This window comes from Halichoerus grypus, chromosome 5 (genome assembly GCF_964656455.1).
Source record: "Halichoerus grypus chromosome 5, mHalGry1.hap1.1, whole genome shotgun sequence".
NCBI classification, from domain to species: domain Eukaryota; kingdom Metazoa; phylum Chordata; class Mammalia; order Carnivora; family Phocidae; genus Halichoerus; species Halichoerus grypus.
The window spans coordinates 86,528,882-86,600,485 of record NC_135716.1 but is presented as its reverse complement, the minus strand read 5'-3'; the positions used below and the strand labels follow the sequence as shown (position 1 = coordinate 86,600,485).

Sequence of the window (71,604 nt, the reverse complement as noted above, 5' to 3'; positions counted from 1 at the left end):
GAATTATGTGAGGAGCCTCTTCTAGAATTTGGGCCTGTTTTGGATACTTCTGAACTAGAGTTTAGCATAGTGAGGGCCAATTTTGGATTGAATATTGTCAAGCAGCAGAGACATTTCAATGATTGCGTATCTAATTGGGAGGCAAAGGACTGAATAGGGATTGGAACTGAAATTGGTTAAAACAACAAAAAAGCAGGGCACCTGGGTGGCTCAGTGGGTTAATCGTCTGACTTTGGCTCAGGTCATGATCCCAGGGTCCTGGGATGGAGTCCCGCATTGGGCTCCCTGCTCAGTGGGGAGTCTGCTTCTCCCTCTACCTTTCCCCCTACTCATGATCTCTCAAATAAATAAATAAAATCCTTAAAAAAAAAAAAGACAACAGAAAAGCAGCAATAACTCATGTTAGTCAGGAAAGGGGATGTTTGCTCATTTTTGTGGTTGCAGAGCGGTCTTGTCTATATTTTATTCCAAACTCAGTTGTGGTGTGGGCCTGATAAACTGAGAGAATAATTAGCAACCTTGACTTCTATACTCAGCTTAAGTATTATTCCAGAATTAAAAATAAGAAAGGGCTCCCTGCTCGGCAGGGAGTCTGCTTCTCCCTCTGACCCTTCCCCCTCTCATGCTCTCTCTCTCTCATTCTCTCTTTCAAATAAATAAATAAAATCTTTAAAAAAAAATAAGAAAAACATTTCAAACAAAACAAGACCACCAATAAATACACATCAAAATAACTGTTAAAAAGATTTACTAGCAAGAATGATTTTGAACAAAGAAGGATGGATTAAGATGGGAGAAGGAATGGTAAACAAAGAAATACATATGTGATTGAATCTAAACAAACGAATACTGTATTTTTAAAAATGACTGCCTCTGGCAGAAAACACAATAATAACACATAAAACAGGATGGGACTTATAATTAAAGTTGTTTGAGGTTTTCATATTGTTTGGCAGGCATGTGTCAAAATTGATTCACTTTATGCTTTAATTAATATTTAAGTCTGCATTGTAAGGGTAGGCACCAAAATAATAGAAAAAAATAGAGTGTATTATTTCTGAACAAAAAGAGGAAAAAAGGGATTAAGATAATAAAACAAGATAAAAGCTTGATTAATCCAGAAGAAGACTAGAAAGGAGAAAAAAAGAAAATAAAAAGTGTAAATTAAAACACTATAATAATATCACAATCTAAATTTTAAAACCAGGTAATTCTCATTGCTCTATAGACATGACTTTGGAGAAGGGAAGGTTTGGAAGCAGAGCCCCGACTCAGGACTCTGACCGTGGCCATGAAACAATGAGGTCAGTCTTGGGATATATTTTGAAGGTAAAGCCACAGGACTTGCTGATGCTCAGATGTTGTTCCTGGGACTGATCTTTACTAGTTTTGACAATGCCTGATTTTTAAAGTAAATGAGATCCTTTCTTTCATGATTCTTTTCCTTATAAGGCCTTAAGCTACTCTGTTCTCTGTAATTCCATGGCCCTTGATAGGAAAAGTTTCCCTACTCTTCTAGAAGATGGTCACTAATTCTTTGTTGCACCACTCAGGATGATTCAGAGCATCGTTCAGGTTGTTTCGATCTTTCCCATCCCATTTACAGACCCATCTCCTTTACCCCTTTGGGGTCACTTATTTAATACTTTTAAATTACTGAGTGATCCTCCAGCGTTATGAGGCTGTGAAGAAGTTGCACCAGGAAAGATAGTGGAACCAGCTGGATAACAGCTACTAATTTGCAAAGTACTTGTAATAGGATGAAAAATCCCACCTGTGGCCAAGAGGTGAGCAGCCTTTGAAAGCATAGATGAGGTTAAATGACAGGAGAAGCACAGCAAGAGGATGTTATGTGGGTTTTAAAATAAAGGAGAAGACTTAGAAATGGGTACAGAGAATTGTCATGAGACACATTAAAACGGATCCACCTGGACAAGGGACATCATTGTAGAAATAGTTTAATTATCGTTGGAACATCTGTTGGTGCTACATGCTCTGCTGAGTGATCTGATGATAGCATTTCTAATCCTTTCAACAACCCTGGAAGGCAAATTTTATCCCCATTTTATAGAAGCTGAGGTGCTCAGAGAGACCATCTTGTCCAAGGTTGCCTAATTCAAGTCCGGATTTATCTGCCCCAGAGGTCAATACTCTTTGCATTATAGCACCTTCTGTAGGCTCCCAGGTGACTGAATTTAGATGGAGAAAATGAAAAAACAAAAGATACAGGTTTAGACAGGATGCGAGAGATAGTAGACCAGAGAAAACAGTCCCTAGATCTTCAAATTAGAGTGCTGGCGAAGAGAATGAGCCCATCACTGAGGGTAAGAAGAGAGATGGCTGACATCCAGCTTTTATATACCTAAGGAGTTAAACAAAATTCTAATATATTTCAACACATTTAAACTACATTACTAAACCCCTAACTTCTACCAGTATGCTGAAAACGTAGAAGATAATCACTGGACAGCCTCTTTTATTTCGTGTCAAATGAAAGAAACAAGGAAACAAGATACTTTTTCAAAATTCATTTCAGATAAACTCAGCAATGGTCATTAGGTATTCAGTTGTTGTGGTAAAAGGGCCTACTTGAGAAGTTCACCCATTTAGGAAAAGTTTGCCCTTTTTGGCAGCTTGATATATTTCCTTTTAAGAGGTAGTAAAAATTCTATATAACTCATTTTCTCTTTTTACCTGTTTTGAAGTTCAGAGGAAAATATAATGCTCAGTTATAATATTTATATAAGCTTGGGTTTTTGTTATATATTTTGTCTTTTCCATAGCTTTTGAATCTTCTATCTTGATGTTAGTTGTTGTTTGTTATATTTGTTTTGGTTACATGTGAGGTGTTGCTTACCTTTTTGCATGTCTCTTTAAACCTCTTGTGGATAAATTAAAGTTAAAATAAAAACAAATCAAATATTTTTGAAAGTGTGAATTTAAATTTAAGTTAAATAAAAAGGCATTCATTTTTCATAGCTTGGAATTTTACCATTTTACTCATTTGTAACTATTACATAAAGACATACTCTTTACTTTGTACCACCTTCACCTACACATTTGGTGTTTTTATCATTTCCTGGAAAGGTGAAGAAAAAGCAGTGCTTGCATTTCCCTGCATTAAGAAGAGAGTTCCAAAAATAAAATGCTTCTATAATCAAAGACTGCTGATGCAGTAAAAGATGGGTTTCTTTTGGTCGAACTTATTAGGGTGTTGGCAGTGTGAGATTATTTGGGATTGAGAGTTTATAAATCGTCGTTCTTACTTTGGAGGATCACAAACTCCTTTTGAAAATCTAATGAGAGATATTAGCCCTGTCCTCAGAAAAATGCTCAAATATGTGACTTGACATTTTAACTACAATTTCTTGAGGGTATATATACCTCCTGCTAGAGGGCTGGAATAGACATGACTCCTCTTCACTGAGAAAGCCCTGAATCCTGGCCACCAGACCACCAAGGAGGTATCTCTTTACTACAGATAGTGGTGAGAGCAAGGTCGACACTTGAGTAAGGCTCTCAGTACCCAGCTCAAAGCAGTAATAGAACCATAGGTAGATTCTGCTCTTCCTGCTCCAAGAGTGTTTCATGATGGCTTTGAAGCAATTCTATTCTGGCCATCAAGTAGTTCTGAAAAATATTTGGGTTGCTAAAGACTATCCATTACAGTATATGCCCTTACAGATTTAGTTCTGTTTATTTGGTTTATATTAATTTCTATCTTGAGGTCTTGTAGAGGGGAAAACTTTCTATTAACTATTTGGATAAGAACTCAATTCTGTCATGTTGCCATTAAATGTTTTTTTGTTGTTTTTTTTTTGTTTTTAAGATTTTATTTATCTATTTGACCGGGAGAGACAGCCAGAGAGAGAACACAAGCAGGGGGAGTGGGAGAGAGAAAAGCAGGCTTCCCGCCGAGCAGGGAGCCCGATGTGGGGCTCAATCCCAGGACCCTGGGATCATGACCTGAGCCGAAGGCAGACGCTTAACGACTGAGCCACCCAGGCGCCCCGCCATTAAATGTTTTTATGCTTTATGTTTCCTTACCTTCAGGTGAAGAATTAGGCACACTATTAAAAAGACATTATTTTTTACAGTGGCCTTGATTATGTTTGTGGAGCCAGCCCCCAGTGGCTCCTGGCCTCTGGGGAGCTACAGATCTTCTAACATCTGAAAAAAAGGATTATTCTCCTGATTGAGAAGCTGAATGTGAGTAACTGGTACGGGTAGAACAGAGGCAGTGAAAGTAATGAGGGAGAGAGATTAGGGTTCAGGTGTGGTGGAACATAATAAGGTGTGTCATGGGGATCTTTTTCTTTTTTAGCCCATCCCCTGCCTACCTCCCCTCCAGCAACCTTCAGTTTTTTCTCTAAAGTTAAGAGTCTCTTATGGTTTGCCCCTCTCTTTTTTTGCCCCTTCCCTTATGTTCATCTGTTTTGTTTCTTAAATTCCACATGAGTGAAATTGTATGGTATTTGTCTTTCTCTGATTATTTCACTTAGCATAATACACTCTAACTCCAATCAGTCATTGCAGATGGCAAGATTTAATTCTTTTTGATGACTGAGTAATACTCCATTACACACACACACACACACACACACACACACAACACCACATCTTCTTTATCCATTCATCAGTCAGTAGTGGACATTTGGGCTCTTTCTATAATTTGGCTATTGTCGATAATGCTGCTATAAGCATCAGGGTGCATGTGCCCCTTTGAATCAGTATTTTTGTATCCTTTGGGTAACTGTCTAGTAGTGCAATTGCTCAGTCATAGGGTAGTTCTATTTTTAACTTTTTGAGGAACCTCCATACTGTTTTCCAAAGTGGCTGTACCAGTTTGCATTTGCACCAACCGTGCAAGAGGGGTCCCCTTTCTCTGCATCCTCGCCAACATCTATTGTTTTCTGTGTTATTAATTTTAGCCATTCTGACCGTGTGAGGTGGTATCTCATCGTGATTTTGATTTCTCTTTCCCTGATGATGAGTGATGTTGAGCATCTTTTCATGTGTCTGTTGACCATCTGGATGTCTTCTTTGGGAAAATGTCTATTCATGTCTTCTGTCCATTCCTTAACTGGATTATTTGTTTTTTGGGTGATGAGTTTGATAAGTTCTTTATAGATTTTAGATACTAACCCTTTATCAGATATGTCTTTTGCAAATATATTCTCCCAGTCCATAGGCTGCCTTTTAGTTTTGTTGATTGTTTCCTTCACTATGCAGAAGCTTTTTATCTTGATAAAGTCCCAATAGTTCATTTTTGCTTTCGTTTCCCTTGCCTCCGGAGACGTGTCTAGCAAGAAGTTGCTGCAGCCAAGGTCAAAGAGGTTACTGCCTGTGTTCTCCTCTAGGATTTTGATGGTTTCTGTTTCACATTTAGGTGTTTCATCCATTTTGAATTTATTTTTGTGGAGGGTGTAAGAAAGTGGCCCAGTTTCATTCTTCTGCACGTGGCTGTCCAGTTTTCCCAACACCATTTGTTGAAAAGACTGTCTTTTTTCCATTGGATATTTTCTTCCTGCTTTGTCAAAGATTAGTTGACCATAGAGTTGTGGGTCCATTTCTGGGTTTTCTATTCTGCTCCATTGATCTATGGGTCTGTTTTTGTGCCAGTACTATGCTGTCTTGATGACTACAGCTTTGTAATGTAGCTTGAAGTCCGGAATCGTGATGCCTCCAGTTTTGCTTTTCTTTTTCAAGACTGCTTTGGCTCCTTGGGGTCTTTGGGGTTCCCCATACAAATTTTAGGAGTGTATTATGCTCTGTGAAAAAGTGTCATGGGGATCTTGAGTGTAAAGTAATCCAAATCTTTTAGGCTTCCTTGCCTTCAGTGTTTCTCAGTGGGGGCTCTATTGACATTATGGGAGGGACAATTCTTTGTTTTCTTGTCTCCCCTCTCCTGCTAAGTGCCATTTGCATCCCCAGTAAATGTAAATTTTTAAAGTACTCCTGCATATTTCCAAAGGCCCACCCCCACCCCAACCTCTGGTTGAGGAAACCTAGATATTCTCAATCCCAAGTGGTTTCACACTACCATGACCTAAACTGGCTCAGTAGAAGTGTTTTTGTGTTATGGGCCATCCTTGCTTTAGAAACAGGTTTGGGGTATGTGTGTGTGTGTGTGTGTGTGTGTGTGTAGGTCAAGGACATGACCTTCCCAGCACTCTCATATAAGAGAGACGGTTGATTCCTTTACTTGACATATTTGGCTTCTCTCTGGTGCCTCCCAAGGACAGGGCCACACAAACTTAACCCTCAGCCCCTTTACCTGTAGAATTTGGATTTCAAAACCATGCTCCCAGAGCTGTAGGGATTTCCGACACCCCAGTCCAAACAGAGCAGCTCTGCTTTGAGCTGTTTCACATTTTGGGATTTGGGGCATGTTTTCATTAAGAAAAAAGAGTTCTATTGCTTAAATAGATTGAAAAACCAACAGATTATATGTTTCTAAGTATCTCTTTTGGTGCCAAGTCTTTATAATTACTGCTCTTCTCCTGTCCCATCATTTGAGCAGAACTTGGAAACTGAGTGGGCACTGGGGACATTTATACTGTTAAATTACACAGCAGAATATCTCCTCCATGTATAGAGGAGGCATTTTAGGCCTCTTGGATATAGATTATTGCAAGTTATCAGAGCCCATGAGATACTACAAGATGAGTTTTCAGTCTGTGAATTACTACCCCTTTGGGTCTACTTTCTGGATTTTTAGTTATACAGTGGTGATGTCCACCTAGACTGTTCCTCAGAAGGACTTTGGGTGTTTTTGAGTGATTCCTGGAATCCAAGCATACATAGGTTCCTCTGTCTTCCGAAGAGCTCTTGGCATACTTAGATGTTGTGGTTAAAACAAATCAAACTGGTCGAAGAATTTATCATGAGAGACAAATAGTAATTAGGGTTGATGACTGATGCCTTGTGGGTTTTTTTGTTCCTGGACATTCATTGCTAATCAGGCAAAGATTCCTCAGTTATTTAGGCCTAGACTTTAGTTGCTGCTATATCACGAATAATGTCTGTCATTCTCACCAAATATTAGATTTTATCTCCTTCCTTTGTTCCATCTTAGATTTGGACTGTATTAATTAGCCAAAATTAACCTGCATCCTGGTGCCAATCTGAGGCATTTTCTCGGCTAGTTGAGAATTCAAGCGTTGATCGAGCACCTAAAACTTGCTAGAAATACTTGATAGAATTAAGGCCTTCTAGGAGATTACAGCCTTGCCATGGAGACAAATATACACAAATGAAAAATAACAGTCTAATGCAAGATAAATGTAATACAGTGCTTAATGGAAAAGTGTACTATTCAGTGCCTGAAGCAGCAGCTCTTAACTTGGGTTGCATGTTATCTGAGGAGGTTTAAAAAATTCTGATGCTCAGATTATACCCCAGACCAATTAAATCAGAATTTCTGGGGGTGGAACCCAACCACCAGGATTTTTTGTTGTTATTAATACTCCCTGTGCGATTTCATGTGTGGCTAAAGTTGAGAACCACTAGGCTAAAGGGATGATGAAGGCAGGAAAGTCCACGTAGACAGGAATTTCTGTGGGCAGTAGGAAGAGTTGAGATTGATGCCATCTGGCTTTATTTGGGAAAATCTGATGTCAGAAAGGGGTTAGAAGCTCCTATGGATCTTAAAGCTCCAAGCAAAAGAGAATCTCAAACAGGCTGGAGAGGAGCTATGAATTCTACTGCCGGCTTTCCTACCCATGTGCAGCAGTGTTTCCGGAGTTTCTTCACTCGCTCTGGTGGAATTAATTACACTTTGTCCCATTCAATTCTAGTTTTTGTTTGTGCGTAAAATCTTTCTACTCTTTAATTAAACTTTTGTTTCTCTATAAAATTTTTTTAAAAATATTTTATTTATTTATTTGACAGAGAGAGACACAGCGAGAGAAGGAACACAAGCAGGGGGAGTGGGAGAGGGAGAAGCAGGCTTCCTACGGAGCAGGGAGCCCAATGCCGGGCTCGATCCCAGCACCCTGGGATCATGGCCTGAGCCGAAGGCAGACGCTTAACGACTGAGCCACCTAGGCGCCCCCTCTATAAAATTTTTAATTGTGATAAAATACACATAATATAAAACTTACTATCTTAACCATTTTTAAATATACAGTTCGGTAGTGTTAAGTACATTCACATTGTGCAACGAAATCTCCAAAACTCTTTATCTTGCAAAACTGAAACTCTGTACTCATTAAATATAAATGTTTCCTTCTGAGATAATTATAGCTTTACTTGCAATTGTAATAATACAGAGAGATCCCATGCACCCTGTACCTGGTTTCTCCCGATGGTGACCCCCTAGGAAACTATAGTGTGATATTACAATTGAGATAGGCCATCTCCATCCCAAGGATCCCTCATGTTGCCATACCTACTTCCCTCCCATCTCCATCCCTACCTTAAGCTTAGTAAAACCTAATCTGTTCTCCATTTCTATAATTTTGTCATTTTAACAATGTTATATAAACAATCATATAGTATGTAACCTTTTAGGATTGGCTTTTTTCACTCAGCGTAATTCTCTGGAGATTCATCCAAGTCATGTGTGTATCAGTAGTTTCTTCCTTTTTATTGCTGAGTAGTATTCCATGCTGTCAATGTACCACCGTCTGTACCACTCATCTGTTGAATGACATCTGCCTTGTCTCAGGTTTTTGGCTATTATTAATAAATCTGCTGTAAACATTTGTGTACAGGTTTTTGTGTGAACATTAGTTTTTATTTCTCTGGGATAAATGCCCAGGAGTGTAAATGCTGGGTCACATGAAAATTGCATCTCTAGGATGTTTTTTGTTTGTTCATTTAATAAACTGCCAAACTGTTTTCCAGGGTGACTATACCATTTTACATTCCCAAAAGCAATGGATGAGTGATCCAGTTTCTCTGCATTCTCACCAACATTTGATGTTGTCATGTTTTTTGAATTTTAGCCATTCTGATAGGTATGTAGTGATATCTAACTGTTATTTCAATTTGTATTTCCCTAATGGCTAATAATGTTGAACATCTTTTCATGTGCTTATTTGTTCTCTGTATATCCTCTTTGGTGAAATGTCCCTTCATGTTTCTTGACCATTTTCTCATCAGATTGTGTTTTTTTTACTGTTGAGTTTGAGAGTTGTTTATATATTCTAGGTAATGGTCCTCTGTTTTGTATGTGGTTTACAAATATTTTCTCCCAACCACTTTGTTTTTTCATCCTTGTAACAAGGTCTTTTGCAAAGCAAATACGTTAAATTTTGATGAAGTCTAATTTATCAGTTTTTCCTTTTATGGATCATGCTTCTGGTGTCAAATCTTTCACTAGCCCTAGCTCATGAAGAGCTATTATTTTTTTCTAAAAGTTTTACACTTCACATTTAAGTTGGGGATCCACTTTGAGTTAGTTCTTATACAAGGTATGAAACTAAAGTTGAGAGATTTTTTTGTTTGTTTTGGGGTGTTGTTTTTTTTTTTGCCTATGGATGTCCAATTTCTTCAGCTAGATATATTGAAAAAGCTATTCTTTCTTCATTTAATTGCTTCTGCTGCACCTTTGTAAAAAAATCAGTTGGGCATATTTGTGTGGGTCTATTGCTGGGTTCTTTATTCTGTTTCATTGATCTGTATATTTGTCCTTCTGCCAATATCAAACCATCCCGACTACTGTAGTCTTATAAGTCTTGAAAATGGGTAGGCTGATTCTTCTCAATTCTTTTTTCAAACTTTGTTTTACCTATTCTAGTTCCTTTGCCTTTCCATTTAACTTTTAGAATAATTTTGTCTATAGCCACAAAAAATCTTGCTAGGATTTCTCCTTCACTGTTTTTTTTATTGTAGTGTAATAGACACGTAACATAAAGTTCACAATTTTAATCATTGTAAAGTGTACAATTCAGTGGCATATAATACATTCAAAATGTTGTGCAGCAGGGGCGCCTTCAGCTCAGGTCATGGTCCCAGGGTCCTGGGATCGAGCCTCGCGTCAGGGTTCCTGCTCGGTGGGAAGCCTGCTTCTCCCTCTCCCACTCCCCCTGCCTGTGTTCCCTCTCTCACTTTGTCTCTCTCTGTCAAACAAATAAATAAAATCTTTAAAAAAAAAAAATGTTGTGTAGCAATCACCACTATCAAGTTCCAGAACATTTTCATCACCCCAAAAAGGAAACTCTGTACCCATTACTCAGTCATTCCCCAACATCTGGCAATGACCAGGCCGCTTTCTGTCTCTATGGATTTGCCTATTCTGGACATTTCATGTAAACGGAGTCATACAATATGTGATCTTTTGTGTCTGGCTTCTTTCTTTTATTTTTTTTTTTATTTTATTTTTTTTTAAAGATTTTATTTATTTATTTGAGAGAGAGAGAGAATGAGAGAGAGCACATGAGAGGGGGGAGGGTCAGAGGGAGAAGCAGACTCCCTGCCGAGCAGGGAGCCCGATGCGGGACTCGATCCAGGGACTCCAGGATCATGACCTGAGCCGAAGGCAGTCGCTTAACCAACTGAGCCACCCAGGCGCCCTGGCTTCTTTCTTTTAATATAATGTTTTCAAGGTTCATCCATATCGCAGCAAGTATCAGTACCTCATTCCTTGTTATGTCCAAACAATACACCATTGTATTTATATACCATAGGTGTTTATCTATGTATTTATTGATTGACATTTGACTTGTTTCTACTTTGGCTACTGTGAATAGCATGTTGCTATGAATGTGCATGTATAGGATTTCTTTTGAGTGTCTGTTTTCAGTTCTTTGGGGTATAAGGTACCTAGGAGTGGAATTACTGGGTCATATACTATGTTTAACTTTTTGAGGAACTGCCAAACTGTTTTCAACAGCAGCTGTACATTTTACATTCCCACCAGCAGTGTATAAAGGTTCCAATTTCTCCTCATCCCTCACCAATACTTGTTATTTTCCATAATTGTAGCCATCCCCAAAGTGTGAAATGGTATCTTATTGTGGTACTGACTTGCATTTCCCTAATGATCAATGACATTGAGCATCTTTTCATGTGCTTGCTGGTTGTTTTGAGTATCTTCTTTGGAGAAGTTCTATTCATTTGCTCATTTGAAAATTGGGTTGTTTGTCTTTTTTTGTTGAATTATATTTCCTTTCCTCTTGAAGGATATTTTCACTGGATATAGGAATCTAGGTTAAGAGTCTTTTCTTTCAGTGCTTGAAAAATTTTGTGCTCCTTCTTCTGGCCTCCATGGTTTCCGATGAGAAATCTGCTGTCGTTTCTTCCCCTACAAGTAAGGTGTCATTTTTCATTGCTTTCAAGACTTTTTCTTTGTTTTTAAGCTTTCAGTAGTTTGACTATGATGTGTCCTGGCATGAATTTGTTTGGGATTAACCCTCTTTGGGGTTTGCTCAGCTTCTTGAATGCATAAGTTTTATCCCTCTGCCAAATTTGGGCAGTTTCCAGCCACTATTTCTTTTAGTACTTTTTTCAGTCCTGTTCTTTTTTCTTCTCCTCCTGGAAATCCAATGATACAACAGAACTATTGTTATAATCCCACAAGTCCTTGAGACTCTGCTCTTTTTTTTTTCCATTTTATTTATCTGTTGTCCACGTTGAGTATTTTTTATTGTTCTATCTTCTAGTTCACGGATTCTTTCCACTCCCCCCTCCACTCTGCTGTTGAACCCATCCACTGAGATGTTTTGTTTTGTTTTGGTTTGGTTATTGTATTTTTTAGTTCTAAAATTTCCATTTAGTGTTTTTTTTTTTTTTAGTTCTTCTTTACATCTTCTATTTCTTTGCTGAAACTTAAACTATTTTTTCATTTGTTTCATGCATGTTTGTAATTGCTTGTTGAAACATTTTTATGATGACTGCTTTAAAATCTTTGTCAGAGAATTCTAACATCTGTCATCCAGGTGTGGTCTGTTTTCATTCAGTTGAAGATCCTTCTCATTGGTATGATGAGTGCTATTTTTATTAAAACCTGGACATTCTGAACTCTGGATCTTATTTAAACCTTCTGTTTTAGGTGGCTTTCTCCGATACTCCTCTGGCAGCGGAAGTAGGGGCGAGTGTCTTGTTACAGCCAGGTAGGTGTAGGCTTCCAGTGTCCCCACTCAGCCTCCACTGACACCTGAGGGGTGGGGCTTCTCAATACTGCTCAGGTGACATCAGGAGTTTTCAGCTGCCCATTAGGCTTCTACTGACACCAACCTGGCTGGGAGAGGTAGGAAGGTCTTTTTACTCCTCCCCACATGGCCTTCACTGACAGTAGGGGATGGGGGTGGCCTTGTTATCACTGGGTGTTAGTGAAAGTGCTGACTCTTTACCACGTCTCCTCTGGAACGAATCCAGCAGAGAAGGGAAGGGACACCTCCTAAAAGGCCTGGTGAAGGTGGCAGTCTAGGCATCCCATTCAACCTTTACTAGTGTGTGTAGGAGTGAGCCACAGTTCTTTCTGTGGTGTTTGGCTGGAGTAGAGTGGTTATTATCTAGAAGTTTTTTATTTTGCTAGGCTGCCTCTTTCCTGGTCCTTTGGCTAGAAAGAACAGGCTTGCTTTTGTTTTGTTTTGTTTTTTCCTTTGGCTGTCCCCACTGGCATTTCCAGGTTGCTGGCTTCTTCCGCACCACATCTGGGATACATGAGACAAAAAGAAAACCCAGTGAAATCACCAATGTGTGGTTCCTTAGGTCCCGAGGCCCCTAGCTGGTCTGCCTTCTTTTCTCTTCCTTTCAAGTCTCTTATGTTTGTTTTATGTGCAGTATCCAAGGTTTTTAGTTGTATTAGCAGGAGGAATAGGGAAAAGTACAACTACTCAATCTTCCCTGATCCATTTTCTTTTATTCACTTGTTTATTTAGTTTTCCATTTGATTGTGAGCTCTTTTTTTTTTTTAAAGTTTATTTATTTAATTAATCTCTACACCCAACGTGGAGCTCAAACTCACAATCCCAAGATCAAGAGTTGCATGCTCTTCTGACCAAGCCAGCCAGGTGCCCCCTGATTATGAACTCATTAAGTATATTTAGTGACTTCAATGCCTAGTCTGGCACATGATCTGCAAATGTATGAAAAAAGGAAAAAAGACGATAGAACATGGAGTGAAGTGAATGAATTGCACTCCTCCCCCATCCGCCCTTAGGTGTGTGATGCCAGAAGAGGAGGAGGCTTAATCCTGTCCTGAGGATGAGTCCTCTCCTGGTATTTTGATGTTGAGAAAGGTGGCTAGCTCCCAGAGCTCATACTCTCTTTCCTAGCTTCTCATGTGTTACCAAAAATTACCAGCAGATGACAGAATAATAGATGAAAATGGTCTGTTGACCAAAACATAAGGAGGTTGATTTCCTCTGATATACAGGAATAAATTCTACTACCCTACCCACCCCAGGTACAATTCCAAAATGCTGCTCTGAAAGTTAGTTACTTTTTTTCAGCCTTGGGGTACAGGTTGCTCTTCAGTGGGAACAGAGTTGGAGTAAAAAGAAGTAGGCTCTATTAGTCTCCATAGTGACATGTGCCAACAGGATTACTGGTTTCTGTGAAAATAAATATCTAGCAGTTAGTTACTAATTTCTGGCATTTAAAACCACAGGAAGGGGGAGACTGGAGGTCGGGAGGATGAATACTTTTCTTAAACAATATTTTAACATTGCTACTTTAAAAGCAAAGCAAAACAGCAAAAAGCTGTCTTCTGTCAGGCCCTGCTGATATGCACACATCATTTGTGAGTCAATATTTAAATTCACTTTTCATTCATTATCAAAATATTTTCTGATGTGAATGTGGAGGGGGATCGCTTTTAAAAATTTCTGTTTGAACTCTTGGGCAGAGAGTTAATAACATTGTACTCATCTGACAAAAAAAAAAAAAAAAAAGCCTGAAGGGAGGCTTTTGTTTGTTTCATTCTTGTTTTTCTCAATTTTTTATTTTAAAAAAATTTACAGAAAACTTGAAAGAATAAAATAATGAGCACTCAATTACCCTTCAGGTAGATTCATTGTCAATATTTTGTTACATTTGCTTTTCTCTCATATACAGTTAAAAAAAGTTAATTTGCATACATTGATGGTATGGTTTTAAAAGTTCCTTCAGTGGAAGCATGAACCCCATTTCTTTTTTCCTCCTTACTCCCACTCTCCTTTCTTCATATAAAAAAATTAAAAGCTCCGTACCCCTGCCCTTCTCTCAGTCTCCCACCAGAGAGTTAAGCTCAGGTCCCGCTAACCACCGAGGACCGGTAGGCCCAGTGACTTTCACTTGCCTGTAATATTTGTTTTGGCCAGGAGAATTTGGTCTGAGTTCGCAGACGAAAAAAACCTGCAGTAGGATCAGGATCTCCAAGCGTTAGTCACACGACGACCTCTGTATTTCTTAAGGAAAAGTTCCTGGTCAGTTGGGCAAAGCTCCAGCTGAAGATCTTTACTTTTCTCCTGATCACAGTTCAGGAAATCACTGCAACTACGTGAAGCCGAGAGTCTCTTTTCTGTCTCTCTGTCTCCTCCGGTTACTTGTCTCTGGTCTTGGGGACTGTGATCGTGTATTTATGATCATCCCTTAGCTCTGGGAGCCAGGCTTCGGGGTTCTCTAGCGGGTTTTCTAACTTCAAAAAAAAAAAAAAAAAAAAACGCGAAAAAGTAATTTCGACCTGAGGAGGGCCCAGTTTTCAGGAATCTCAAAACCCAAGGCAGTTGCAATAATGTACAGAATTAAGTGGAAACACATACTCAGAATCATATAGCTTCTAGCAGCAAGCTTTTTCAGCCTCCCTGGTGGTCTAGTGGTTAGGATTCGGCGCTCTCACCGCCGCGGCCCGGGTTCGATTCCCGGTCAGGGAAAAGTGTTTTCTTTTCTCTTTTAACCATTAATGATTAACTTTGTTACTCCTAGTCAGTTCCCCTGTCCGCCAAAGCTGAAATACAGAAAATGCAGAAATATACAAAGTAAAAACTGTTCTACCACATGTTAACTGCTGACGTCCAGTTTTAAAAACAGAATTGGAATTACGCTATTCATACTATTTTATTTCCAGCTATTTTTAAAGTTAATATATTTCCAACACTTGCCAATGGAAATAAACGCTCTTCACTAACATGGTATTTTCTTTCATTTTAATTTAGTTTTTGAAAAGGTAAATATATTTACATGGTTTAGGATTCAAATATGCAAAAGCTATAACTGACAAACCTAATTTTTACCTCTGTCATCTAGTTTCCCTCTAATAAGGCCACCAATGTTATGTTTCATAACTATAATAATGTAAATATTTTATGTTAATGCAAGTACATGCATACATACTTATATATTTAAATATGCTCCCCCTTGCACAAATGATAGCAATCTATACATGTTTTATCTACACTTTGCCTTTTTCACTTAACAATATATTTTAGAAATATATTAGACAGATGATACATGAAGTTTAGACATGAAGAGTTTCCTCATTCTTCCTTATGACACATGGTATTCCATTGTATTGATGATATTCCATAATTAATTGAACCAACTTCCTTTTGATGGACACTTAGGTTATTTCTAGTCCTTTGCTATTACAAACAATGCCACCATAAATAATCTTGTACATACATCCATGTGTGTGGACTAAATGCCCAGGGATTGAAATACTGGTTCAAAAGGTGTGTGCATTTGTGGGTGGATATTGCCAGTATGCCTTCTATAGAGGTCGTGCCAATTTATACTCCCACCAGCAATGTACAATGTATATAGAATTAAAAAAAGAAAAACTCATGTGGGTTTTCATCAAAGTGGATTTAATCTAACCTATTTCTGGAATTTTAGTTTCTTCCCCCTAAAATTTTGGCTTCGCAGGTAACAGTTTTAACATCTGTGTAGGTATATCCTAGGTATTTCCTTAGGATAAATTTATGGAAGTAGAATTACTACCTCATACCATATACTAAATGAATTAAAGAATTAAATGCAAGAACTGAAATAACTAAGCTAAGAAAAATACACTAGTGGATAATTATCTTAATATTGGGTAGCAGGTTTTCCAAGATAAAAGCAAAGACAGAAATCATAAAGGATAAAACTGATGGATTAGACTACATAACAGAAAACTTCTGCTTATCTATAAAGAATGTTAAGAGTCAAATGACAAAGTGGTACAAATCAGTAATATTAATATAATACAAATAATTAATAGAAAAATAGACAAAGCATATGATTTAGTAATTCTCAAAACTAATGCAAATAATTGGTAAGTATGAAAAATGATCAACCTCAATAGTAATAGAATAAATGCAAATTAAGATAAGACTTTTTGTCCTGAACTTTCATGAAGATGAAAAGAATGACGACATCCCATTGACAGATGTAAGGTAATAGCAAAAATTGGTGTTATCTTTTCACACAGCAATTTGGCAATATGTATCCAAAGTTTTAAAATGCTTATTATGTCTTTTGATTTGCAACTTTACCTTAATGCATTTGCCCTATGAAAACACTCTGAAATGCCTAATAACTCCCTCAGGGGAGCCTTAACTCCGTAACTGGATTTCAGACGCCCCCTTCAAACAACAATAGAAAAAATTAGAATTGACTTTTTTAAAACCTGTGAATCAATAAGAAACTGCCACAGAATTTTTAATATAACCATAGTTGAAATCCCAGAGAGCTTCCTCCTTTGGCTTTGTGTTAGAAATCTCTCTTAATATGAATATCAGATAAAGAATTGTGTGACCAGAACTGGACGAATTACTCCTCATGAGGAAACCGATCAGACACCCATAACATCTGCGTTGGTGGTATAGTGGTGAGCATAGCTGCCTTCCAAGCAGTTGACCCGGGTTCGATTCCCGGCCAACGCACTTTTCACTTTCACTTTTCCCCCGAAACTTTTAAGTAGTTCAATTCAATAAACCACTGGGGAAGGAAAGGTTTTGGAGACTATTAGTTCGGAGGGGAGTCTCTCCTAAAAGAGAGCCTTTAGGGTTTTTGTAGCTGCGACCTTGAGCCAACCTCGTCTGCTGGGTTCGGCCGCTGGCGTCGCACCAGTTTATGATATCTATCCTTTTGGGGGCTTTAGGGAAGTGTCTGAAATAGAGGCTGCTCGGATTTGATTTTCTAAATCCTCGGATGCGGCTCTGGTTTACTGAGAAATCAGAATAAGGAAGTCAGCCCAAGAGCCCGCAGTTGCCGGAGAGCGTCCTGTCACTTGGAACGGCGAGGAAAGCAAGAAGAAACGAAGAGGAGGGCCTTCGACCAGCTCCGCTTCTCTTCCAGTTCCACCGCTCTGGGGACAGAAACCTCAATTCCAGGGTACAAGCTGGACATGTAAACAGGAAAATCCTCGAGCGGCCTCTCGCACCCCTGGGCGGGGCGGCTTGATTCTTTGGAAGGGAGAGAAGTGGCATGAGGCGGGGGCGACAGGGGATGGTCCCCGGCCGCAGCCCGCTGCCCAGCCGAAGGGCGACACTGGCGCCTGCACGCGGGACTTAGGAGCTCAGAACCAGATTCAAGGGTCAAAACTTCGAGGTTGTGGAGTGGAAACGTTTGTTTGGTATTCTGATTGATGCAGATCACTTGAACGGGGCAAATAAAACGGCAGCACGCGGTACGTACTCCTATTCCAAAGGGCATAAAATAAGGGCGCCATGCGTCGCCTAGCAGGTGGCGCGCCGTGATCGTATAGTGGTTAGTACTCTGCGTTGTGGCCGCAGCAACCTCGGTTCGAATCCGAGTCACGGCATGTGATGTCTCCGTGGTGGCTTTTTTTTTTTTTACATATGTATATATAAAACCTTTTAAAAGGGTTGAAAAAAGTTTAATTATCTCTTCGTTCCAAGCAACCTTGCAGAAGTGCTATCCACGAATTGGGTGAATTGTTTCTGTTCAGCTCCTTCCGCCGCTCGCCCACCTAAAGCAAACAACCTAACGGGTTCTGGCAGGGACGCACTGCAGGGCGGTATGGCGAGCCTCGGAGCTGCCACTAAGGCTGCAGAGGTGAGAACCCTTTGCTTCGGACTCTGGAACTCAGCGCATGTACCGGATCTTGGAGAAATGAAAGTTGGGAGAGTAGAGTGAAATCGCCTGGGGCTCTACTCCCATCTGACTTGAAATCTCGCTAGGACGTTTACACGTAATAAATAGGGTCTTTTACTTAAGCCACACAAAATTTTAGTATTTAAAAACAAATTCGTGCCCCCAGTGACGCGTCTCTCATCCCCACTTCCACCCACCACCCTGGTCGTCACGGTTTAGGAAGAGAAGGAAGCAGGGGCTGGAGCACCAAGGTCCCGAGAGAGCAAGTCCCCGTGCCCCACCTGCTCCCCCGGCTCTTTGCGCCTCTCATCCCCGTTCCCTCGCGGTCTTTCGCCTCCTCCTCAGGAGTCCGCATGCCAGACACCGGGCTGTCAAAATGATCCGGACCACGCGGACTTTGAGAAAACATGGAGGTTTTAGGACTCCTGATTCCCCGTCCTCTGGGAGGCCGCCTGGCCCCACGCAGTCCCCACCACTCTCTCGGAGCCTCGGTCCTGGTAGCAAAAAGCTACTATTCTGTTCACAAAATCCTAGACCCTGCGGTCTCTCACTGTCACTAGTGTGTATCTGGACCATACATCCTGTCTCTGAGACGCCTTGGCTCACCAGCGCCCGGCTAGCTCAGTCGGTAGAGCATGAGACTCTTAATCTCAGGGTCGTGGGTTCGAGCCCCACGTTGGGCGCACACGGTTTTTCTATTTCTATTAAATCCTCTTTTGGCAGCCAACAATTGTGACTTATAATTAGCTATTGCGGCCACTGTTGTCTTTAACTTCGGTAACAACTTCCAAAATCTCCTCTATTCGCTCCAAATTGAACAAAAATGAGGAATCCGAACCGGGGATCCTGGTCGTTGAGACCAAGGGTCTCAAACCTACGGCGGGGGGGGGGGGGGGGGAGGATGGGAGGAGCCTCTCCGGGGGTGCGAAGGTGACAGGAGCCGGAGCAGCTCCCAGTCCTGACCCGCGGGGCTCCCCCTCCGTCCTACCACGACTCTTCTCCACGAAGAAGACGCCTTAGGACCGGACCGGATGGGAACACTCTCCTTCTCTTCTGCTTGGTGGGGGTAAATTTTGGATGAAGTTTTTTGAAGGGCTTTCTTAGCTAGTTAAAATGTTCTCCGCTAGGTGCCAAGGAGCACCTGTCTTTGCTCTTCAGGTTTTGAAGCGTTCATTAGCCGCAAAGGGCTGTAAAATACAACTCGTTTACTAAGATCCCGAAGCGGGGCGGGAAAAGGGGAATGCCCTGGAAAGGCATCTGGGGAGGCGGGGGAGAGATGCGGAAGAGCCGGAGGGGGGAAGGCGGGGGCGGGGAGGGGCGCAGGCGAGAGCTTGCAGGGGGGAGACCCCGTTGCAGCCTGCCGGAGGCTTGTTGGGGGCCCCCTGCAGCGCTGCGCCCGCGGGTGTTGAGATAGTTACTGATCCACTGGAGAACTTTGTTCTGCCCGGGAAAGCCTGAACTTGTTTGCGCTACATTTGTCCCTGCCAAGTCCCTTTCAGTGTTGGAATGGGTGGTCTGGCTTCAGTTGCTTTTCAAGGCGAGTGGAAGCCAAGTTTGGCACAGGTCAAGAAGCTTCTCCACAACGACGAGGAGGACATTTAACTCCTCATACAAGTCGTCCGCCTCCTTTCCCTAAGGATCCTTTAACAGTCCTGCTTTTTTTTAAGTTTGTAAATATGCTTCAGTCTCCCACCAACCGGCTCCGAGATGATCAATACATTAGGCCAGTTATTCTCAAAGTGTGGTGCCAGGACAAACTTGTGAGATATGCAGATTCTCAAGCCCCACCTCAGACCTGCGGAATCAGAAACCAGGGGTTGGCCCAACAACCTGTGACTTAAGCTCTGTAGGTGATTTAGGTGAACGTTCAAGTTCAGGAACTACTGCATCAGGGCAGCCTCCTTCCCTGTCAACCAAGATATACCATGTTCTTGGCTGGGAGACTCAACGTCACAAAGATAACATCTCTCCTTAAATCTGCTGTCTCAAGTTAACATGGTTTTTCTAAGATCAAAAAGAGCTTTTTAGAATTCGAACTGGACAATAGAATTCTGAAGTTTAAATGGAAGAGAAACAAGCAGAAATACTCAGGGAAATTCTTTTTTTAAAAGAAAGAGCAATAAGGAAGGACTAATTCTATGAAATAGTAATTATATTAATTAAAATAGTAAGATATCATGTATGAATCAACAGTAATAAATGGCACAAGAATTCAGAAATATACCAAAATACATAAGGAAATGTAATATATTAGAAAGAGGATCTTGAACCAATAATTCTAATGAACAGTTTTGAATAGGTAGGTGTCTAGGGAAAAATAATGGTCAGTGAATATCATGCCCTTTACATAAGGGTAAATTCCAAATCAAGCAAAGATTTAAATAGTAAAGAGGAACATAAAAGTTCTTGTAGACACATTAAACAATTATTTTATTATCTTGGTGTATATGTGAAAAAAGCTGTTCTATGACATAAACTCACAAGTCCTGAGAGAAAATATCAATGAATTTGACTACATAAATCAAATGATATCTGCCTAAGTGAAGTCCAAACACAAACAACAAATTTGGGGCAATATTTGCAACTCGCATTGCGTTAAAAATCCTCCATTTTAAGTTCATGCTTTGGTGGTTAGCATCCTTCTCATTGCCCTAATTGTGAACTCACACCCCAAAACAGCTGAAACCCCTTGATAACAAACCCAACTGCTGGACTCTAACTTCCCCTTCCTCTCTTCCCTTCTCCCTCACCCCTAACCTTCCGTTCCCACCTCTCTTGGTTTGCTTTCCGTGGGCCCCACCCAAGATCCAGTAAAGACTTTGGCCCACAGATCCTCCTGTCTCTACTCCCCACCTGTAAAACCGAGCACCCTGCTGGTTATGCCCCTCTGTGGCCCTCTGCTGCACAACATGACCCCCCTTTGGGACTGTGAGTATAATAAACTTCTTCCTTTCAAGCCTGCTTCTCTTCTCCTGTGGCTGCAGCAACTTCACCAAACCGTACCCAACATCTACATTCGTAGAACACATATATATACAAAACGCTAATTTCCCTAATATTTACAGAACTACAAACCAACAAGAAATAAGCCAACAACCCGATAAAAATAGCAAACATATATAGAACAGAAAATATTCGTTTCTATTGCTCATAAAGATACTCAACATTCAAGATTGCTATTAATGAAAGCAATGCAATTTAAAACAACACTGAAATAACACTTTTGACCTATAAGAAATGCTAAAATTTTTTAAAGTTTAATATGTTGGAGAGGTTAAATATGAAAGGGTAAACTGGTCCAAGTTCTTCAGGATGCCCTTTTAACAACATCTATCAAAAATGTAAATAGGGGCACCTGGGTGGCTCAGTCATTAAGCGTCTGCCTTCGGCTCAGGTCATGATCCCGGAGTCCTGGGATCAAATCCCGGCGTCCTAGGATCGAGCCCCGCGTCGGGCTCCCTGTTCAGTGGGAAGCCTGCTTCTCCCTCTTCCACTCCCCCTGCTTGTGTTCCCTCTCTCGCTGTCTCTCTCTCTGTCAAATAAATGAATAAAATAAAAATAAATAAGTAAATCCTTCTAAAAAAATGTAAATAAACTTTTTTTTTTACTTTTTAAAATCCACATTTAGAAATTTATCCCATTATTCCTACACATGTGTGAAATTAAACATATTCAAGGTTATTCATGGAGCATTTTTCATTAAGTAAACGACTGGAAACCTCTCTAAATGTCCACCATTTGGGGGAGTAACTAAATATACAACTACACAATGAAATATGGTTCAGCTACCTGTAAAAAAGAATGAGGAAGCTCCTGATATTCCAATATGGTGTGACTGAAAAGAAATGGTTTTAATATTTTGCAGCTCCTCCCACCAGGAGGTGGAGCTTATTTGTCCACCGGTCTGTATATAGGATTGGCTCTGTGACTTGCTTGGGCCAATGCTGGTGCCTTAGCAAACCTGAGGCAAGCGCAGGCTTGAAAAATGCTTGCACACTGGGGCTTAACTTGGAATCCTGAGACCATGATCTGAAGACCCTCAAGCTAGTCTGCTGGAGAGATCACAAGGAGAAAAAGATCCATCCCCGCTCTTCTAGTCAATTCAGCTGTGCCCCAGACAGGTGTTTGAGCCATCCTACACCAACCAGCCCCAAATGAGTTGGCCCAGAACAGAAAAACTTCCAACTCACAGAAGCCCTAAAAAATAATAAATTATTGTTATTTTAAGTCAATAAGTTTGAGATGGCTTGTTATATAGCAAAAGCTAACTTACATTCACTGAGACATAAATCAAGTGAAGATTCCAAAGGAACAGTCTTATAATGTGCAATCATTTGTATCAAAAGGGTAATGGTGGTTGCAAGAGATTGACAATTTTACTTGTATATACGTAAATATCTCTGGAGTGATACACAAGAAATCCAAATTCCCCTATTGAAAGGGCCCATTAAGTGCCCAGTATAGTGGATAAAAATAGATGAAACAGTTTCAAAACAGTAGGGACAAAGAGGAGAGATCCTGTAAGCTTTTGGGAAGGGAGGTGAGAGAACAGTTTAATGTAAATAGTCAAGAATCAGAATGGCATCTGCCTTCTCTACAGTGCCGATGCGCTCCATTATATAACCATCAGGAACAAACCTGTGATCAAACAAAGTTGGATTTTTGGCTTATTGCAACAAGAGAGATAACATATACCGTGGGGAACTGTGGGGGCAATTCTACCTTTGGAAATCTTAATAATTTTTATTCAAAAAGTGGGAGGAGTGGAACAGGCCCAAATATGAAATTGGTAAAGAAGCAACAGTTACTACTAGTGGTTGGGAAAGGAACAGGAAGTTTGGTCATTTTTTGTGGTTTGGACTGTGTTCCGTTCATGCTCAGACATGATCATTGTAGGAATGCTGGCCATACTGACTCCATTTTTGGCCAGCATTTTGACTTGTCCACTTGGTGCTCATTCTAGTGTTATGTTCTTCAGAAGCTGCCCTCCACCCCAAAGATTACTGTACATGTCTTGTGATCACAGAGGAGACAAGAGCACCAAGAGTTAGTTCTGTTACGGCCTACAGTAGGTCCATTAAGATACAAACTTCGATAACATAGTTTTGGCCTCCTGATGCACAGATGGCACCAGGAAGTCTGTTAATGTTAGCTAGTAATCACATTTGCATGTACACTTGGATCTCACTGTTATGCTCTCCCTCAAGTCCCATCTCCTTATATGATCTGTGAGTGAAGGTCTGGATTTTTGTGGAGAATAGCTGAGCAGCTGACTGGATCATGGGCCAATCCTTCCCGCCAGTAAGTTACCCAATATAAAAACTCAGTGTCAACTGTTGTCTGATTTGTTTTTCCATCTCAAAGTGCCTTCTCAGTTCAGGGGATGCTTGACAGTTCTCTGCCTTCAAACAATCATGAAGTAGTTCTTTTTTTTTTTTTCCCCTTTGCTTCATCATGATTAGAGAGGGGTTTTGTCTGATGTTGGTGTTCTGAGAAATTTTTTAGTTTTAACTGGAGAACATCACAGCCCAGGTGTTTGAGTCAGGCCAGTTCTAAGCTGACAGCAGTGAAGAGCTATTTTTTCTTTCTTTTTTTTTTTTTTTTTTTAAAGATTTTATTTATTTATTTGTCAGAGAGACAGAACACAAGCAGGGGGAGAGGTAGGCAGAGGGAGAAGCAGGCTCCCCGCCGAGCAAGGAGCCCAATGTGGGACTCGATCCCAGGACCCTGGGATCATGACCTGAGCCGAAGGCAGCCGCTTAACCGACTGAGCCACCCAGGCGTCCCCTATTTTTTCTTTCTTAACAGCAACTCTAGAAAATAGAAAACAATGAAGCAATGCCTTGAAAAATCTGAGGGAAAATGATTTCAACCTAAAATTCTCTATTTATGGGGCGCCTGGGTGGCTCAGTCTCCTCAGTCTTTTTCCCCTAAGGCCTTCGATTGATTAGATGAGACCCAATCTTATTATGGAGAGTAATCCCTTTTACTCAAAGTCTCCTTATTTACATGTTAATCTCATCTAAAAAATACCTTCACAAGAACATCTAGACTGATGTTTGACCAAATATCTGGGTACCACGGCCTAGCCAAGTTGACACATAAAATTAATCCTCACAACTGGGAAGACAGGGAAGTGGGACGTGTGTGTGCATGTGCACACACAGTGGTAACTGTAGAGGGAGTAGGTAGAAGAGAGATAAAGTACCTAAAACTAGGAAATGAAGAATTAACAATATCTGTTTTCAGAGATGGAAATAACCAATCACTGAATAAAATAACTTAAAGTCAACGAGCTGAACAGAGATGCGGTGACCTCCCTGAGGCTTTGGTGGCAAATTCTCTGAGGCTCTCTGAAGGCCAGCCCTGCTGAGGATTAGGGGGACTTCCTGGGACTTCCCAGCTCAGGCTTCCTGGGCCCCACGTGGGAAAAGATGGTGTGGTATCCCAGCAGTAGCAACAATGGAGACCCATGACTAGGCCTGACGGGGCAAGGGGAGACAGATGTTTCTGGAACCTGGAGAAGTGACAGCTGTAGCCCAGGCTGCAGTCCAGTCCACCAGACAACAGCTGTGGCTTTGAGGCGTAGCAAAGAACGCAGTCACTGTCAGCCTGCAGGAAAGAGCTCCCCTGGCCTCCTATTCTTCCCATCCTGCCAGCCCTACGCAATGCATCCCATGGGCTGTAGCCAACAGGAGGCCAGGGGGCAGAGGCGCTTTTGTGCAGTTCAAAAAGATTAACTCTCTGGAGCAGATAGTAAAGCGGATAATGGTGAGAAGGGATCTGGAGTGACAGATGCAGAATACCAAGCAAAGATGGCCTTTTCATTCTTGAGGTTTGTAAACAAGTTAATAGACTTTAGTTCTTAGAGCAGTTTTAGGTTTACAGAAAAACAGAACAGAAAGTACGCCCTCTCCTCCACCCCCACTGTCTCCCCTATTATTAATCCCCTGCATTGGTGTGGGACGTTTGTTACAACTGAGCCAGCATTGATACATTATGATTAACTGAAGTCCCTAGTTTCCAGCAGGATTCATGCTTTGTGTGATACAGTTCTATGTTTCTGAGATTTTCATTGTAAAATAATTTCATCATTAGTTGCATTTTGGTGTCAAATAAGTTTTTCAAAAAGATTTTGTATTTCCTGAATTATCTCACTGACTTGAGCATATCGGCTTGTTGTCTTTAGACCTGTGTGATGTCTGAACTGGAGCTGCGTAAGTATTTGGTTCAATCTTTCTTTCCCTTAGATCATTATAGACCCTAGGTTAAATTTTCCTCCCATCTTTATCAGAACCCCATTTTCTTATCAGAGCTCTCAACTTCATTAAAACAAAGTTCTATAACTGATGTATGTTTTTCATACCATAGCTGGATTCTCTTTTCCATAAAAATACTGGTAATGTGACTAGAATCTTGAAAAGCAGGAATTTTTTTTAAGATTTTTTTTTTTTTTTGGAGGGGGGGTATTAGTATCTGTGAGCTTCCAGCTCAGAGCAGACAAGCAGATCAGGGAAGGAAGAAAGGAAAGAAAATCCTATGGAACTTCTGGATCATGATGCTTTAAGAATTTCCCAGAGAATGTGGCTTGCCCACGTTGTCAGGGGACTGGACTGGGGGTTAATAGCCTGCCCTGTGGCTTCAGCGGACTATAGGCAAGTCTGAGTTATAGCAAGTGAAGATAGCCTGGTTCACCTGAGGTTTTTAATCTATACTTATAAAGGAGGTAGTTACTTTGTTATAAAAGTAAATAAAGCCATGCTTGTTGACTTTACTGAAAAAGACAATTGTTTTGCTTTATTAAAAATAAAATTGTTTATTATAAATAATCAGGTTAGTATTTTGCCTTTGGGAACTTGGAACTTGAGCAGAGGAAATAAGAATTTTTTTCATGTATCTTTCTATAATCCCTTGATTTTCTGTTGTCTCTCACACACACACACAAATACACACACAATTCCTCTAGGAGGAAAAGATCAAAGAACTACAGGACAAGTCCTGCTCCTACCTGCAAGTGATTGTTCTCAAGTCTGCAATCTGGTCACTTTATATAAAGGGCATTTTAAACACTCAGGAAATGCCTCTTTATGTTACCACCTGTTGTGGACTGAATGTGTCCCTCTCAAATTCATATGCTGAAGCCCTGACCCCCAGTGTGATGGTATTAGGAGGTGAAGCCTTTAGGAGGTAAATAGGTTTAGATGAGGTCATGAGGGTGGCACCCCATGATGGGACCTTATAGAAATATGAAGGTCACCAGATCCTCCTCTCTCTGCCCTCTGAAGACACACTGAGAAGGCAGTCACCTGCAAGCCAGGAAGGGGCCTCACCAAGAGCTGAGTGGGTCACCACCTTGATTTTTGACTTTTCAGCCTCCAGAACTGTGAGAAATAAATGCGTGTTGTTTAAGTCACCGAATCTATGGCATTTTGTTATAGCAGCCTGAGCTAGGACACCACCCAAAACCTCTGAAAAGATCAAAATAAGACTTTAGAAATCTGTTTGAGAATGCCTCCCCATTTCTGTTTTCTGTAAGATTCCTTTAGCTACTTGTTCACCTCAGCTCACCAGACAAGGTTTTGTAACAAGTGTCACATATACCAGCATAGAGGGAACAATTCCACAAGATCAATAGAATAGCCACCATTACTAAGTTCCCCCAAATAAAGTCCTGAGAATGCAGTCTCTCCTCTTGCTGCCATAAGAAAAAAATTTAAAAGATCCATCATCTGAAGTCGCAATCTGATGAAAATTTTAAACATCTCTCCTTTCCAATTTTTATTTGACTCAGGACCACCCACAAAGGTCCCACTCTGAAGGGCGAGTTCTTGGTTCTTCTTCAGCAGCAGAAGCCTGGGCTCTCTGCCACAGGAACACTGGGACCTGTATCTCTACAGTCCTATGAATCCAACCGTGTGAACCACTTCCCCAGGATCCCCAGGGGCCAAGAAAACAAAGGAGACTGTGGGAGCACCAGCCCCTCACCGGCAAGACTCAGCAATGTGTGAGACCAACAAGCAATAACATTCCCCAAGCAAAAGTGATGGATTTGTACTGCTAGTAAATGTCAGTTTGGGTTGCCAAAAGAGCGTTCTCTTAGAATGTGGGGATATGACTAGGTACAGCTTCTTTGGAGGGCCATCAGTCAGGAATTAGCAAAATTAGCAATGACAAATACTTTGATTAGGAAAGTCCACTTCCAGGAATCTCTTTTAGGGAAATCCATGCGTAAGCGATAAGGATATTTGTATAAGGATGTTCTCTGAACAAGCATTTATAACAGTAAACATTAGAATCAATGTCGTGTCACAATTAAGGAATGTTTGTATATACAATAACCCATCCATACCATGAAAAGATATGCATTTATTTAAGAGGATGAAGTAAATAACAGAAATGGTGATGAGACGTCCCTGAAAAGAGTTATAGTAGCTAATGTTTAATAAACATTTATTAAGTGGTCAAATGGTTTATGTGCATATCTCATTAACATTTAAATTAATCCATGAGGGAAGTACTCCTATTTGCCCCCTCTTATAGACAAAGAAATTGAGGCACAGAAAATTCATAATTTGTTTAAGCCACATGGTGGGAGAACCAAAATTTCCACCGGAGACTAGAGGCTTCACCCCAAGTGAAGAAGGGTTTTGTTGTTCTCAATTTTGGGGATTTCTTAGTTTCCAGGACGTGCAGTTGTAAAAACCCAGCTTCGGGAAGTGAGGGGCTCTGCAGTGTCTCTGGGATAAGTAAGGCCCAGACGCGGGCTATTGAAAAAAAATACCTTTGCTGAAAAATTCCTTCTTTTAGGCACTTTTATGCAACTTGAGTCTTCCAGCAGCATACTTGGGCGTCTGATTTAAAGTGGACAGAAGTCCAGAGGACTCCGAGGATAAATAAGGTCACTAACAGGTAACCTAAGGTTGCAAGTTGCTAGTAAAAGAGACCGTCCCTGGGTGGGCTCGAACCACCAACCTTTCGGTTAACAGCCGAACGCGCTAACCGATTGCGCCACAGAGACACGGAAACCATTCTTCCTAAACTCATTTCCTGATCTCAGAAATTGCTTTTCCAACCTCTGGCTAGGGACATCTTCTCATTCTCCCACTCCGGAAACCGGAGGCGCGGGAGACACTGAGGCCACGGGTCGTGTCACTGGGCATGTCTGAACATCGATACGGGGCCAGTCACCTGGGGAACTCGGGGAGCCCAACGCCAGACCCCCCGCCTCTCGGCGTGCTCCTCGCCGCCTCCAGAGCCGCCTGGCTCCAGGGGTCGCCCGCAGCCTCTGGCGCTGAAGTCATCCACCTTCCCATTCTTAGCTCCGATTGACTCGTGGCTCTCACAGCGAGTCCCCGCAGGACCAGGGGCGCGCGTGAGAAGGGCGCTACCCCCACTGACCCCCCTCGCTGCAACGCGGCAGGACCGGGCGTGGCTCGCGATGCACGCCGCGCCCCAGAGCGGGGCCGGGCACCTAGTAGGCACTCCCTAAATGCTTGGTGAAGGATCCATTCCGCCGTGGGGGCCGAGGGGAGCCAAGAATTCCAGTGTGGGCTTTTAAACTTTTAGTCCTACGAGGGGCTCGGGAGAGGGAAGACGGCAAAGGTTTCTCCGAGGCGGACGCGCGTTTGTTCCCAGAGCTGACCGAGAGCGCGGCGAAGACCCCGACTCTGGACTCGTGCACACTAGGACGGAACTGAGCTCCGCACCCTGGCGAGCCACGCAGCCTCAGTCCGGCTTCGGCGGTCCGGGGCTGCGGTGTCCAGGGCTGAACCGCGGAAGCCGGAGAAGAGAAGGAAGCGAGGGCGCGTGGGGCAGCCTGGTGAGGCGCCGGGGAGAGGGCGCGAGCACTCCAGCCGCTAAACAAAAAGGCGCAGAAAACTGAAAATGCCGATTTTCCTTAATTTCAGTCACCCGCCACTTGCGGTCTCTTGTGTGCGGTTGGTGCTCTGACTCCGAAAAGACAGATATTCCTCTTTTAAATGCTTGGTTTAAAGACGGCAGCGCCGTGAGATGTCACCCTTTGGACCTGGCGACTTCCCGAACGCGGGCCTCGGAGCTGCTGGGGGGCCCACAGTCCCTGCTCCCGGTAGGAGGGGAGGAAACGCTGCAAGCCGTCCGCCCCCCGCCCCCGGGGGCCCCGGCCCGGCCCCAGCCCCTCGCCCCTGGCCCGGAGCCGGCTGCGCGCTCCCCCTCCGTGCCCCTGCACCCTGCAGCGGAATGTGGACGAATGTGACCAACCGTCTGTACTTCAAGGAGGTGCACGGTAGGCAACGGTAGGAGAGGCTGATAAAAAATTCCAAAGAACAGGGTGTCCGAGTGAATTTACTATTATTACTGGAGTAATGCTTGTACTGAGTAAGACGATGACAGCTGTCGCTTTAATCCCACATGAACAGGGCTGAAAGTTCCCTGTAGCTTTGTAGCCATTTGCGGGCGACCTGCAAGCATGCACTCGGGTATTTTTTTTCTTTATAAACATAGCTCATAACACTGTATTTATTAATCTGTGTGTTCCTTTGAGTCTCAGTCCCCAACAGCCCCCAAAGAAGAGGCGGAGAACACGCGGGGCTGGGGCACAGAAAGTGCACTTGGCGTCACGTCAACTTTCATCCGTGCCTAAAGAACTTGGAGAAAAGTGCCCACGATTGTCGTGGAGGGTTGGAAAATTCCAGTAACAGGGCCAAGGAGGTGAGGATCCGTGGTAAGTCTCGGTGGGACCTATTGGGATGGATTGAAAACCTCTTTATCCTGGACGTCCTTTCCATAGAAGTCTGGGGTTCAGTCTGGGGGGCAAACTAGCACCGGGAGAGGCCCTTCTAAAAGGCCGGGGGGTGGGGGGGTGGGGGGGTGCTGGATTGCTCCCTCAGCCGTACCCCGTCTCCACGCAGCACTATTCTATCCACTACGCTGGTCCCTCCTTGAGCTCAGAAGTAGGAAGATCCTAGGCCGGGATTGTGATTTAGTGCCAATCAGCGGTGGGCAGGAGGAAATCCATTAAACTCTCTACAAACCTCTTTCCTGGTCAGCAACACGCCGAGGTCTTGGCTCAGGTATTTTACATTTGGGCAACGATTCCAAGCGGCTAGGAGGAAAAGAAGTGCATCTACTTCCCGTCGTCTTGCTAGCTCAGTCTGTAGCGCTCTCGACTTCTAATGTTAAGGTCTTGAGCATCGCCCAGCGTCCAGTGCATTTTATTTGAGTGTCTTCGGATTGGGCACCCGCGGTGGCCGGTGTCGTGCGGATCCCCGAGGTGGCCACGAGGGGGCGCGCGGTCCCTTCCCCTTGGATCTCGGCTCCCAGGGACCACTACTTTTTTTCAGTTTGGATGGTAAAGAGTAATGAAGTCCAGCTGATTCACTTTCTCTGAGACTGGCACAACCCAAGATTCTTATTCTTTACCACCCCAACTCTAGGATCGTCTTGAGTCGGCGCATGGAAGGTTGGTTGCATAAGCTCAGCTGTCCAGCTGAGAGGCTACCTCATTCCCTCTGCTGCTATCAAACTATGGGAAAAGGCACAAAGACAACTGGATTTGAAAGTGACTGATTTCGCTTGTAATTTTAAATGTTTTGTTCTACGCATTAAAAGCCTTATTCCTGGGGCGCTTGGGTGGCTCAGTTGATTAAGCCTGGGACTCTTGATTTCAGCTCAGGTCATGATCTCAGGGTGGTGAGACTGAGCCTGGTGTGGGGCTCTGGGCTCAGCCAGGAGTCTGCTTAACATTCTTTCTCTCTCTGCCCCCCCCAAAATAAATCTTTAAAAGCCTTATTCCAAGAAGCATGTGCAGGTTTCAGCAGATCAAAAAAGGAGTCCTCTGTAGAAAAAAGGTTTAAAATCTGTGTGCTTGGGAGAAAAGACCCGGTGCACCCAGGAGCGAGGGTGGGGAAGAGAATGGGAAGGAAGATTCAGAACTAAGAGCTACAGAATTGGGGAAGAAGAGAAAAGAGATACATTCCAGGGACTGGTCCCCACTAAGGACAGCTTGTCTTTCTGGGCCTCCCCTCCCAATCTTTGTCTTTCAAAGCAGCCTCTCACTCTTCCACTCATCTGATTCTGGGAATTCTGGCATTTTCTACTAGGTCTACTAGGCCTACACAACGTTCCTTCTACCAGGACCAGGCACCTTACAGTTGTCCTTTTGCTAATCTTCTCTTGTGTAGTCCTAGGAGAATCTATTAGGTAAGGCAAAACTTTACCTCTACTGTCTTAGGGACTCCAAATGGGCCTGAGAATTAAGTTGACATAAGACAGATTAATAGGAGAAAAGCCCATTGATTTTTACACGAACATGGAAAGTCCAATAGGAAAATGAAAATCCAAAGAAGTGGGTAGGCCTAAGTGTTTTTATACTAGGTTGAACAAAGGGAGGCAATTGTGAAAAAGCGAAATATATGGGAAGATTAAAGGAAGATATAAGTTTTTTTAAAAGGTCTGTACAGATTTCTCTGGGCCCTGACTTCCTGTCTCACGTGACAAGGATGTTTCTTTCCTCCTGGTATAGGAAGTTTTATCTCCTGCTTTCAGGAAGGAAAGTGGAGGTCAGAGCACTCTTCTTGCACCTGCTGTTTTCCACATGCCTTTAGCTCAAAACAATCCTTATGTCAAAGTGGCATATTTTGGGGTGGCATAACCTGCCACTCTTCAAGTTCAAGCATGGGAATATGCCCAGAGAAAAGGATACTTAGCTCAGATCTCCTTGTGGTGCATGCTGAAAGTGAGTCCATCATTCTTAGTATTTGTTAAAGTAAAAACAAAACCCTTCGGCTAGGTCATTTATAAATGTGGAAAATAGCATTCAAATTATTTAGAAATCAGTAATCTAGGGACCTCTGGGTGGCTCAGTCCGTTAAGCGTCTGCCTTTGGCTCAGGTCATGATCCCAGGGCTTGCTCATCAGGAGCCTGCTTCTCCTTCTGCCTGCTGTGTGGCACTCTCTCTCTCTCTGACAAATAAATAACAAAACCTTTATAAATAAATAAATAAAGCAAGGATTTAAAAAACAGAAATCAGTAATCTATGTAAAATCCTTCATTTTATCTTCTTAAAAAAGTTTCTGAAAGCACTTTATTTTTTTTAAAGTTTGTTCTTTTTTAAATAACCTCTACACCCAACATGGGGCTTGAACTCACAACTTCAAGATCATGAGTCACATGCTCTAATGAGTGAGCCAGCCAGGCAACCCTAAAATCCTTCATTTTATTTTTATGTTAAGATTTTATTTGTAAGTAATCTCTACACCCAATTTGGGGCTCAAACTTACAACCCCGAGATCAAGAGTCTCATGTTCCATCAACTGAGCCAGCCATTTTAGGCACCTTTGCCTTAAAGGCACTGGCAAGAATTCAGGTCTTCTACCCACAACTATAACATAGTAATACCACCAGATTAGTCTTGCTTTAAACAACCACAAAAATGGACAAAATATGTGAAGCACCTGTTTACAGACACTGGACAGAGGTAGTGCAAGACTGTGATTCCCTGAGAGAGGACTGGAGAAATGATCTGATGATGGTATAGCAAGCTGGAATCCCAGCAGAATATGGTGTTCACACTGAGCTGTGAAGGCAGAGATCAAAATTAGGGGTGCTGAAGCAATGGGAATCTTCAGAGCAGAGCATCAGAAAGGAGAAAAGAGTTTAGATGCCAGTTTTCAGAAGTCCACATTGGGTCCCCTGCAGGTCATTTGCAGAGTGTAGAGCTGCTCATGCGCAGAGAGCTACTATCCAGTCTGGCTTACCAGATGACAGATGCTACAAGATGGAAAACAGAATAGATCCTAGAGATCAGTGCTGGCAACACTGGGATTCAGGCCTTATTAACAACTCTACCACTCTGAGCATTCAGCTGATACTCCAGAAATGCTCTGTTTTAGGTGTGAAAACCACACCTTAGTGTAAGGCTTACTCTTGACCCTCCCTGACAAATATTAAAACCAAGCCCTGATAAGATTAACAGAGGAATCGGGTTTCCAGGTTGAGTCACACCAAGTTAGAGAGCTTTGGGAAACACCTTGGACTTTCCAAAGATCCACCTAAACAAAACATAAATCCAGTGCTACACAAATTCGAGGTCATGGGTTAGTAATCAAATTGCTTAGTAGAACAAATATTGACACTCTTTGGAGGAAGATATCAGAATCTGGAGTCTCTACAATGTATCATTCAAAGTGTGTTATAAACAATAAAAAGTACTAGACATAGAAAGAAACAAAAAAATTAGGCCCATTTAATTCATACTTAAGAAAAAAACAGCAGTCAAGAGAAACCAACTCCCAGGATATTAATTTTAGCAGACTTCAAAATACATATATATGCATACATATATATATATATTTTATATAATTATTTATACAAATAATATACAATTCCTTTATACAAAGGAATACACAATGTCATTGAGTGTCCTGGGTGTTTTTTTTTTTTTTTTAAGACATATTTATTTATTTTGAGAAAGAGCACCAACGGGAGGGGCAGAGGGAGAGGGAGAGAGATTCTCAAGCAGACTCCGTGCTGAGCTCCAATCCAAGCCCTATGCAGGGCTCGATTTAACAACCCTGAGATCACGACCCGAGCCGAAACCAAGAGTTGGACACTAGGGCGCCTGGGTGGCTCAGTTGGTTAAGCGACTGCCTTCGGCTCAGGTCATGATCCTGGAGTCCCGGGATCGAGTCCCACATCAGGCTCCCTGCTCAGTGGGGAGTCTGCTTCTCCCTCTGACCCTCCTCCCTCTCATGCTCTCTATCTCTCATTCTCTCTCTCGCAAATAAATAAAATCTTGAAAAAAAAAAAAAAAGAGAGAGTTGGACGCTTAACTGACTGCGCCACCCAGGTGCCCCTGTTCTGTGTTCTAATAGAGAATCTCACACACACAAAATGAAAATCATAAAAAAGAATCAAATGGGAATTCTAAGGGACGCCTGGGTGGCTCAGTGGGTAGAGCATCTGCCTTCAGCTCAGGTCATGATCCCAGGGTCCTGAGATGGAGCATCTCATTGGGCTCCCTTCTTAGCGGGGAGCCTGCTTGTCCCTCTTCCTCTGCCTCTCCCCTCCCTCCTGCTCTCTCTCAAATAAATAAATACAATTAAAAAAAAAAAAAAAAAGGAATTCTAGGACTGCCCAATGGGCCCACAAATGGAGATCCAGAATATGTAGAATATGTATACATGCTTTCAGCAACATGAGTTCCATTCACCATGGCTAACCTGGCTACGACCACTACTGAGTGCCCAAAAGCCAACAGCAAAGAACAACTCAGCCTATGATACAATACCAGTTCCCCGTTGGCAAGAAGGGAAGACATCAGTCAGCCACAGGATGGCAGGCTGATCACACAGGACCTTTGCATCATGGGTGGGGTGGGGCAGGGTGGGGGTGGGGTCCACAGTTTTATTCTCACTGGAATAGATACTTTTATTATGGTTTTGTCTTCTCTGCCTACAATGGTTTTGCTAAAACAACCATCTGTGTGTATTTCCGGAATGCCTCTTCTATTTCATGGAATTCCATACAGCATTGCTTCTGGCCAAGAACTCATTTGACAGTTGCCCTGGGCTCATGCTCATTCACTGGTTTTACCCTGAAGTAGCTAACCTGATGGGGCAGTAGAACGTGTTTTTGAACATTCAGTTTCAGTGCCAGCTAGATGACAATGCCTTGAGGAGCTGGACAAATTTCACAGGATTGCATATACTCTAAATTAGCAACCAATAGATGGTGCTGTTTCTCGAAGGTTTGGGAACCAAGTGGTAGAAATGGGAGTGGCTCCTCTCACTATTACCCCTAGGGATATGCTAGTGAACATTTTGCTTCCCACCCACCTCTGTAACTTTGGGATCTCTTGATCCAGAAGTCTTAGATCCCAAGAGAGAAGTGCTTTCAGCAACAGGTGCAATAATGGCTGTATTAAAGTGGGCATGCCACCTGGCCATTTGGGGATCCTCAGGACAGGGTATCAACAGGTAAAGAAGGTTACTTTCCTGAGTGGGATGACTGATCCTGACCACAAGGGAAAACTGGGCTGCTACTACACAATGGAAGTAAGGAGGAATATTTGAGAAATGCAGGAAAGCCTCAGAAGACTCTTTGGAACTCATTGCACTCTAATTAAAAGTCAATGGAAGACTGCAACAATCCAGTACAGGCAAGACAGAGAATGGTCCAGAGACTTTGGGAATGAGGGTTTATGGAACTCCACCAGGCAAGATACCTGCTAACATTGAGGTTGGTGCTTGCCGGGGGCAAAGGGAACATGGAATGAGTAGTGAAGAAGACAGTTATAAATACCAGTACAGTTGCAGAAGTAAGGGCCGTAATAAATATGGGTATTTCTTCCTTATTTTGATATGAATATTTTTGTGTACGTATTAACCAATATTTTTATCTTTCCTCTTCCAACCCACTACCAGCTAACTAACATAAGATGTGTTGATAGTAGTCAACTTTTAATCGAAGCAAAGGGGGAATGAATGTGATTCAACTGGAAGAGGAATGAACATCAAAGACAAGGGATTTTATTCTTTTGGGGGAAAGGGCTAGCATGTTTTCATTGTTTGAAGAAAGCATGATTTTCCTATTGCTTTATTTGAAAGTCAAGAATTTTTTTTTTTAAGATTTTATTTATTTATTTGAGAGAGAGAGAGAGAAACAGCATGAGAGGGGAGAGGGTCAGAGGGAGAAGCAGGCTCCCCGCCCAGCTGGGAGCCCGATGTGGGACTTGAACCCAGGACTCTGGGATCATGACCTGATCTGAAGGCAGTCGCTCAACCAACTGAGCCACCCAGGCAACCATGAATGGTTTTTTAAAAGGAGCAGGAGGAATACCACACAGACACCAAGTCCACAAGAGGTGGACTGTGGTGAATTTGTCAGTTTTCATTCCTAAACTGGAAGCACATTTCCCAGAATTCCCATCCCTGCATAATTCTGTGTTAGCTTGACATATGGATTTGGAAGGTGGAAATATAAATGGATGCCATATTCTTTTAGACCCTGAGAAGGGCAGCGGATGTCACCAGCACACACATACAATTTATCAGCTGGTTTATGTTGTGGGCATGTGGCAGCAGGCAGGCTTGCAGCAACAACTCTTGCCCTGTATCTCTTTCTTAGGGCTTCTCTGTTCCTTGGGCCTGCTGGACGTTTAACTCCTTGCCAGTACCAGCGGGACACTCTTTTAAGATTGAGAGTTCAGAGTGCTTAGAGACTGAGGCAAGTTCTACGTCTATCCTTTTTGGGGGTTCACTGTCCCACTTTGTCCCTACAAAAGTCGGCCCAGAATCCCAGTAAGCTTTATTGAATTCTAGCCTATGCAAACCCCTTATTACGAACGTCCCGGGATGTTTCTAGGATATCCTTCTTAAGAAACCAAATATGGAAAGCTCTAAAGAAATGTAATTACCAGCAGATAAAACCAAACTAAAAAGTCAAGTCAACTCTGAAAGTAAATTTTCCAGAAAACAGTTGATACAGTTTTACATAACTTCTCTCTCTCGCACTAACTACACGATTTGCTACAACCAAAAAAATACTGCAAAACGTGCCAGGAAGACTAGCGAAACAATATCTCTATAAAACTACTTGGTTTTCTGAGTACTAAAACAACCACCACTAATAATATTAAACAGACCACCTGAAAAAAACCCTAAACGTAATGAAACCGTCAAAACAGAAAAAAACCACACCACCCACACAGAAATGCTGTAACAAAAACTTATCTCAAAACACCAAAAAAAAAACCATCCAACTATACTAACAAAACGGACGCATACCACACAAAACCACCCCAACATTAAAAGCCTGCTTTTCAACAGAAGTCATCAGGGGAGAGCGCGAACGCAGTCCCCCACTACCACAAATTATGCAGTCGAGTTTCCCACATTTGGGGAAATCGCAGGGGTCAGCACATCCGGAGTGCAATGGATAAGCCTCGCCCTGGGAAAACCACCTTCGTGATCATGGTATCTCCCCTGCCAGGTAAGTATGACTTGCTTACCATCCGCCCCACCTCAGCCTCACACGCCTCCCACTGTACACACACGCTCACTTGGCTCCCCACGACCCTGAGTCTCCCTACGCCTTCCACACACGCACGACACGCAGCTTCCACCAACAGCCCCGCACTCCTTCCCGCAGCACCGGAGATCAGATTGTATTTAGGCGGCAGGGGCCGAAACGGCAGCCCCTGCGCTGCCATATTTACATAGGACACGCCCGGTGTGTGACGTCACTGGAGCCCCCCTTCCCTCCGGCCCACGCCCCGCCCTTGCCCTCGCCCTCTCCTCCCTCCTCCCACGACGTCCAGCGGGCCAACCAGCGGACGGGTGGCCGTGGGGGAAGTGACGTCTGCCTCTCCCTCTTCCCCCCACCACACGCTGTGGCGGCGGACACGGGTTCTGAACCGTTGGGCTGCGGGGAGTCCGTCTGGCAGGCTGCTGACGCCTGTGTACCTTTCTTCAGATAATGCCTTTCAGAGTGGAGAGTAGAAATTTAGGATTACAAAGGAAACGGGTTCCTTTCAAATCCAGTTATCTTTGTGATTGTAGCACTGTGTGTACATCTATTAAAATTCATAAGCATCACAACTGGTGGCAAAATCTATTCCATTCTTGAAAGTTCAGTTTCATTCATGGGACATTTCATTCATTTCACTTTCAACCCTTAGATGTGGGAAAGTTTTGAATTTTCTTTTTCTAGTCTCTTTCTGGAACACACGTTATTCTGAAAGCAGAAAGAGTTAATGGTCCCCAGAAAAAGCCTAGACGTAGCTTTCGTGACACAAGAGAAGTCATTTTAGGGCCCGGGCTATTTTCCCTGATCTCTGATGCCCTACCTCTCTACTCACCTAAGCACACTTGTTGAAGAACTTCCTAGGAGGTGTCAGAATTACAAAGGAATGCAAAACTTTCGGTAGTTAAAAATTTTAAGAGAATTAAAGAGAGTGCAAAAACTAACAGTCTCTACCAGGCTAGGAAATAGCCTAACCATATCAGAGACAATAAATCAATGGTAAAACTCCCAGTATCTTTTCAAAAGTAAGCAAGACGCTGTATTCCTTACCAGAGATAAGGAACCAAGGAGCCCACAACCCCACGACCCCATGACCCCACCTAGCATGCCCATAACCCCCTTCCCATTGCCAATTACTTCTGCTTCATTAAAATGTTAAAGTCTCTGCCCTAGAAAGAGCACCAGCTTCATTAACGTACCATTAGATGCACTTACAGGCTTGTTTTCTAACGCGGGTGCAACCTTATGTCTGTCTTTTCAGGCGACGACCAAACTCCCTTTTCTGAATATTCATCCTAACCCTAAGTAAAAAGAACCCGCTCACCCCCGCTTGGGGAGTCACGGCTTTGGAATTTATACCCCGTGATCTCCTTATTTGCTGCAAATAGTTTCCTTTGTATGACAGCTCCACCTGGTGTAGTCTCTACCTGTAACTCACCAAGGAGGGAAATCATGTTAGTCTGGTTACAATTCCCTATGGACCTCCTGAAGTCATCCACTTTCCTGAACTAAATGTCTTTTTTCTTCCTTGCTTTTACTTTGGTTCCTGGGAAATGTTCTTGACGTTATCCTCCAACTCTAATTGAAGTAACCTGTGAATATCAAAGAAGTTAAGCGAAAACATCATGACCTGTGAATGTCAACGAAAGGATCAACAGAAGCTACAGAGAACTACACAGTGGTAACCAAGATATCATATCTCTTAGTTAAATTGAGTTTGATCAAAAGAAGAGGCATTGTTAAAAAGAAAACCACAGACTCAGAATGGCATCACTTAGGTTAAGACCCCAAGTCAGTAAACGAGGAGGACTTAATACCTGACCTAACTGAAGTTTCACCACTGTCCCCTCAGGAATGTAACCTTGAACCAGTCAACATGGAGTTTCCTGATCAATACTAGGAAATTTACTGATAGACCCCCGTTTCTCCCCTTGCCTAAACAATACATTCCTTGTTAATAAATTCCCTCCTCCTCCTCTCCCCCACTCCCTTCCGTTCTTTAATGCCCTCTCACCTCCTTTAAAAACCTTTCAGAAAACTCAGTGGAGCTCCCTCTACTTGCTAGATGGAATGCTGCCCTATTCATGAATTGTTAAATAATAAAGCTGATTAGATCTTCAAAAGTACTTGGTTGAATTCAGTTTTTAAACAGGTATTAGGGTAAAGTTTGCCTCATAGAATGAGTCAGGAAATGTTTTTTGTCTTCTATTTTCTGAAAGATATTGTAGAGAATTGGTATCATTTCCTTAAACGTTTGGTAGAATTCACCAGTGAAACTAAGTCTGGTTTTGTTTTCAGAAGCTTATTAATTGCTTCATTTAGGCCTATTTAGATGATCAATTTCTCCTTGTGTAAGTTTTGGTAAATTGTGTCTTTCAAGGATTTGGTTCTTTTCATCTAAGTTATCAAATTTGTGAGCAGTTGTTCGTTATAGTCCTTTATTATAATTTAATGTCCATGCAATCAGTACTAAGGGTCCTTCTTTCATTTTTGGTATTAGTAATTTGTATCTTTATTTCTTGTTTAGTCTGGCTAGAGATTCATCAATTTTATTCATCATTCCAAAGAACTAGCTTTTGATTTCATTGATTTTTCTCTATTAATTTCCTGTTTTTAATTTTATTTATTTCTGCTCTAATTTTTATTGTTTCTTCTCGTCTCCTTACTTTGAATTTAATTTGTCCCTTTTTTTTGAATTTGCAAAAGTGAAAGCTTAGATTATTGATTTTAGATCTTCTTTCTTTGCTAACACATGCATTCAATGTTATAAATTTCCCTTTAAGCACTACTCTTGCTACATCCCACACGTTTTTTTTTTTTAAGATTTTATTTATTTGACAGAGAGAGACACAGCGAGAGAGGGAACACAAGCAGGCGGAGTGGGAGAGGGAGAAGCAGGCTTCCCGCGAAGCAGGGAGCCCGATGCGGGGCTCGATACCAGGACCCTGGGATCATGACCTGAGCTGAAGGCAGACTCTTAACGACTGAGCCACCCAGGCGCCCCCATCCCACACATTTTTAAAAAAGATTTTATTTCTTTATTTGAGAGAGAGAGAGCGTGCACCAGTGGGGGGGAGGGGGGAGGGGCAAAGGGAGAGGGAGAAGCTCCATGCAAGGACCCCGGGATCATGACCTGAGTGGAGACAGACACTTAACCAACTGAGCCACCCAGGTGCGCCCATCCCACACATTTTTATAAGCTGTATTTTCATTTTCATTTAGCTCAAAATAATTTCTCGAGAATTTTTCTTTGACCCATGTATTATTCAAAGTGTGTTGTATAATCTCCAAATTTGGGGTTTTCCGGCTATCTTTCTGTTATTGATTTCCAGTTTCATTCCATTGTGGTCTGAGAGCATGCGTTGTATTTCTGTTCTTTAAAATTTGTTGAGATGTGTTTTATGGTCAAGAATGTGGCCTATCTTGGTGAATGTTCCATGTAAGCTTGAAAAGAATGTGTATTCTACTGTTGTTGGATGAAGTAACATATAAATGTCAATTAGATCCACTTGATTGATAGTGCTATTCAGTTCAATTACATCCTCACTGATTTTTTGCCCACTGGATTTGTCTATTACTGATAGAGGGATGCTGAAATCTCCAATTCTAATAGTGAATTTGTTTAGTTCTCCTTAACAGTTCTATCAGTTTTTGCCTCATGTATTCTGATGTTCTGCTGTTACGTACTTACTCATCAAGTATTGTTATACCTTCTGGATAACTGACCCCTTTATCATTATATAACACCACTTTTTATTCCTTGAAGTATATTCCGTCTGAAATTAATATAACCTGGATTCCAGTTTTCTTTTGATTAATATCAGTATGGTATATCTTCCTCTATCTCTTTACTTTTAATTTATATGTGTCTTTATGTTTAAAGTTTCTTTTTTAAAAAAGATTTTATTTATTTATTTGAGAGAGAGAGCAGAAGAGAGAGACAGAGAGATCAGGAGCAGGGGGAAGGGGTAAAGGGAGAACCAGACTCCCCACTGAGCAGGGAGTCCAGTGTGGGACTCCATCCCAGGACTCTAGGATCATGACCTGAGCCGAAGGCAGACGCTTAATTGACTGAGACACCCAGCACCTAAGGTAAGTTTCTTATACACAACATATGGTTGGGTCTTGTTTACCACTCTTATAGTCTCTGTTTTTTAATTGATGTATTTAGACCATTCACATTTGAAGTGATTATTGATATAGTTGAATTAGTATCTACCATATTTGTAACTGTTTCTATTCATTGCCTTTGTTCATTGTTCCTTTTTTCTTCCATTCTTTTTCAGCTTTCTCTGGTTTTAAGTGAGCATTTTACGTGATTCTATTTTCTCATCTCTTAGAATATCAATTATGTTTCTTTGTAAAATGTTTTAATGACTGCCCTGTAGTTAGCAATATACATTTACAAGTGATCTAAGTCAACTTGCAAATAACACAATAATGCTTCACAGGTAGTGCAGGTCCTTATAACAGAGCATTTCCAATTCCTTCTACTGTCCCTTATAATGTTGCTGTCCATTCATTTAATTCTCCACAAGCTATAATCATCTAATATATATATATATATATATATATATATATATATATATATATACACTTTTAAAAAAGATTTTATTTAGTTATTTGAGAGAGAGTGAGCATGAGCAGGGTGAGGGGCAGAGGGAGAAGCAGACTCCCTGCTCAGCAGGGAGCCCAATGTGGGGCTTGATTCCAGGACTCTGGGATCATGACCCAAGCCGAAGGCAGCCACTCAGGCAACTGAGCCACCCAGGCGCCCAATATAATCATCTAATATATTTTTGCTATATTATAATTTTTTTTAAGATTTTTTATTTATTTACTTGACACAGAGAGAGAGACAGCTAGAGAGGGAACACAAGCAGGGGGAGCAGGAGAGGGAGAGGCAGGCTCCTGGCTGAGCAGGGAGCCCAATGCGGGGCTCGATCCCAGGACTCTGGGATCATGACCTGAGCTGAAGGCAGGCGCTTAACGACTGAGCCACCCAGGCGCCCTGCTATATTATAATTTTGAACAAATTGTTATCTGTTAGATCAATTAACAATAAGAAAAATAAAAGATTTTATTTATTTTCATTTATTCTTTCTCATTTTATTTTCATTTATTCTTTCTCATTCTGTTCTTTCTAATGTTGTTCCTTTCTTTATGCAGATACGAGTTTCTGACCTATGCCATATTCTTCTCTGAAGAACTTTTAACATTTCTTGCAAAGTAGATTTACTGGCAACAAGTTCCCCAATTTTTGTTTGTCTAAGTGTCTTTATTTCTTCTTAACTTTTGAAGGACACTTACAGGATACAGAATTCTAGTTGGTAGGGATTTTCTTACAACACTTTAATTATTTCACTGCACTCTTTTTTTTTTTTTTTAAAGATTTATTTATTTGACACAGAGAGAGACAGCTAGAGAGGGAACACAAGCAGGGGGGAGCGGGAGAGGGAGAAGCAGCCTCCTGGCTGAGCAGGGAGTCTGATGTGGGGCTCGATCCCAGGACCCCGGGATCATGACCCGAGCCGAAGGCAGACGCTTAACGACTGAGCCACCCAGGCGCCCCTTCACTGCACTCTCTTCTTGCTTGTATGGTTTCTGAAGAGAATTCTGATGTAATACTAATCCTTGTTATTCTATAGATAAGATGTGTTTTTCCTCAGGCTTCTTTCAAGATGTTCTCTTTGTCTTTGATTTTGTGCACCTTGAACATTATATACTGTGATGGTTAATTTTATGTGTCAACCTGGCTGGGCCACGGTGCCCAGATATTTGGTCAAACATTATTCTGGATGTTTCTGTGAAGGAGTTTTTTTGGATGAGAATAACATGTCAGTCAGTGGAGTACTCCCCATACTGTAGCTGGGTCTCATCCAGTCAGTTAAAAGCTTTAATAGAACGAGCAAGAAGGAGCTCTGCCAGCAGACTGCCTTTTGACACCAACTCCAACTCTTCTCTGAGTCTCCAGCCTGCCGGGCTATCTCACCAGATTGGACTCATCAGGCCTCCACAGTCACATAAGCCATTTTGGTACCAGGAGTTGCTCTAGAGGAACAGAATCTTAAGAATGTCTTCTAGTTGGTTCTGGGGTTTCTGGAATTGGCTCTCTGATCTGATTAGATTTAAAGACACTAATAACTCTATTTCCAGTAGTAAAAGCAGCACTGATAGTCCACGGCATGATGTGGCAATAGAGATATGCAAAATATCATTGGATACTCCTACTCAAGCACTTAGAAAAGGCAGGGATTTGGGGGACTACGTATAGGATACCTTTGAACATTTTTGTCAAACTAACAAGTATAATGAGATTGGCTCACTCCATCATCAAATAGAAATGGTACATACGAAATAGGGCCCAAGTAGGCCCTGAAGGTACAAGGAAGTTACATGAAGAAGAGGCACAAATGCCCATGGTCCCCATTCCTGCTACACTACCCTCTCTTTCACCCAGAGCCTCATGGAGAGTTCCCTACAATTTACACAGAAAGAGAAGACTGGAACCTCATTTACAGATGGTTCTGCATGATACGCAGGCATCACCCAAAAGTGGACAGGCATAGCATGACAGCTGCTTTCTGGGACAGCCCTGAAGGACAGTGGTGGAACTTCCAGTGGTGGAACTGTGAGTAGTATACGTGGTGGTTCATTTTACTCAGAAGGGACATGTTTGGAAAATCGGTGACAAGGAAGTCTGGGGAAGAAGTATGTGGACAGACTTCTCAGAATGAGTGCAAACAGGAGGATTTTAATAATCATGTGGATAAGAAGACCTGTTCTGTGGATACCAGTCAGCTTCTTTCCCCAGCCACCCACCTTGTCATCACCCAATGGACTTATGAACAAAGTGACCACAGTGATAGGGATGGAGGTCATGCATAGGTTCAGCAACATGGACCTCTACTCACCAAGGCTGACCTGCCTACAGTTGCTGCTGAGTGCCCAATCTGCCAGGAGCACAGACCAACACTCAGTCACCAATACAGCACCATTCCCCAGGGTGATCAGCCTGCTACCTAGTGGCAGATCGATGACATTAGGCCACTTCCACCATAGATGGCAGAGTCTTTTGTTCTTACTGGAATAGACACTCTGAACACAGATTTGCCTTCCCTGCACACAATGCTTCTGCCAAATCTACTGTCCATGCACTTGTAGAATGCCTTATCCACCCAGATAGCATTCCACACAGCACTGTTTCTGGTTATGAACTGAATTGTGCCTCCCCGACCACCAAAGTCATATGTGCTTGCCTAACTCCCAATGTGACTGCTTGAAGATAGGGCCTTTAAGGAGGTAACTAAGGTTATATGAGGTCCGGTGAGGCCCTAATCCAATAAGACTGATGTCCTTGTAAGAAGAGGAAGAGACACCAAGAGCTACCTTTTGTGTGTGCGTGTGTGTGCATGTGTGTGTGTGCATGTGTGTGTGTGCATACGTGTGTGTGCGTGTGTGTGTGTGTGCATGCGTGTGTGTGTGCGTGCATGCATGTGCACACCTATGCACAGAGAAAAGGCAGCTCAGGAAGAGTCTTCACCCAAAACCAACCCTGCCAGCACCATGATGTTGGATTTCTAGCCTCCAGAGCTGTGAAAAAATAAATTTTTGTTGTTTAAGCCACCTGTCTATGGTATTTTATTAGGACAGCCCAAGCAGACTAATACACTTCTGATCAAGGAAGTCATTCCACAGAATATAAAGTGAGCCCACGCTTGTGGAATTCTCTAGTCTGACCATGATCCCCACCATCCGGAAGCCGGTGGCGGGGGACACCACTGGAACGGCCTTCTGAAGACTCAGTTACAGTGCCAACTGGGTTGCAATACCTTGAAGGGCTGAGCAAGATTTTCCAGGAGGCTGTATATGCTTTGCATTGGTATCCAATATGTGGTGCTGTTTCTCCCATGGTCAGGATTCAAGGATCCAGCCAACAAAGGGTAGAAATAGGAGTGGTATCATTCACTAGTACCTCTAGTGACCCTAACAAAACTTTTGCTTCCTGTCCCTGCAGCCTTTTGCTCTATTGTTTGACCTACACTCTTTTCTGTATGGCCATGCGTTCCAGCTCAGGTGTGCTCTTCTAATCATAGAACCAGCAATATCAGCAGCCTTGCTAACACTTAGCCCCATCATCGGGCAAGTGTCATAGGATTTGACAGGCAAAGAATCATAGGACTGGCCCTGTTGTTTGGTGTTATGGACTGAATTGTGCTCCCGACCCTCACCCTGAATTCTTACGTTGAAGCCCTAACCCTCAATGTCACTCTATTTGGAGGTAGGGCCTTTAAGGAGGTAATTATGGTTAAATGAGGTAATAAGAATGGGGCCCTAATCTAATAGAACTGGTGTCCATATAAGAAGAGGAAGAGACACCAGAGATCTCTCTCCATGCACAGAGAAAAGGCCATTCAAGGACACAGTGAGAAGGCAGCCTTCTCCAAATGCCAGAAAGAAGTCTCATCAGAAGCCAACTCTGGTCTTCTGGCCTCCAAAACCGTGAGAAAATAGTGTCTGTTGTTTAAGCCACCCAACCTGTGGTATCTTGTTATTGCAGCCCAAGCAGACTAATACAACACTTAGTAATCAGGTTGCATTCACTCAATCTGGCTACATAATGGGAAGTGAAAGTACATTCTGGAATAAGCACTATCCAATTTCATGGTATGAATATCGTGTCTTTTGCATTGACATTGCCTTCCTTAGTTACATGTATACTTAAGCCCGGGCCCAGGACCACAAAATCAGGCAAAATGGGGGAAAAAAAATTGGAAGGTGGGAAAGATACAAAGTTTCATAATTGCATCCTCTCATCACCTTCAGATCTTAGAATCTTTTTCAATGAAGTTTGCACTTTAGGTACCCTCAGGTTCGATCTGAGTACACAATCATTTAAGCAATTAAGCCAGTTTTTCCAACTTTCACCTCACATGCTTGGAGAAACAAGTATTTCAACTACCACTGAGAGTACCATTCTAAGGGTGATAAAGATGTGGTGTAATATTATGTCTCATCTAAGGGTGATAAAGAGACGTAACATTATGTCTGTCTTTTTTCTATATCCAGAATGTCCTCTTCATTCTGCTTGTCCTGATTTGATCACAAACTGGAATCCCAACAACTCTTAACTGCCTCTGGAAAATCTGACCTAATATAACCCCGATCTCCAACTTGTACAGAGATAAGTATGGTAACTAAGGAGAAACAGCCCCATTACAAAAACTCAGCTATCGCTGTCGATGATCATTGTAAGTTTCAAGTGGCCTGAACGAAGGTTTCTGTTCAGCACTAAATATATAGGCCTATGTTAATTTGCGGGGATCTTCAAGATGCTCATCATCCCCACCTAAAGGCCTCATGAGTAGCTGTCATCAGTTAAAGGAATTGATGTGGTGTACTAAAGGGAAATTAGTCTAGAAGCAGATGAAAAGATAAAGATTTCATAAAACAGAAATGTAATTCCACGTGTGCTTAAGAGATAGAAAGTTGTAAGAGAAAGTATTTTCCACTCGGACAACAAGATAAAGCTGGATGACCTACCAGATCATGCCTGTCTTGAGCCCACCAGAGAGCTGAGATTGCAAGACCACTGGGTAGACCCAAGTCCAAAGCCCGGTAAACCTCTCCAAGGAGGGACATACACATGAACCATTTCATCTCTGGCAGATAATGAAAAGGAAAGACGGCAGCCATAAAAGTTGTGAAGGAGAAAATAACTGAATTTTTTTTTTACCATTTCTTAAAAGCCAAGTGTGGGCTATCATGACAGCTTAGTCTCAGAGGCTCATATATAAAGTGAGTTTTTGCCTGTTTTTCAGGGTTTTTTTTTTTTAAGATTTTATTTATTTATTCAAGAAAGAGAGGGGTAAAGGGAGAAGCAGACTCCCTGCTGAGTAGGGCGCCCAACTTGGGGCTCGATCCCAGGACTCTGGGATCATGACCTGAGTCAAAGGAAGATGCTTAACCAACTAAGCCACCCAGGCACTCCATCAGTTGTTTTTCTCAGGCCTCTGCCAAGGGTTTTTACTGCCTCTGGAAAAATCTGACCTAACATAACTCCAATCTCCAACTTGGTACAGGGCAGGGCAAGAGACTCCAGGTTGCCTCAGTGGTGCAGACATGCAGAGCAGGATCGGCCACCACAGACACAAAACCCGGTCACTTCTCTCATTTGAAATAAAAGTCACCTACTGTTGATGTTGGAGCAAGAAACCCTGCTAACACTTGCTTCCAGGTATAGGTCAGCTCCGATAAGGGGCTGACACGGGCTGGGACAAGGGGCTGAGGAGAAAGAGAGTGAGGAAGATGGGAGAGATAAGAGGTGCAGCAGCAGAATGGGAGGAGGAGTAGAGAGAAGAGGCAGGAGGAGCAGATAGAGGAGGAGGAGGACTTACATTCCCGGGGTCGTTCTATTCATGACAGCAGCCCCCTACACACACATCCCCACCTTTCACACATCCTCACCTTGGGCTCTCAGACCCCACAAGGACAGTCTCTCCACCCGTCACAGTTTCCAACGTCATTTGTTTCTCTCCCTGCTGCTTGTCAGAGCCTGGTTCTCTGGGTTTCCCGGCCCTTCTGTGATCTCTCAACATCATTTCAACAGGTTTCTTTTCTTTTGAAATCAGCCAGAGTCCATTTCTGTTCCTTGCAGTCATAAACCTTGACTCACTTAAAGTTCTCCTGGAGGAATGCTTTGTGATGTTAGTTACTGCTCAACTTTTTCATTTTCCAGAGGAAGTTTCATCTTCTCAAACTTTGAGAACATCTTCTTCATAATAAAATAGCCCCCTTTGTCTCCTTCCTCCATTCAAGCCTCATCCAGTCTCTAGGAATAAAATACCTCTTCCAGAGCACTAGGCAACTTTCTGACTTTGTTTTTCAGCCAGCGGCTTGTTTCTTTCAATGTCAGTTTTTTCTATTCTGTGTATTGAGTAAGGGAAGGAATGGCTTTGGGATAAAATAAAGAAGGGGAAATGAAATACAGATTGTTATTTTGAGATGTGATGTGGATTTGTATCTATTATGTGTAAATATTTAGTGTGGTGGTATTTTGTGTACATAAGTAGTGTACACACTGTAAGACACCTTGGGTACACATACCCTGTGGCACAGTACTGGGTGCTCTTGGGTGGTACATTGGTATATGTTCTTTTTTTTTTTTTTTAAAGCATGCAGTTTCCAGGTCATGATATATTGAGAAATTGGAATGGAATTGACTTGGCCAAACTCTCAGAAAACAGTCTGTGACTGTCTAAGAGTCAGAGCCCTGCCTTGTGGCTTCAATGGTATGCGGTTGATTTTGAGTCAACGCAAGTGAGTTTTGGTTTGTCTGAGTGTTTGATGTAAACGTTAAACATGGCTGATTACTTCATATTGTAGATCTAACAAATATAGAAAGATAAGAAAAGCTTACAACAACAGCAAAAACAAAACCCAGAAGTGTATGAAAAAGAAAAGGAAAATTCCCCTGCCTCCCAATCCCACTCCACTGCTGACACACCTTTACATATTACATGTAGGAGTCGGTGGTGGCTTTGGAGTGTGATGGGTGCTATGTGGCCAAGGGACCCAGGAAGTCCCAAGTCTTGCCCTGACAATCATCTGTCTTCTCTGGGCAATGGGAAAAGTGTGAAGGCAAGGAAAAGGAAAGTAACTGTACTATTTGCAGAAATTTCACCTCTGGACAGGAAACTCTGGATCAAACCGGGGCAGAATATGTGGTTTACAAGCTCTTCCCTAACCCTAGGCCCAGAGTAGATTTACCTTATTTTCTGAGGTGGAAGTGACATGATAGAAGTCAATCTAAGGAGGGGGACAGAGAGAAAGCAAGATGGATGACCACCCACGCAGGTCAACTGTAGTCGTCTTGTCAGGTCAGTAGAAAAAATACTTGGGATTATCGGTGGGCATATGGATGCCGAATCTGTACTTAGACACCTCTGGCGAGGGATGGCACGTCGCTTCTGTAGGGGTTCCATGGTGTAATGGTGAGCACTCTGGACTCTGAATCCAGCGATCCGAGTTCAAATCTCGGTGGGACCTTTCCCTTTAACCGGGATAGGGTGATTTTTTACTCTTCAAGTGGCACTGCCTTCCCGCTCCCGCTGGTCCCCCGGGGAGGGAAACTCCGGGGACATCGTGCATCCCTCCCGCCCCCCGGTGGGCGCCTCGCAGCCGCATCCCCCGCGCTCCGCCACCTCCTCCTCCTCAGGAACCGGGGAACGAGAAGCCCGCGTCTCAGAGTGGCGGCCCCCCTCCCCGGCCCCGACACTGCCGCCACAGCCGGGGCACCGGGCCAGTGCCGCCCCTCGTCGGGGTCCCCCTCGGGCCTCGGGGTGAGAGGCGGCGGCTGCGGCCACTACATCCTGCACCGCGAGGGGCGTCCCGCCGCGCGTCCTGTAACTGCACCCATTGTCTTGTGAGGCAGGTTGTGATGCGGCTGCTCAGTCACTGGAGGTTGTTTTGGTTCTGAGGTCGACGGTTCAGAGACCTAAACTGGAAGTACACTGGCGTATTTTTGAAGCAAGGACTTGAATCCTTATTCCGCTTTTACTGAGCTGATCAGCTGAGCTAATGAACTCCGAGATGCTCCCAGCCCAGATTACAGTTGGTCAGAAAGCGTTACTTCACTCTCCCTGGGAGGGTCCACAGCCACTGAAAAGTATCACTGGTGTAACTTAAATAAAATCGGTTTTCATCACATCCAGTCTTTATTCAGTGTTTCGCCCCAATACAAGACCTACCAGTCAATGATTATACGCAAAGTGCCATGTCCCAGGCATTGTCTACAAATTTAAATGTGCTTACTCACTGACTCCCTTCAACAGGCCCATCTCACATCATTGTCCCCATTTTCCAGGGCCAGGCTACTGAACCGTGTCAGGTGCAAATTGGAAGTTGAGAGAGAGCTAGTGTTTTTTTGTATATGAAGGTATTAAGAGAGAGCCCGAGAGAAGAGGTGGGAGGAAGAGGAAACCGAAGCCAGAAATACGAAGAAGCAAAGCAGCTTCAGAAGGATAGGTGGGTGGTATCTTGGGAATTGGCTAGTAATGGTTGTAAGGTGTAAAAGCAAGACATCAAGCAAGGCAACTAATGCTTAAAAAATGAAATCTGAGGCAAGATTAGATATTTAAAGGACAGGAGACAGGAAGACAGGTGCAACTAGACTCTCACTAAATAAGCAGATGAAAAACTGGTCACCGTTCACTCCCAAGACTCCCTATTGCATGTTCCTGGGAGGATCACAAAGCATTCAGCCAAAATTCGGGTCTGTGGTTCTGACTTGCGTGGACTCTGTGCACGATCCGGGTATCTAGACCCCTTTCTTTGCATAAGACCTGAAACAAAAACTTAAATGTTGCAAGCAGCTTCTACCTCACACTTGGAAGTAATAATAGCGCCCCCGCCCCGAGATAAACCACAAACGTTTTTTCAGACCCTGTTAGGAAAAACAGTTGTGTAAAAAACCATGTGAACAAAGCTAGATTTTCGGTGACACTAGAATGCCAACCTACGCCTAAATAACAAAAACCAAGACTACCAAAACCGTTATCTATCTACCCTTACAAATTCTGAAAAAGAAACAACAAGAAAAAACAAACCCCATTAAAAACCATTTAGGAAAAAACCCTCTATAAAACAAAATATTTTCACAATAACCCAGAACGCTTCAAACCCCATAACAAAAAGAAAAAAAATCTATTTTTCAAACTGAAATAACCAGGGGAAAGCGCGAACGCAGTCCCCCACTACCACAAATTATGCAGTCGAGTTTCCCACATTTGGGGAAATCGCAGGGGTCAGCACATCCGGAGTGCAATGGATAAGCCTCGCCCTGGGAAAACCACCTTCGTGATCATGGTATCTCCCCTGCCAGGTAAGTATGACTTGCTTACCATCCGCCCCACCTCAGCCTCACACGCCTCCCACTGTACACACACGCTCACTTGGCTCCCCACGACCCTGAGTCTCCCTACGCCTTCCACACACGCACGACACGCAGCTTCCACCAACAGCCCCGCACTCCTTCCCGCAGCACCGGAGATCAGATTGTATTTAGGCGGCAGGGGCCGAAACGGCAGCCCCTGCGCTGCCATATTTACATAGGACACGCCCGGTGTGTGACGTCACTGGAGCCCCCCTTCCCTCCGGCCCACGCCCCGCCCTTGCCCTCGCCCTCTCCTCCCTCCTCCCACGACGTCCAGCGGGCCAACCAGCGGACGGGTGGCCGTGGGGGAAGTGACGTCTGCCTCTCCCTCTTCCCCCCACCACACGCTGTGGCGGCGGACACGGGTTCTGAACCGTTGGGCTGCGGGGAGTCCGTCTGGCAGGCTGCTGACGCCTGTGTACCTTTCTTCAGATAATGCCTTTCAGAGTGGAGAGTAGAAATTTAGGATTACAAAGGAAACGGGTTCCTTTCAAATCCAGTTATCTTTGTGATATAGGATTTCAATTAAAATTTGAAGTTATCCAGAGGCGCCTGGGTCGCGCAGTTGGTTAAGCACTGGACTCTTGGTTTCACCTCAGGTCTCGATCTGGAGGGTGGTGGGATCCAGACCGGAGCGGGCTCCCCGCTCAGGGCAGAGTCTGCCTTGGACTGTCTCCGGGGCTCCCTCTGTGCTCCGCCCCCTGCCGCGGCAACCCCCACGCCCATGAGCACTTTCTAAAATAAATAAATCTTTTTTAAAAATTAAAAAAATTTTGAAGCTATCCAATATCCGAAAGAAACTGAGTTTATGAAACTAGAGACAAGTCAGGTGACTGCAAACCAACCCTTCTTACTGTTTTTACCACTATTGGTGTTCCAGCCTGAGAAACCCAACTGAAAGTTTATTTATTTGAACATTAAAAGTAGATTCTATTCTGTTGCTCCTCTATCACAAAATATTTATTGGAGGGTTCTCCTTTGGAGACGGTAAAGCAAAGGCCTGTGGCCAGTCAGGCCAGTAGAGGACGTGGCAACAGGGATTAGGTGACAATATAGCAACTGAATGTGAATGCTTGATCCAGGCCCCATTCCCTGAATCCTGGCAGCCAGACTCATTGTCCAGGTAGGAGTGAAGAAGTACTTTCTGGGGAATCTGACCAGCCTTGTAACAGAGAGAAACAGCATGTCCTACTCTATATTGCTTCTATTTCCCTTGCTACTGTGACCTATAGCATAGAAATATCTGCTTGCTTAGCTCTGCCTGTAGGCATTTGACAGCTAAGTTTTGCAAAAATTGCTTTTTACCTGAAATCTAGCTCACCTGAGGAGATAAGGAAGTAAGTACAGAAATGATTATGTTTAAGATTTACAGGATTGACATGACCAGATTCCTGTACGCAAAGATCAACTGACCAAGGACAAAAAAACTTGTATGACCTTCCTCAGATGTCTACAGACATCAACCCCCTCCTGCTTCCCTCTTTGGTAACATAAAAGAAACTTGAATTTCATGCCAAGAGGAAATGGTTCTTTGGGAAAACAGTCCACCATCTCCTTGGTTTGCTAGCTTTCTGAATAAAGTCCCTTTCTCTGCCCCAACATCTTCCCTCTTGACTTATTGGCCTGGCATGCAGGGAGCAGAACGAGCTTGGACTCGATAACAGCCTGAGTGGAAAGACCTGGCATCAGCCTGTAAGGGAATGCGCAGACACTTGTTAAAAATGCAAGACAGGGGCGCCTGGGTGGCTCAGTTGGTTAAGCGACTGCCTTCGGCTCAGGTCATGGTCCTGGAGTCCCGGGATCGAGTCCCACATCAGGCTCCCTGCTCAGCAGGGAGTCTGCTTCTCCCTCTGACCCTCCTCCCTCTCATGCTCTCTGTCTCTCGTTCTCTTTCTCTCAAATAAATAAATAAAATCTTAAAAAAAAAAAATGCAAGACAGAGGGGCGCCTGGGTGACTCAAGGTGGTTAAGCGAATGCCTTCGGCTCAGGTCATGATCCTGGAGTCCCAGGATCCAGTCACACATTGAGCTCCCTGCTCAGCGGAGAGTCTGCTTCTCCCTCTGACCCTCCCCCCTCTCATGCTCTGTCTCTCATTCTCTCTCAAATAAATAAAATCTTTAAAAAAGAAATGCAAGACAGATGTTTTGCTTTAGCTACAGCAGTAGGGGAAACAGACTTCAATATAAAACTGAGAGCAACTCCCAAACACAGCAAAGATGACTGTGGATTTATAGCCAAAGGTAAGAGAGAGGGCATCAGTGCTTGGAAAATTACTAATAGAAACTTCTTTAGATATCAAGGGCGGGGGGATATTTGCTGGAACTGGGCTTGGAAGGCCAAGGGCTAGGACTAATCGAGGAGGGCTCAGAGGAGCCTGACTAAAGTTTAATCAAGGAGAGAGTCCTTGCCAGACCTACAGTGACACTCCTGGAAATAAGCAAAGACCCAACAAGAGAAGAAAAGGCTATTTATTCAGAGCTTGCAGCTTGCGTTTTTGCAGAGACTGAAAGGAAGGCAGAGGAGTGGGAGAGCTTTATAGTAGAAAAATGGGAAGGCTTCAGATGTGAGGTGATTGGAGGTTGTTGGCATGGGTAAGCCATAGGCAGGTGATAACTTTAAAAATAAGTTATTTTCCCAGCAAAAATGGGTTTATTTGGGAGTAGCAGAGAATTGCAATTTAGGACATGCATGCTATGGCAAAACCATAGGCACGCTGAATAAACAAAAGGAAGGGAATGTCATTTTATGGAGGAGAAGGAGGAAGTTGGGGGTGTTGTTTTGAACAAAAATCCATTGGAGAAAAGCAAGAGTTCAGGGTGATGGTGGTTTTTCATTCGCTGAATTGGTGGGGGGGGGGTAGTCAGTTTCTCGTAGGAGATACAATCTACATTCTTTTTCCTTTTGGGGCCTGTCATTGATTCTTTCCTGTTAAGAATTCTTCTGCTGGGGTCTACAATTGACAATTCTTCCTGTAATTGATGTTGAGTGGTATGACTCCCCCTTCTGGCCTCCCAACTCTATTTTAGTGAGGTTTCCCTTTATTAATTTTCGCATTAACTAGAATTTAGGTTTCCTGTGAGATTGGTTGGGGTGCACTGCACATCTGGCTTTCTCTGGTTGGTCCTAAGTTGGAAGCAGGAACAAAAATTACGGAAATTGTCAATTACCAAGTCCCAGCATCATGGATGGGTATATTAGTACGCTCAGGCTGCTGTAACAGAATACCGCAGCCTGGGTGGCTTGAACAACAAGCAATTTATTTCTCACAGTTCTGGATGTTGGGAAGTCCAAGATTCAGGTGCCACCAATGTAGGTTTTGAATATAGCCAAATATGGTACCCCAAAATATGCCACTTTGGCATAAGGATTATTTTGAGCTAAAGACATACTTGAAAAAGAGCAGATGCAAGAAGGGTGCTCTGACCTCCCTTCTTCCTAAAAGGAGGAGATAAAACTCCCTCCCTCTGCCCTCCCTCTACCAGGAGGAAAGAAACATTCTTGTCACCAGAAATAGGAAATCTGAGAGAAATCTATACAAACAGACTTTGTTAAAATAACCCTTATCTGTCTTTTGCCTCTTCCTATATTTTGGTTACTTTTTCACAATTTCTACTCTTTGCTCAACCTAGTACATAAGCACTTAGGCCTAAGCACTTTTTGGGTCTTTATTTTTCCTTGAAAGCTTCCATGTACTTGTAAAATACTTCTATGCTTTTCTCCTGTTAGTTTGCTTTACGTCAACTTAATTCTCAGGCCCAGCTGGAGACCCTAAAAGGGGACAGGAAGAGTTTAGCCTCCCCTGCAGCTTCATTCTGAGGCCTCCTGTCATGGCTTACAAGCTGCCCCCATCTTGCTGTGTGTTCAAAGCAAGGGGGAGAGGGAGGGTGTTGAGGAAAAAGTATCTTGGGTTTTAACTTCCCCAGAAGTGTTAATCCAGGTTTAGCAGGTAGTGCTGGCCACAGCACAGACACCTCTTTCTCAGCTAAAAGATAATCAAGAGCTATTTCATCATCAAGAACAACTTTGGCCAGAGATTCTACGGATCTTTGCCAGGCAGCTATGCTTTCACAGCAGATTCTGTAATAACTTTAAGAATTAAGAAGTTCCTGGGGCGCCTGGGTGGCTCAGTCGTTGAGCGTCTGCCTTCGGCTCAGGTGGTGATCCTGGGGTCCTGGGATCAAGCCCCGCATCAGGCTCCCTGCTCTACGGGAGGCCTGCTTCTCCCTCTCCCACTCCCCCTGCTTGTGTTCCCTCTCTCGCTGTGTCTCTCTCTGTCAAATAAATAAATAAAATCTTAAAAAAAAAAAAAAAAGAATTAAGAAGTTCCTGATCATAGCCTTATTTACTTTTATCCCTTACAAGGTAAGTAGGGATCTGCCGATAGGAGTGAATCCTGAACCATGAAAGCCTCCAGGTAGGTCCTCTCTAACTCACAATGTAAATTGGGATTTGACCAATGAGATGCCTTATTTTGCTTGTGAAAAGCTAGGGGCAGAATTAGATTTTTTTTCCTAGCCTGAAATAAAAGGTTGTTCTAAATTCCAGAGGTTACTCCCACTTAGCAATGGCCTGGGAGATAAAGATGAAGGTGTTAATCTTTCCAGGCCAATGCCAGAGTAAAGAAAAGGAAAAGAAGGAGAAAGGGTTTCATGTTTAAAGTATGAAGTCTTGGGCGGAAGCAGTCTACCTCGATGTCAGCTACTTCTCTTCATCAATTTGATTTGGAGGTCTCCAGCACCTACACAGGCCCAGGCATCAGGTGGAAACTTTTTTAGGTGGGTGATGTGTACCCAAGGCTCAATGCTTTCTAGTTTTGCAGCAGTGTTTGTGGTCACACTTGGTAAGTTTCCTCTGAATGAGGCTCAAAGGGCTGTCTTCCTCTGATGACACTTCCAGAATACCCAGTCATCAGGCTACTCAGACTGTGACTAACAGAATCCTTTGAATTGGGACCTGGGAAGGCTTCTTTAATTGATGTTAGGCCTGAGCATAAGACACTACACACTTAGAGTAGCTGGTAACGCTGACAAAGGATAGAATTCCAAGAAGTCTGCAAGTTTTTCGTTAAGGTTTGTATTTGTCCAGTGATGTGAAGATTGTGGAAGGTATAATGCAAATGGGAAACACTTTCTAACAGTTCTTTTCCTACTGTGGGGACATCAGCCTTGCAGTAAGGATAAACCTCAGTCCATCTGGAAAACATAACATACAATAACAAGAACATACTGATAATCTATACTAGGTGGCAACTGAACGAAGTCTAGCTGCAGGTGTTCAAAGGGTCCAGAGGGAGGTTTGAGGCTTCTAGAGCAAAAAGTTTTTCCAGGATTATAGACCTGAGAGGTCAGACTTTGCTGGTAGACTGTTTTTGTAATTTTATACAAGTCTTCCCACCAATGTGTATTTATAATTTGAGTCAACTTAAATGTAGCATGGTAGGTGAAAGAATGCGAAAACCAAAAAATGGGGTTTGTTAGGGAGCCAGGAAGAACCAAGTGATCATCTTGGTTTTCCATTGGCCCCAACTGTTCATTTAATTTACAGCCATTGTTTACCCACCTTAATTTTTCTGATTCAGGAGCAGATTGATTGCCATGTTACAGGACATTAAGATGGCAAAAATTTGGCAATGAGGGGCCATTTTTTGCAGAAGCAAAATGGACTTTATCCAAATGTATCATAACCTTTATAGAATCTATTGCTGTTGCCTTGTATGAAAGTCAGCTTGATCACATATTAAAATTTCTCTCCAAAAACTCTTTTTTTTTGGATCTTATTTATTTATTTGACAGAGAGAGAGAGAGAGTGCACAAGTAGGCAGAGAGGCAGGCAGAGGGAGAGGGAGAAGCAGGCTCCCCACCGAGCAGGGAGCCCGACGCAGGACTCGATCCCAGGACCCTGGGATCATAACCTGAGCCGAAGGCAGCTGCTTAACCAACTGAGCCACCCAGGTGCCCCTCCAAAAACTTCTTTTTTTACAAACCTTCTACAACTTTCTTTTTACATTCAGATTTTGGGGGCGCCTGGCTGGCTCAGTCAGTGGGGCACACAACTCTTGATCTTGGGATTGTGAGCTTGAGCCCCATGTTGAGGTAGAATTTACTTAAAAAAATTTTCAGATTTTGTCCTAAGTTTTCCTTCTTCAAATTATCAGTCTCACTTCAGTCACTAAGACAAAATTACTTTCTTTTCCTTCAACAAAAATGTATTTCCATTCCTCATACTTTTTCTTACCAAAAACACGTATCTTACTTTCCTTGTATACGGAAACATTTCCCTTATTATTTCCAGTAGTCTTAATTACTTTTTTTTTTTTAAAGATTTTATTTATTTATTTGAGAGAGAGAATGAGAGAGAGAGAGCACATGAGAGGCGGGAGGGTCAGAGGGAGAAGCAGACTCCCTGCCGAGCAGGGAGCCCGATGTGGGACTCCATCCTGGGACTCCAGGATCATGACCTGAGCCGAAGGCAGTCACCCAACCAACTGAGCCACCCAGGCGCCCCTAGTCTTAATTACTTTTATTAGAATTTTTAACTCTTAGAAATCTGAATTTCTAGTCATAATTAAGTAGTAAGCAATTGTGAACTGTTACAGCAGTGAGGTAGGAAATTGAAGGAGTTCCATTTTAGAAAGTTTCCATCTCTGCTGTTTTTCTGCTAGGCCCCCATTTACTCATGTTCCATATTTTGTCTCTGAATAAGCTAAAGAAGCTATGTTCCCACTTCAAGGGGAAAGCAAGAAAGTTAATCATTCTCTGAGTTTTGTCCTAGACCCCAAACACCTGTCAACACCTAAGAAGAGCCAGATCCCAAACATGTTTTAGGACATTAGCTTCAAACAAACCTCAGCTGATCTGGCATCAATACCCCTACCTTCCGTAATTTATGCAATAACACCTATTGTTCCCCTGATACTCACCTTTGATTGGATCCTAACATGGATTCCTAAAGAAACACAACCCTAGACCCTTTCCAATACAAACCCCTAGCCTCAAGCAACGAGACTTACTCTCCTTTCCTTGCCCAGTCTTCCAGCCACTTGGTCTGCTATTCTCCACCTGTCACTCACCCTATTCAGTAAACTTTGTTTTCACTTTCTCTGGCTTGTGCTTGATTTCTGTCCTGTGTGAAGCCAAAGACCCTCTTGGTTGGTCCTGTGGGACCCTCCCTGGGTCCTCGGACCCAGTCTGCCTGCATCACGAGCTTCTTTAGATTTGCAAATTTAGGAGTATATTTTATAATTTCTAGAAGCACTTGCCTTTTTAAAATTTTTTAGTGTGGCACTAACACATTTAGGTATCTTTTAGTTTCTCTGTAATAAGAAGCCAAAAATAGATAAACCTATTATTTAGTAATTAATACCTTAATATTTTATCTTATTTGGAAATGATCTAGATATTTAATGAATTTAACTTCTCATTTAACCTAACAAAACTGTAAGGTTTTAGATTACCAAAAAGATTTGGGAAAACTACTTAAGCAGACACAACATGAATTTATTTGGCTAGTAAACTCCAGTAGAATAAAAGTTTTATATTTATTTAATGCTGACAACTCTAAAGATGTGTCTGTTTTAATTAAACCATCAACCTTAAACTAGCTTTTATAATTTAGTATTTTCCCAGATCATATAAACTTAAAAAACACTTGGGTTAGTTTCTTTTCCTTTTCTTTTGTTTTCTTTTTCTTGTTTTTTTCTAGAGAGGAAGTAGGGGAAGGGCAGAGGGAGAGGGAGAGAGAATCCCAAGCAGGCTCCACGCCCAGCATGGAGCCTGATGTGGGGTTGATCTCACAACCCTGAGATCAAGACCTGAGCTGAAATCAAGAGCCGGACGCTTAACTGACTGAGCCACCCAGGTGCCCCAGTTTCTTTTCCTTTCCTTTTCTTTTTTTTTTTTGAGTTTTAGAGTACCCAATCCTTACAAGCGCTTGCCTTCAAACCAAGTAAATAGAGCTCTTTTACAAATTAATTTCAACAATACCATCCAGAGGTAGAAAAATATTTGACATTATATATATATATATATATATATATACACAAACACACACAGATGGGTGCAAAGACCCTATAGTTACTTACTTTGTTTTTTTAAGGCCAATAATTTACAAGTCTTTTTGAGATAAACAGAGGGAGGTTTGGGGATTAGTAAGGGAATAGGTGAATTCTGAATTGCCTCTAGAGCTAACTTTTGTTTTGTAAAAGTTATGTAAGATAAGGACAGTTGCTGTCACTTTTCTCAAAGATTTGGGTTTTAAGTTAAATGACACCTTAGGCTGAGCCGCCTATCCAACTACATTATCTGCTTTGTTTCTTTCTCTCTGGGTAGAGCTTTAATTTTAAATATTTCTGACAGTACTGAATAACCCCGTTTGGGTGTAAGCTGGGTCCCCAAAGAGGGTGCAAAGGATATTACCTTTCCAAAATCCAAAGTCACTCTCACAGATAGCCAAAACAAAGAACCAACAACTTGCATGCCCCAGGCAGACAAAAAGCCTAGCCCAGTAATGCAAAATGAGACAAAAAGGAAGACAATAGCTATCCCAGGGAGAGAAAGGATCATAATGGGTTTGGATTTGAAAAGAAAGGGACAATGTGAAATTTTATTTTCCCTCTCTCAACTGGGCACTACAGATAGAAATTCAGAACTGATTCTGGTAAGAATTTTCAGCCTTCACTGGCTTCTGCCAGTTTTTCCAGGATCCCCTCTGCAGGCTCTAGTATCTACCAGAGTTCCCCTTGTCTATTTAAAGGAATAATATAGCAGTTTACCAGAAAATCCCTCATTTTCATCAACTCTTGGAGGGGCCCATATGGGACCTTCCTTTGAAGGTAGGTATGGAAGTGTCTATATAGCCATCAACTTGGGAGGACTTTTGTTTACAGTTGTGTAGTCTTTTCAGAGTGGAAAAACAATTCAGACAGAGGATTAGTAGAATGAGTACTCAAAGGAGGAAAGAAGGGAATAATAGGAGTTACATCAGTGTACAGTCTTTTGTTTAATTTTCCATGAGCCTTTTGCAATGAATCTTTCAATGAATTGGAAGACTTCTGGAGGCTTTTGCTTGCCAATTAAAACAGGTATCCCAGGTGCCTGGGTGGCTCAGTTGGTTAAGCGACTGCCTTCGGCTCAGGTCATGATCCTGGAGTCCCTGGATCGAGTCCCGCATCGGGCTCCCTGCTCGGCAGGGAGTCTGCTTCTCCCTCTGACCCTCCCCCCTCTCATGTGCTTGCTCTCTCTCAAATAAATAAAAAAAATAAAAAAAATAAAACAGGTATCCCATGCTGTTTAATTTGAAAACCCTTACTTTTAAATACACTTCTTAAATTGTCTTATCTACTTGCAATGTTCCCCATCATGGCCATTGTAATTCCAAGTTGTTTTTAGTAAAATTCTGCCATTTCTATAGATATTCACAGCTCCTGGCACCATAGTTTTTAGACATAATGTAAGCAGGCTGGCCAGAAGGTGGCGCACTTGACTCTTTAGAATCTCAGAAACCTACCAGCTAAGCATTTGTTCACACAAAACAAGATAAACAAGGGCACCTCAACACACCAGCAGTAACCAAAAGATATTACTGGCAAAGAGAAGGCCCTGCATACCACCAGCAATTCCCAGCGTGGACTAAACCAGTAGACTCCAGTAAATGGAGAGTGGACAGGAAATGAGTAAAGGACCAACCAGCAAATCCTATTAAATGGGAACTGTGGACTGGAAATGGGAAAAGGACTCCAGCAGGGAACTGCAGAGAGGACTGAACCAAGGACTAAGGACTGCCGCTGTGTCAGAGCCTCCTGTCAGCCCAGACTACCCCCATTACCCCCGGACTGCAAAGCCAATTAGATAAGTAGCTCAAACGCAGAAAAAGGGGGGAGCTCAAAACCAAGAGAAGCTTACCAAGTAGTCCTCGGAAAGGGCAAGAAAGACAGTGAGCTCAAAAGGTACCATGCCTATTTCTCATTGTCCCTGAAAGCCATCAGAAGTTCACTTTGGATCCCTATGCTGCACCAAATCTGCTAAAAATACCAAATTCAACCCATGAAATTTGAAGATCTAGTTGGCTTTATTAAATGATTCACGCATCAGGCAGCAGCCCATCTAGCAAGTACAGGGGAACTCTGCTGGGTTTACAAAGAACAAAGGCTTTTAAAGACAGAGAGAGGGCATAAAAATAAAAGAAAAAAGGAATTTTTGAGCAAGAAATTCATAGTTTAGGCAAGGCTGCCCTCCTAGGGGGAGAGGGAGGGGCCTATCAGTGAAGTTCCTAGTATGGACCAGAAAACGCCACGTTGACTGGTTAAAGGTGACATTTCTGGGAGGTTGAAACTGCAGTTAGGTTAGGTAGTAAGTCTTGTCTTACTGGGTTGGGGTCTTAACCTAAGTGATGCCATTTGGGGCCTGGTTTTCTTTTTAACATGCTGTTGCCAGGTGAACTGGGGAGACCCCAGGCCCTGGGGCCTCGATCCAGCCAGTCCTGAAGAGAGGGAGAGAGGGAGAGAAAAGTGGAGTGACAGGGAGAGCTAGAGCCAGAGGGAGCTGTATGCCTGGCGGGTGGGTTTCTATCTTTTATTGACAGTTGTTAACTAGGGGGTGGAATATTCACTACTTGGGGTAGGAGGCTGGGTTTCCCAATTTTTTTCCTTAATTTGGGTTGGGAGTTTCCTGTCATGGCACCTACCATCTTGGGCCTGTCTGGTTTGATCCAGCTTCTTCTAGAGTGCTGCCGGGACAGGCCTCTGACCTTCCCGATAGAGGCCCATGACTTCCTCATTGCTGACCTCCAGGTATCCTGTCAGAACCTAACTAACCGCCTACTCTAACAGTATCAAAACCAGACAAATGATCCAGGATACTGAACTAGTCTGGGCTGCTGACCAGCAACTCAAAAATCAACCCTGGAAGAATTACAGAAGCAAGAAAGAAACATGACTTATAGGAATTATAAAAAATTATAAACCTCCATAGAGACTGAAGACTATTTTGAACTAGTGTGTGTGGAAGGTTGATGTTCAGAGGGAGCAGAGAGACAAGATGGAGAAAAACATTATAAGTTCTGCTCTTGCATCTCACTCCCATGGCGAAGGCTCAATCACTTCTTATCCCTTGAAGAAAGAAATTACCAGTGGCACTTACTCAATTTGCCAATGTGGCAGGTGCAGTTTGATATCTGGGACCCACATAAGCTTTGTTGAGGAAAATAGATGAAAACAGGTGTAGACAAACCTGATGATCCCTGGGCATTCTTTTCCCAGAGTCTCCTCCAAAACTCCAGAGCGGATGATTGCCATGGCCTACCCCAGTGCTGCTTACCCATCCATGAGCATAAAAACGATCCCCTAAATAGAAGATTTCCCCTGATGGGACTATAAGGCAATAGTAATGCAAATGATTTTGTTGTACGTGTTGCTCTACACTTGGGGACTCATCCTTGATTTTACCAAGACCGCCAAAGACTGAGGCCTACCTCTACCGAGTTCCCCTCATCTCCCTGCGGATTCTTCCCCACAAGTATCCCCCCCCTTCCTGGTGCCCCTAATTCCTTACCCTCCACCGGAGTGTCTGCCTAGCCCTGCAACTTCTTTCAATTTGGGAATTTCATTTCTTGATCCCCATTCCACAGTAAGACGTGGCCCAATGTCCAGCATGTGAATCGGTAACCAGATGACTCTTTGGATTCCAGGGGCCACCAGGAAAAAGAATAAAAGTAACACTGGTTTGAGACCCAAATATGCAAAACTTCAGAGACCCATCAGACACACCTGATACCTGAAGGACATAGCCTCTCCAAAGTCCCTGTTCACACAAATACCTCAATGTCTTCTGCCCTGGAAATAACCAGAGGGGTTTAGTTCTCAATTTCCTCCCCTAATGTGGCAGCTGTTCCCTGAAGGTCAGAACCCAAAAGGACCTAACTTGCCCGAACAATAGATAGATAGTTCAAAGTAAAACTTCTGAACACACTGCATCGGCTGGGATTTGAACCCAGGCCTCCCAAGGGGGAGGCTAGCGCTCCACCACTGAAACACCCACGCCCCCCAGCAATGTGCTGTACTAGGTCAAATCCGAAAGAGTCACTGGAAGGACGTGGAAAAAGCAACTGCAAACTAGATTTTCACAGTGCTCTCTTTGAACAACATAGTCAAAAAACAAAAAAGACACCCAGAGCAAAGGCTTGCGTAGGAGATTTAAGGTCAGGCAACGCTATAAAGTTTTGGCATTCAAATCTAAATACAGGATTTGAAAAAGCCTAATTCTGAAGTAGGCTCTTTACAAGTTGGTAACAGATCTCTGTACAAAAACACCAGAGTTGCATATCTCTGTGTCTTATCTCTGGTCCATATCTGTTGTGGACCCATGGAAAGTTGATTCCTTCACTTGCTGACTGCCCATTGCTTGGTACCTCCCAAACCCTTTGCTCCCAAACCTGAGATGAACACCAGTTGTTCTTCCCAAGGAGGCGTTCAGGACCCAGTAATGGTTCTGGAGGCTGGACTGGTGGGATGAGGATGTGTCTGACTCCCTCCAGAAGATCTGGGTGATAACCGAGTTTCTCTCCTTCTATACCCCTTTTGAGTCCCTGGAAAAGGCCAAGGATTAAATCTTGCTTTTAAAATTCTTCTGCCTGGGGCGCCTAGGTGGCTCAGTTGGTTAAGCGGCTGCCTTCAGCCCAGGTCGTGATTCCGGTGTCCTGGGATGGAGTCCCACATCAGGCTCCCTGCTGAGCGGGGAGCCTGCTTCTCCCTCTCCCTCTACCTGCCGCTCCCCCCTGCTTGTACTCTCTCTCTTTGATAAAAAATAAAAAATCTTAAAAAAATAAAATAAAATTCTTCTGCCCAACACATACCTCTATAAAAGCAAATAAATGAAAATTTGCCCAAGATGTCCTCCCTTCATCACATGCTCTGACCCGGCCACCCAGAAAGGCTGGTTCAGGGAAAAATACTAGAGTAGATTACGGGTACTAGTGGATGCCGGCTTATTACTCCTCTATCTAATTTAAAACTTTCTTTTGCTTTTTACCTTTGTCTGATATTCATGTTTCACTCTTTTATCCTTTTGTTTACAATTAGCCTGGTATAGATTTTTACTGCTCTTAAGATTTAACTCTTTTCTAATATACTGCTATATCTGGAAGTTACTTTTTTATCCAATCTGAGAACATTGGATCCATTATAATCCACAGTTATTGGTACTGTGTTGGAAATTCCTGTCACGGCACCACTTCCACCACCTCAGTGTGTGGTTTCTGTTTTGCTTTTTAAAAAAAGTTTCAGGGGCGCCTGGGTGGCTCAGTTGGTTGAGTGACTGCCTTCGGCTCAGGTCATGATCCTGGAATCCCGGGATCGAGTCCTGCATCGGGCTCCCTGCTCAGTGGGGAGTCTGCTTCTCCCTCTGACCTTCCCCCCTCTCATGCTCTCTCTAATAAATAAATAAATAAATAAATAAATAAATCTTAAAAAATAAAAAAAGTTTCATCCTGTCTTTGTTAGACAGGTCTGCTTAGATAAATTGTTTTCCTATAGCGTTTTTGGAATTCCATGTCACTGATCAGTTAAGGAGTTTAGTATATGTTCTTTTATCCCATCTTCTCTTTGCATATTTTAAAAAGGAGTGGCTCTGAAAAACATACAGAGCTCTTAGGTGTGGGGGCGGTTTTGGGGGGACTGGGAGGGGTGGGATTTAAAATAGCTTTATTTTTTTTAAAGATTTTATTTATTTGAGAGAGAGACAGAGACAGCACCAGGAGAGGGAGAAGAGCGGGAAGGAGAGGGAGAAGCAGGCTCCCCACTGAGCAGGGAGCCCAAACTGGGCTCGATCTCAGGACCCTGGGATCATGACCTAAGCCACCCAGGTGCTCCTAAAATAACTTTAAGTGTAGATTGATTCACTCAAAATCCATTTCATTCTCCTAGTTGAAGAGGTGGAAAACCTAAAAACTATTGTATTTCTCAAATTCCCTTGCAGGTCAGGTTCTGGATAGAAATTGGATGCACTCAAGAGAGTTGGCAGAAGGAATGACAGAGCCTGCTTCTCCCTCTTCTTCTGCCCCTCCCCCTGCTTGTGCTCTCTCGCTTTCTCTCAAATAAATAAAATCTTAAAAAAAAGAGAGAGAGAGAGACTTGGCAGAAGCGAGGAGAGGCAAACTTACTGCTGTTGCTCATGGTAAATAAGGTTATGGAACCATGAGTGTTTGGACACTTTTTTGTTGACGGTCACATTCTAGATTTTAGTCACTAATTTAGTAGGTGTGGGAGGTGGTGGTGTTGGCAGAGTTGAAGCTTCCTGATTCCTGGATGGCAGCTAAGAAGGAAAGCCATGGGATTGGGTATACCAATGCTTTGACTACTTCTGCAGCCCAGGGGTTGGGGGAGGAAATAATAAGGACAAGGGAGGAAAGCACCAGAGCAGAGCAGGAAAACATTGTTCATGTCTTTACATAAAAAATGTAGAGTAGGTTTCTGGAGCTCATATTGTTGGTGGATACACCGTGATTCTCGGTCTTTAGTATTCCCAAGCCTTCTGTGTTCAGGAGATGAATTTGAGAGGACACCTAAGTTTAAAAGTGAAAATACAATGCCTAAAGCTCCTAGAATTAAATATAGTATAGTATGTTCCCAATCCTGGGGTAGGAGAGATTTCTCAGAGAACAAAAAAAAGATTTAACAATAAAAGAAAAAGGGGCGCCTGGGTGGCTCAGTCGTTAAATGTCTGCCTTCGGCTCAGGTCATGATCCCAGGGTCCTGGGATCGAGCCCCGCATTGGGCTCCCTGCTCTGTGGGAAGCCCGCTTCTCCCTCTCACACTCCCCCTGCTTGTGTTCCCTCTCTCACTGTCTCTCTCTGTCAAATAAATAAATAAAATCTTTTTTAAAAAAACAATAAAAGAAAAAAATATATATAAATTGGATTTCATTTAAAAAAACACAAAACCTTTATGCTCATAAAAATTATAAAAAGTAAAAAGACAAGCCATCCTGGGAGAAGCTATTTGCAATACATTTATCTAGCAAATGATTCAGATTCTGAATATAAAAAAATTTTAGACACCAATAATAAAAAGTCAAGCCATCAATAAAAGGAATCAGGGCTCTGGGCACCAGCCTGGCTCAGCTGAAAGAGCACACAACTCTTGATCTGAGGGTCGTGAGTTTAAGCCCCACATCGGGCATAGAGACTACTTTAAAAAAATAAAAGTTAAAAAAATAAAAAATAAAAAGGAATCAACGCTCTTTGGAGAAATGGCTGACACTGGGGCAGGAAATATACAAGGTGATCCTAGAGCATTTTGCAATGCTGGAAAATAAGAAAGTACTAAAGAAAAAAACAAACTCCACAATGATGGGGGTATCTCAAAGGAACACAGAAATCAACTGAAAAAGCTCACAATGGCTAAAACTGAAACAATTTGGTCAACAAAATAAATAGGATTGGATTATAACCCCAAAATATAAAATAAATATCCATGTGTCCATATTGATATAAGTAAATAGATAAATAAAAGAATAGGGAAAACAGACAAATGTCCCATGCAGAAGTATCCCAAATTTATGTAGATACTCTGCCCTCCTTAACTGTGGGCTACTCACAGTGACTTCCTTTACCCGTGGAAATGGGGTAAGAAGTGATTTTACAGTGGAGAAGCCTAGCAAACACTACTCAGCCAGCTGATCAAAATTAACATCAACAGTGATAAGTCAAGGTAATAGTACATACTGTTAAGAAACAGAGTTCAGGGGCGCCTGGGTGGCTTAGTCGGTTGAGTTTCAGACTCTTGGTTTCAGCTGGGATCCAGCCTTGGGTCCAGCTCTGCCCCAGGGGTGGGGGGATCTGCTTCTCTCTCTCCCCCCAACCCCACTCCCACATTCACACTCTCTCTCTCTCTAAAATAAATAAATCTTAAAAAAAAAAAAAGAAATAAAATTCAACTGAGTAAATTTGAAGATCACACTGGTTTTTTTAAATGATTCCTGAATCAGGCAGCATCCCAACCAGTAAGCAGAAGGGAGAACACTGGGCTAAACAAAAGGTTTTGTTTGTTTGTTTTTTTAAAGATTTATTTATTTATTTGAGAAAGAGAGGGAACAGGGGTGGGATGGGGCAGAGGGAGAGGGAGAGAGAATCCCAAGCTGACTCCACACTCAGAGCACAGCCCCACGTGGGGCTGGATCCCACAGCCCTGAGATCACGACCATGAGATCAGGACCTGAGCTGAAAGCAAGAATCAGATGCTTAACCAACTATGCCACCCAGACACCCACAAAAGGAGGTTTTTAAAGGCAAAGAGAAGGCATTAAAAAAAGGAAGAAAGAAAGACAAGAACAAGGAAAACTTATACTTATCAGCAAGGAATGTATTATTTAGGCAAGATTGCCCTCCTAAGGTGAGAGGAAGGGGTCTACCAGTAAAGTTTCTAGTATTGTTGAAGAAATTCCATGTTGACTGGTTAAAGGTTACATTTCTGGGGGGTTGAAACTGCAGTTAGGTTAGGTATTAATTTTTGGTTTACTTACTTGGGGCCTTAACCTAAATGATGTCATTTTGGGCCCGTGGTTTTCTTTTTAACAATACCCATAATACAAAGTGATGAGAATGGTACTTTACCTCCCCAAACCCATAACCCCAGTCTGAATGTGAGAAAAACATCAGACAAATCCCAGGTGAGGGATTTTTCAAGGTCATCAATAACAAGGGAAATCTGAGAAACTGTGACAGTCAAGAGGAGCATAAGGAGAATATAATGGGATATTCTGGGTGGAATACTGGGAAAAGGCCATTATGTAAAAACTAAGGAAATCTGAATGAAATATGAACTTTAGTTAATAATAATATATTTGTTCAATTATGACAAACATACCATTCTAATGTAAGATACTAATTGTAGGGGAAACTGAATGCAGGGTATATGGGAATCTTCTGTACTATCTTCTCAACTTTTCTATAAATCTAAGTCTATTCTAATGTAAAAAGTAAAAAAAAAAAGTCAAGCCAATTATAAAAGTGGACAAAACACTTGAATCTCTTCACAAAAGATTTCTTTATTGCCAAGAGGCATAAGAAAGAATTCTCAGTATCATGACTCCTTAGAAACACAGATTTAAAATATCATGATATACCATTACATACCTATCAAAATGGCTAAAATTTAAGTGATAGAGAACACTCATGCTGACAAAAATGTTGCTGGTAAGAGAGTAAAATAGTACAACCATTCTGGGAAACTGATAGATTCTAATAAAGTTAAAAATATAAATATCCAGGGGCGCCTGGGTGGCACAGTCAGTTAAGCAACTGATTGGGTTTCAGCTCAGGTTGTGATCTCCAGGTCGTGATCTCAGGGTCATGAGATCAAGCCCCACATTGAGCCCCACATCAGCTCTGTGCTGGGCGCGGAGTCTGCCTGGGATTCTCTCTCCCTCTGCCCCTCCCCAACGCTCTCTCTTTCTAATAAATAAATAAATAAATAAATAAATAAATAAATCTTTTAAAAAAAATATAAATATCCCATGACCTAGCAATTCTACTACTAGGTTTATACTCAAACAAAAAGAACATACAAGTGCACAAAAAGATTCCTATAAGAATATTCATATCAGCCTTATTCACAATATCCCAAACCAAAAATAGCTCAATTGTCCATCAACTATAGTGTATTCACACATTGGGATAACACTCATCGATAATACCAACATGATCTACTGATACACATGACAAAATGGATGCATCTAAAAAATATTATGTTGCATGAAAAAAAAAAAGCCAGACACAAAAAGTATATTCATTTACGGGAATTTCAAGAAGAGGCAAAAGTAATCTATGGGTATAGAAATCAGAATGGTGATTGTTTCAGTGGGGGTGGGGTGAGGATCGACTGTGTTAAAAAACAAAATTCAACCAAGTAAATTTGAAGATCTAATTGGCTTTATTAAGCCATTCATGAATCAGGCAGCATCCCATGTAGCAAGCAGAGAGATGCTCCAAAGAGCTGTACAAAATGGAAGGTTTTTATAGGAAGGAGGGTGGGGCAAGGAAGTTATTAGCCAAAGAAAAGAAAGTTGTTGAGTATTTTTAAGGACACAGAATACTATACATTTTTACAGTAAAATTTTTCTTATCTTTCTAGGGATAGAGGCCAAGCTATTAATTCAGGTATCTCATGAGTATGGTTTGTTCTGGCACAAATCAACAGTCAGGTTTGTAGAATCAGAAGGTTTTTTGCAGGATAAGGGCAAAAAGATATGATAAGGCTTGACCATCAGCAATGAGAGTCACAAGAAAAAATAATATGTTAACCCAGGGGCTACAATTTATTCCTCATAACAGGCCATTGTAAGAAGAACTTAGATAAAGACAGTTAGGTATTTTGGCTAGTATATGGGTTTCAGGCAAGATAGAGGAATTAACAAGTAAGAGATTCAGTCCATACAGCAAATAACCTATGAAAGCAGTGAGTTTTTCAATGTTATAGGGTTTTACCACCAACTAAGGAGTCTTACCACCAACTAAGTTGCTTGTGTAATATAGCAACAAGTTATTAGGACAAGTAACAGCCCCAATACCTCTCTATCCAACAGTCCTTCATGATTAATTCCCCAAAGAATCTGAAGGGTGTTATCCAAGTTAAAATGCCAAGTATAAGCCCATTCATGGAATTCTTCATTTCATGCAAAGAGATCCACAAGAAGGAGTGTAAGGACACATGTTACAAATACTGTCATATTACTTCATAGAGAAATAGATAAAGGAGCTTCCCCAATAAAATGATTATGAAAAATGTTATAAAGAAAATAACAAGTTATTGGTTTTAAAAAAAAGACATTGTACCCATCAATTGTGCCTCTTTGGTGGCCCTAGAAATATAGCCCCTCCCATATTGTTTCATGAGATTTCTAAGTTTATCAGCTGCCCAGTGCATCAGCTGATGAGTCATTTCCATCAGGGGTCTTTTTATGGACTGTGGCAATACCATAAATTAGTCAGTGAACTGAAACTACAACCGTTGTCAGCCTAATAAGGTTTTCCTTTGCGGGATGCTCTAGATTAAACATCCTTTTTTTTCTTTCTTTTTTTTTAAGATTTTACTTACTTATTTGGGACAGAGAGATTAGAGCACAAGTAGGCAGAGAGGCAGGCAGAAGCAGGCTCTCCACTGAGCAGGGAGCCCGACGTGGGGCTCCATCCCAGGACCCTGGGATCATGACCTGAGCCGAAGGCAGACGCTAAACGACTGAGCCACCCAGGTGCCCCTGGATTGAACATCCTTAAAAAGGAGTTTTAGATTGTCCTTTAGGAGGGAATTAATTGCCTATGAGGGCCTTGGTTTTGATAGATTTTAAGGCAGCAGTCCTTGCTGCTTGATCAGCCAAAAATTTGTCTTTGCTTCTGCTGAGTCTAATTTTGAATCTCCAGGAAACTTGATAATGGCCAACGTGGATGCAAGTTTGTCAAAAATATCAAAAGGTTTTAGACACCTGACTAAATAGGATTACAGATTATGAATCAATACTTAATTATGTATTTGACCACAGTGACAATAAAAAATTTTAAAGGCAAATACCAGGAGGTTATATAGTTGAGCAAAACCCATAAAAGACCAATAAAGCATAGAAAATTATTTTGATAAAACACAAAATCTTTGCTTTCCTTTTTTAATCTCCTCTCAGGTTGCAGACCAGGAAAACTTTGTCCTTTTAGCAAATTAAAGAATATTAAGTGTCAGTTTTATGTAAGTAAATTACAGTATGAAATCCATTTTTTTTTTTGAAATCCATTCATTTTTATAGGTTCATCCTGACACTGTTCTGCTAGACTGGGGATGACAGAACAGGGAGGGGCAACAGGATTCCCATATTGCTGAAGAGGGTTGCTCTAAGTTGAGTGGGCAGAATAAAGATTTAAAAGATGGGACAAGTTCTAAACAGATGGCAGAAGGCATCAATATCAAAGAAGCCATCACCAGAATCCCAGAATTGCAAGTAGTTTTAAAAATGGGGGAGGTTCCTTTTTTTTTCCATTTTAAAACTTATCTTTTTTTTTTTAAACTTATCTTTTTATTATAAAAACAATGTATGTTCAGTATAGAAAATTTGGAAAATATAAGTAAGGAAAAAGCAAGTATTTGTAATCTTATCACCCAAAGAGATAACCACTGTTGACATATTAATATTCTTGTCCTTACACACATACCCACACACGTGTGCATACACATGCACAAACATACGTGCAGACATGCACAGACATCATTTCAAATAATTAAAAGAAAGTCAAAATATTCATCCAGCTTTTTAAATATGTTCCACTCAACAGTAAATTGTGATTTTAATTCTTATCAGTTCCTATAGTTTTACCATTGATTTTCTTACATTGTAGACCTATTACATAAAATATTTTGACCTCATTTTCGCAAATATTTATACTGCTGGTCTTGTTTTCCCGCCTAATTGCATTGACTCTCCAGAACAATGGTAATTAATTGTGATAAAATACACTTATCCTGTTCTTGACTTTACTGGAATTATATGTAACTATGTGTCTAAGTGTGTATGTGCATTTGTGTGTGGTGTATGTGTGTCAGCATTGATGGTATTGCATGAAAGGGGTCCTGAGAGTCTGTGATTGGTTCGTAGGGTGGTGTAAGTAACCATCAGTAAAGATTAGGGGATTGAATAAATTCAGAACAGACAACTCTTCCAGCTTTTG

General features: G+C 42.4%; 1 long non-coding RNA gene and 8 other non-coding genes across 10 annotated transcripts; 6 read left to right on the top strand and 3 right to left on the bottom strand.

Moving 5' to 3' along the window:
- The first annotated feature begins 14,732 nt into the window (after positions 1-14,732).
- TRNAE-CUC (transfer RNA glutamic acid (anticodon CUC)) lies at positions 14,733-14,804 on the top strand. Its single transcript has one exon. It is a non-coding gene; the product is annotated as a tRNA-Glu (tRNA).
- Positions 14,805-16,724: 1,920 nt separating this feature from the next.
- TRNAG-UCC (transfer RNA glycine (anticodon UCC)) lies at positions 16,725-16,796 on the top strand. The gene has a single exon. It is a non-coding gene; the product is annotated as a tRNA-Gly (tRNA).
- Positions 16,797-17,605: 809 nt separating this feature from the next.
- On the top strand, positions 17,606-17,677 carry TRNAH-GUG (transfer RNA histidin (anticodon GUG)). Its single transcript has one exon. It is a non-coding gene; the product is annotated as a tRNA-His (tRNA).
- A 903-nt stretch (positions 17,678-18,580) lies between these two features.
- Positions 18,581-18,653, top strand: TRNAK-CUU (transfer RNA lysine (anticodon CUU)). Its single transcript has one exon. It is a non-coding gene; the product is annotated as a tRNA-Lys (tRNA).
- Positions 18,654-27,914: 9,261 nt separating this feature from the next.
- TRNAN-GUU (transfer RNA asparagine (anticodon GUU)) lies at positions 27,915-27,988 on the bottom strand. Its single transcript has one exon. It is a non-coding gene; the product is annotated as a tRNA-Asn (tRNA).
- Positions 27,989-28,455: 467 nt separating this feature from the next.
- On the top strand, positions 28,456-30,570 carry LOC118548846 (uncharacterized). Of its 2 annotated transcripts, XR_004923776.2 has the most exons (3): positions 28,456-29,233; positions 29,498-29,671; positions 30,384-30,570. It is a non-coding gene; the product is annotated as an uncharacterized LOC118548846 (long non-coding RNA). The 2 variants fall into 2 exon arrangements; XR_004923774.2 differs by having other exon boundaries at positions 28,456-29,671.
- Positions 30,571-36,784: 6,214 nt separating this feature from the next.
- On the bottom strand, positions 36,785-36,948 carry LOC118548867 (U1 spliceosomal RNA). The gene has a single exon (XR_004923787.1). It is a non-coding gene; the product is annotated as a U1 spliceosomal RNA (small nuclear RNA).
- A 12,001-nt stretch (positions 36,949-48,949) lies between these two features.
- Positions 48,950-49,021, top strand: TRNAQ-CUG (transfer RNA glutamine (anticodon CUG)). Its single transcript has one exon. It is a non-coding gene; the product is annotated as a tRNA-Gln (tRNA).
- A 1,678-nt stretch (positions 49,022-50,699) lies between these two features.
- Positions 50,700-50,863, bottom strand: LOC118548866 (U1 spliceosomal RNA). The gene has a single exon (XR_004923786.1). It is a non-coding gene; the product is annotated as a U1 spliceosomal RNA (small nuclear RNA).
- Between the last annotated feature and the right edge of the window lie 20,741 nt (positions 50,864-71,604).